The following is a 60,306-nucleotide window of genomic DNA, read 5'->3' as shown; positions in this document are numbered from 1 at the left end:
GAGACCATTCTTGGAGGCGGGCAAGCTGCTCCTGCAAGAGTGCCCTTCCTTGGGGACTTAGCAGCTGCGGCCCGGCACCTGGGTTTGAGTCTCAGTTCTGCCAGTTTCCAGCTTTATCACTTCTGGCCGGTGGTATCACTTTTCTGAGCCTCAGCATCCATGGGTGTGGAAAAACAGATCATAATGCTACTTTTGCCATTGGGCTGCCATGAAATCTCAAGAAAGACTTCTATGGAAAAGCTTAAAGCCCAGGGCCTGGCATATTAAAAGCTTTCAACAAATGTCACTTATTACGACTTTAATACTTTTTTACCTTAACAACCATTTTTTTTTTAATCAAACAGCTTGTCTGGTGAAGGTCTACGACTAATCACTTAGACAATATCAAACAGTGTGTGAGACACATTTCTGTCTTTCTCGGGTTCATAGAACCTGGTGACCTCGGAGGACCCCCAGATCGCATCTGTCACTTTAGACAAGGAGGAGGCAGAGAGAGAGGACAGGACCACATTCGGGTTTCTTCATGTCTCATCTGGCTTGCTCTACTGTATCATTTCTTCCTCCCATGGTTTGCATTGTCTCTTTAGAATCCAAATAAATACCTCTCTGGAGCCTAAAAATGTTGTTGCTAGCAATGAGAACGGTCAAAGAATCATTTATGTGGCTTGTCAGTCCTTGCATTTAAAAAAATTCTCTTAAACTTATAACCTAAGATATAAACTCTTTAAAAGTTCAGCACAGCTCTCCAGTAGAAGAAGCACAAGAAATCATAAAAGAACAACCCAATCCAAAAATGGGCAGAAGACCTACACAAGCAACTCTCCAATGAAGACATACGAATGATCAATGGGTTCATGAAAAAATGCTCAATATCACTAATTACCAGATAAATGCAAATCAGAACTATGATGAGGTATCACCTCACACCAGTCAGAATGGCCATCCATCAAAAGTCCACAAATGACAAATGCTGGAGAGGCTGTGGAGAAAGGGGAACCCTCCTACACTGCTGGTGGGAATGCAGTTTGGTGCAGCCACTGTGGAAAACAGTATGGAGATTCCTCAAAATACTCAGAATAGACTTACCATATGACCCAGGAATCCCACTCCTGGGCATATATCCAGAAGGAACCCTACTTCAAAAAGACACCTGTACCCCAATATTCAGAGCAGCACTATTTACAATAGTCAACACATGGAAACAGCCTAAATGTCCATCAACAGATGACTGGATAAAGAAGTGGTATATTTATACAATGGAATACTACTCAGCCATAAAAACCAACAACACAATGCCATTTGCAGCAACATGGATGTCCCTGGAAAATGTCACTCTAAGTGAAAGAAACCAGAAAGAGAAAGAAAAATACCATATGAGATCACTCACATGTGGAATCTAAAAGAAAAAAAAAAACATAAATACAAAACAGAAACAGACTCATAGACATAGGATATAAACTTGTAGTTGCCAGGGGCAGGGTGGGGGACAGACTGGGAGTTTGAAACTTGTGGATACTGACAGGCATATGCAGAATAGATAAACAAGATTACACTGTATAGCACAGGGAAATATATACAAGATCTTGTGGTAGCTCACAGTGAAAAAGAAGGCAATAATAAATATATGTATGTTCATGTATAACTGAAAAATTGTGCTCTACACTGGAAACTGACACAAAATTGTAAACTGACTATAACTCAATTAAAAACAAAAAGAAATCATAAAAGAGAGGCAGCTTCAGGAAGGTTTGGGGCTCGAGGATGACCTCAAGTCTTAACAGTCCATTGAGAGATCTTGTTCCAGGAGATTCTAATCCAATATTTCAGACCAAAGAGCTTCATGAATTGATGACATCATGGCAGGGGATGAGGGGAGCAGGATGAAGAGTGGAATTCCTCTCTAGAGATCCTTTACTGAGTTGAATGTAAGCATTAGAATTTTCAATGCTAGGCTCCCTTTTCTCACACGGGAAGCACCACTATCCTGCAGAAAGGAGCCTCGTTCCACAGCGCTCAGGATTGGAGGTCCTCCACCCTTGTATGGAGATGGTGTCTCCATGAAGACAGAAGGAGGTCTGGCTTTGACAGCTACATTTCCACACACAGCCCAGAGCAGCATCGATCGGATGGTGGCTGGTCAAAAATGCTTGGCGCTGTGGCTTAGAGACAAGTTTTAGAACTGAAGACGTGTATGACACTTTTGATCTCTCCATAGAGTTGGACAGGTCAACGAGGACAAGAAGAGCAACAACAGAACAAGCAATACAAACTTAGTGTCAGCCAAGACTCGACCGTCCTCTCCTCGCCAGGCTGCTGAGTTTGTTTTCCCAGTGCCTTTGCCGATCTCTGGAGCGTGACTGTTCGGGAGTGCCACACCTGCCTGTTTCTGGGAACCACGCTATCTTCTAGGAATTCACACAATAAACAGGTTTTGGAGGAATGCCAGCGTGTACCCAGACTTCCTTTTCAGAATTCAGATTAATTTCTATCTCCAGATCTTTCTATCACCAGCTACTAGATTTCAGCTTTGGTTTTTCTCCAGGGGGCACAGCGTAAACATCGTAATTGGGTCACCCTCTGACTTAACATCACTTCTGGCCTCATTATCAGCCGTGATCAGCTTGGCCTTCGCAGGGGAAGAGATTGGGGTCCTCCAGAAATGCAAGCAAACATCCCAAAGATCCGATCCTTGGGAAGAAGTTAAGTCATTAATAAGGAAAACAAAGAAACAGGACTCAAGGGACGGCAATAGAACAGTATTTACATGAGAAATGGGTTCCATTAGATATTAAAACACAATCTAATGATGCCACAGTGTTCACAGACAAAAGTGATCCTCTGCTCAAGATGACTGAGAGAAGCCTATGAGATTCAGATCTCAGAGGGGATGAAAGAAAATATACGGAAGAAAGGATGGGGATTTCTAGGTATTTAAAAGGTGACTCAGTTCCCAAGCTTTTTCATATGGTGCTTTGATTTCCTTATGTCGCTTCTCACTGCACCCACCGCATCATTTCTCCCTGGAGGCTGCATGTGTTGGCACAGAGCTCTTCCCACTGGCCTCCAGAACCCAGTTACTCATTCAAAAATATTTATTGAGTGTCTTGCACATGCCAGGTACTGTTCCAGTTGCTACAGAGATCAAAACAACCGGGGTGCTGACGACATCCTTGGGGAAAGACAGATAATAAACCAATGAACACATAAATAAATGAGGTAATACAAGCAGAGGTTGATAATATGAAGAAAATTTACCGAAGAGAGAGTGGTGATTTGAGGTGGTGTCCTTTAGATGAGGACCAGGAGGGCCTTGGTGAGAGGATGAGAGCCCAAAGTGGGTGACGATGTTAATTAAGTCAGCCACCGCAGGGCCAGCCTGGAGCGTGTTCTTGGCCAGAAATGCAGGTGCAAAGTTCTGAGCTGGGAAAGAGCTCAGCAGAGAGCAGTGGGCAAAAGTAAACAGGAGAGGAGCCTGGAGAGAAGTTGGCCATGAGTCAACCAGCTGAGGCATAAGTAAGGCCTCATGTTCCTGTAACTTAGATCAATTGATAGCATTTCTGACTCTGAAAATGATCCCTGACGTAGAGTATGACTGGCTGGTGAGGTCTTAATGATAGATAAATCAAATGAAAATAAAACATAGGCATTTCTTAGTGCTGCTTTTTTTTTTTGTCCTTGGAAATTAAAAATTGGTTGAATCAAGAATGGTAACATTTCTTTTTAAATCTGATAAATCTTAAAAATCAGGAGAGTTCCTGTGTCTAGATGTGGAATACAAAGCTGGGTCTGGAATAAAAGAAATTGATTTTTTTTATGCTCCTGTATAGGGGAAGGATAATGTGATAGGAAAAGTGGGAGCTTGGCCATACTGAGCTCCTTAGTTGCTGTGTGACCCTGTGCAAGTTACTTCAACTCTCTGAGCTTTTTTCCCCTTCTGTAAAATCCTCACATGGTTATTATAAGGATTAGATGAGATAATAGTGGAAGCTCAGCAGACATCAATTTTAGCCCTTCCCTTCTCCCTTCTCAACCATGTGGACTGTGGGAAAGTGAATTTCAAAGAGAATACAGACGATTTTTATTAAAGAGAGAAAAAGGTGCAAATGAGGGCAGGGGTATTGTCCATGCCCAGATCTGTGTTGGCTTAACAAATATTTGTGGCGTGGGTGAGTTCTTAAAGGACCTAACCATTCTGCTGAAGGGACTGAGATTAGGCATTTGAAGACCCCAGGTGCTTTTGGTATGAGTTCATTTCCAGTTGGTTTGGCTGATGGCTTGTAGATCTTCCTCTAGTTCATGGTGTAGCCAGAAAGTGATGGGAAGGCAGGGGAGGGAAGGAGAAAGACACAAATTGTTGGAAAATCTAACCCCCAGAGGTCATCCACAAGGCCAGGGTATCCCTAGGTGCTTGGCTTGGAGAGCCTGTTAATTTTCAAGAAATGAAATAACTTCCATTGTTTGTATCAAATTCAGAAAGTACAGAAAAAAACAGAAAAAAATCAATAATCCTACATTCAGATAAGTTAATATCTCCATATTTTGTTCATTTAAACTGTAAGTTTAGAGGTAATTGAGATCCCTCTGGGAATTTAGTTGTACAATCTGCCTTTTTCAGTCACTGTGATGAAAGCTAGACGCTTCCTCATCAATGTCATGTTTAAGGCAGCATAATAGTCCAGACTAAGAATGTGCAATAATTCATTTAACCAGCACCCAACTGTTGGGAATTTTTTTTAATTGAAGTACAGTCAGTTACAATGTGTCAGTTTCTGGTGTGCAGTATAATGTCCCAGTCATACATATATACATAAATTCCTTTTCATATTCTTTTTCATTAAAGGTTACTACAAGATATTGAATATAGTTTCCTGTGCTATACAGAAGAAATTTTTTAATCTATTTTTATACATAGTGGTTATCATTTGCAAATCTCAAACTCCCAGATTTATCCCTTCCCACCTCCTTTCCCCAGGTAACCATAAGATTGTTTACTATGTCTGTGAGTCTGTTTCTGTTTTATAGATGAGTTCAGTAGTGTCCTCTTTTTCCTTTCTTTCTTTCTTTTTTTTTTTAAGATTCCATATATGATTGATATCACATGGTATTTTTCTTTCTCTTTCTGGCTTACTTCACTTAGAATGATGATCTCCAGGTCTATCTATGTTGCTGCAAATGGTATTGTTTTATTCATTTTTATGGCTGAGTAGTATTCCATTGTGTAAATATACTGATGGGTATTTAGATTGTTTCCAGTTTTCCTATCATATACTCTTTTCTCCTTTCACTTCACCATATGATCATGGGAAGAAGCTATGGAACATATGTCATCTAAGGTCACCTGCTCCACCAGTACCACCACACAGCAGGGCCCTGTTGGCCCCAGTAACCACCCACCAAAAGGTGTTTTGACCCGGTACACTGCTGTTTGCCTTTCTTCCTCTGAGACCAAGCCCAGCCCCATTGTCCTGACTGGCATGCGAATTTTCAGACTCCCAACAGGATGGAGAAGGGAGTCCGGAGTAAGGCTGTCTGGTTGGGGTCCACACGGGTGGAGGCGGGTGTTCAAACTGAGGTCACATTTCCCCAGGGCTAGGATCTGCTGCTGACCACCTCTTCTCAGGCTAGACAGTCTATACCCTTCGCTCTCATCTGACAGCAGAATGCACTCAGCCGTAGTTCTAAGGACTTAGAGTTTCCCAAGAGCTAAAAGTAAAACTATTTATCTATATAGATGGGTCAACATTATTGGGTCAACAACTATCATTACTGGGGTCAACAGTTGCTCTGGTGGAAATTATCTTTCTTCCCAACCACCTTTGCCTTTCTCTCCACTTTAGAGGAGGTAAAAGGAACTGTACGTATCCCTGCCCCCTCTCAGCCCTAAAGGGGGCATCCCTTGGAGATAATATTGGCCACACTGTGTACGCATGAATGTGTTCTTGTGTCCGCTGTTGGAGGCTAGAACTGTTAAATTCCTCTGAACTTTCCGAGTGCTTAGACTATTTCTGGACCTGGAGCAGGTACCCAAAAAAATATCCGTTGCTCTTTATTGGTTGAAAGGAAAAATAATTAAAGCTGACTATTAAAAAGAAAATCAACACTGCCTAAATCCAGCGACTGCCATGACCTTCAGAGGTTAAGCAGAGACTGTAAGCCCATCAGTGGGGCTCACAAACGGTTTTGCAACCCCTCTCTTGGAGTTACCTTCAGAGCCAGATTATAAGCTCCATGACAGCCCATGTGATGGTTCTCTCTCTCTCTTTGACCACTGCGGCGTTACTCCATGGAGGTCCTCACTCTTCACCCTGTTTGGCTCTGCACAATGACCCGAGTCTCTAAAAGCTAAAGTTGAAGAATCTGCAATCACGTTAAGTCTTTCTGCTACAAGGCTTTCCGGGAATTTCCAAGATGCTCTGAGCCTCAGCCGTGGGGCTGGATGAATGGGAAATTTCCCATCAGCGTTCTGGAAAGGAGGCCAGGTCCATGTGCCTGGAACAGGTTGCAAGGATTGTTGATCGTCTTGGTCCCAGAACACACACAATTGACCTGCAGCTTAAAAGCTGATTTCAACCATTCCCCGAATGACTCACCACTGATTTCCAGGAACCTGTTCACTCTCTGAAGTACCATAGAATTAAGCAGGCAATCGCTCTGTCTTTCTTGGGCTCAGTCAGACAGTACAATTACCCTCAGTCCAGGGCCAGGCTGGGAACGGTAGACACGCTGACTCCTGGCTCTCAACAAAACCCCAAGGGAAATTCCCTAGGAAAGAGAGTCTCTGACCGGAAGTGGCTTCTCGCTATTTTGTCACAGCAGGAAATGCCTCCCTGATTTAAAGCTTCCTTATTTGTGATTAAAAAAACAGACTTTAAGAAAATCATGGGAAAGGAAGATTTTAAGTACCAGCTACTCTAAACGGTATGTTTGGGTGACAAGAATCAAGATGTCCTTTCTTCCTCGATGGAGGTGCCAATGGATGAAAGCCACAAAGAGCATTTGCCAGATGGAGTCCAAGTCATCCCCTTGTTTCAAAGGGAAAGTCATGCCACATCACATCACATGGTGACCCTGGTCTGCAGGCAAACAATGAACAGAGTGAGATGCCCTGTAGGGGAGGGTGCGGGCACAGCTGGGCCCATTTCCAGAGGGTCATTCACACCTGAGGTTGTGGGATTTAAAAAAAAATTTTTTTAACTGAAGCACAATCAGTTACAATGTGTCAATTTCTGCTGTCCAGCACAACGTCCCACTCATGCATATACATACATTTATTCGTTTTCATACTCTTTTTCATTAAAGGCTACACTGCTGAAGGGAATGTAGTTTGGTGCAGCCATTATGGAAAACAGTATGAAGATTCCTCAAAAAACTAAAAACAGACTTACCATGTGAGGTTGTGGATTTTTAAAATCTGCCCTGGGCCCAGTCCTCCACCAGGAAGAGGAGGAAACAAAGCAGCACTTTCCTTGGCTTTTCCCCGGAATTCCCAGTAGAAGCATGAAGAATGTCTTTGCATAAACGATCCAAACCAATAATATAGTGGCTTATTCCAACCAATTCCCAGCATAAGAATATCAACTGGAATGGACTGGAACTCCACAAAGCGCTAACATCCATTAAGAGGCTTCACCACACCTCCTGCCTGTGTCCCTGCATCCCCTCTCCCAGATACTCATCATTTATCCAAAGACAAATGGAACTTCACGATGTGACGGCCATGCATACCTCCTGGCGTGAGAGTCACTTTGGAGATTAATCCTGTGCCCGGTCCTCCCTGATCAAGGACAGTTTTCACCTCATTCTGACAACACAGGAGCCAACAAAGACAAAAATAATTCTCCCATTTGTCTAAGGGGCTAGTCACGAGAGATTACCAACCCTCTAATCCTTGTCTCCAAGGACAGACCTCACTTCGGAGTGAGGTGGCCAAAGAATTAACTGTGTATGTGTGTGTGCACATGTGTGCACCTGTCTTTGTGTGGGAGTCATGAGGGCACAGGCCTGGTTTCCTTGCTACTTTCAAGGGCATTCTTTGGAGTGGCAAGGTGGCAGGGTGGGAGGTGGCTGCACACATCCACAAACTACCCCATGCCCCCTTCCTAATGCACTGCTCTGGGCAGCTCCCTGGGTGATCCGACCCCCCCTCACTTTCCATAAGCCAGGAGGCATAAGATGGAGAAAGACGGAGGTGGGAACAATCAGAGAGACAAAGGCTGTCTATTACCTCTTCCCCTACCAGGCGTAGCCTCTGAAAGACTTCTGCCACTGCCCACACTCAAAGGCTATTTACCACAGTCCAGTGGAGCCTCTGAAAGGCTCCGGGTGGCCCGTGCTGGATGTGTGCAGCCAGCTCACACTGGGTGCCCCACATGGCCAGAAGGCACAGGAGCCCACAGAACATATCAATGGAGCAAGAGAAAACCATCCATCAATGACCAGACAGTTAGAGGAAATGAAGTTCAAATATTTTGCTCATGTTCTGAAAAGACCAGAAGATTAGCATCCCTTTGCTGTGCTCAGGACAGGCTCTGGGTTCTGCAAGGAAATTGTCAATCACATTAAACCTAAACTCCAGGCCCTGACCTCATCAGAGGACCACGGCCTGCGCAAGGTGAAGGAGGGTCTGCTCCGAAAGTACAGCCAGAGCCGTGGGAGTCGGGAACCAGCTCTGTCCAGCAGACGTTCACTGAGTGTCCACCAAGCATCCACTCCTGTGTCGGGCGCCGGGTCCTCAGAAACAAGTAAGACCAGGGTGCTGCCCTCGGGGATTTCACAGTGTCCCCCGGAGGATGGGCACACGATCTTGAAATCAGTGCTAAAGAAGAGGATACACCCAGGTGTTTAAGGAAAGCTTCCTGGAGAGTGTCATGCCCGAGTTCATACCTGAAAGATGAGCAAGAACTGGCCTGGGGGTGACAAGTCAGAGGAACATCCCAGGAAGAGGCAGGATTGTAAATAAAAGTCTGAAAACCAATGGAGAACTACGGGCCCCTGAGGTGGAGAAATAAAGGCCGGGGGAGGTGACAGACAGGTCAGAGCAGGAAGACACATGGCCAGATGTGCCATCCGGGTTGTTGTTGAGACTGAACTGAAGCAGGTAATTTTCAACAGAGGCAAAGAGGAAAGAAGACCAGACAGGGTACTATGGGAACATTCTAGATGATGAAGGTAGTGAATCTACTCTGGGCCACCTGGATGCAAACCATTTTCAGTGGGGCTTCAGGCTGTCAGAATTGGCACACAAGTTTGGATGTTTCTCGAACAAAGGGGCAAGTGAGTGGGTGTGCCATCAGCATGAGGAAGCAAGTGCCTGTGTGGCTGATCACAGCACTCGGTAACCTATAATTGTGCAGCATTCAGCCACCTCCCTTACTTACCCACAAAGGCTGGTTCAACCCGTGTGCAGGAGAGGATGCCCTGTGCCTAAGGCCCGTTGTCAATTAGGTGTCATCCACATTCGGGATAAGCAGGGAGAAAGGTGCGCCTCCGTGCCAGGAACAGAGGGGCAGTGGCCAATATATATATATTGTTTAACAAATTCCTTGTAATTTTTTTTCTCTTTGGAATATCTTATCTTTCAGTCTTTATTCTCACCACTTAGTCAAAAAGAGACCAGGTTTTTCCCCCAAACTGATTTCAGTGGAAAAAAAACATGTAACAAGGAATAAATGTTCACAGTCATGTCAACCAGATCAGTAGGATATAAGAAAACTCCAGCATCAGGTCCATTTAGTAAAGAAATGGGGACACCAACACAAGGAGCTGTCTAAGGGCACTTTTATCTAAAACATTCCTCCTTCATCCACAGGAAACAACAAACAAAGCCGGTGTCTACCTGAACCAAAGAGTTACTTGAGTCATCATTTCATCTCCATCAAGAGGTACCACGTACCCACCACCCTGCTTAGTGGGAACGTTCCTGTTTGCCATGATTCCTTAGTGGCCTTCAACAGAAGTCCACACGCCCTGCTCTGCAAGACAACTGGCACCCAGAGGAGCGCAGTCCCAGCGGTCACACCTCTGACTGAGTGGGGCGGGACCAGATTAGTCACCAAGCAGGCAACCACTTGAAATCCTCTGGGAAGCCTCCCGTCATCAAAGCAAAGCCCCCATTTCCTGCTTGCCAGCCACATCCTCACTCCGAGCTTTGCCGTTCATCATTTGGGTGTGGGGATCAGAGACTTACAAGGAACTGACAGGTGTTTCCGGTCATGGAACCTTGAATTTAGGGCCTTGCATAATGTTCAAAACCAGTATTTAATTTGAAAACTCAGTCAAATTTTCTCTTTCTTGAGCATCCACGGTCTTCTCATCACTGTGTGGAGGGTGAAAGAAGCAGGGCCTAAGAGGGACCATGAAAAATCACAGTCACTACACCAACAGCTTGTGCAGTGCCAGGCATCATCTGGGGGAGAGGTTATTTCTTAAATCGCTTAACCCTCATCACAGCCCTGCCGCGATGACGCTATTATTTTGCCCATTTTAGGGACAAGGAAACTGAGAGCTCGAGAAGTTAAGGCACTTGCTAAGGCCACGTATTTAGACAGTGGTGGAGCAGGGATTCAAAACCACATGGCTAAGAGCACAGACGACATCTTTAGGCAGGTTCTCGACTGAGTGGCGACTTCCAAGCTCCTCACATGGGGAGCTGGAGACTAGAAGTTTCTCCAAAAATTGTCATCTTTTTGCCTTTATGATCTGCATCCTCTGCAACTATGTCAGGTCTTTTCTCAATATTGCCCATTTGGTTTTCATGCTCTGTTCTTTTTTTTTAAATTTTTTATTGATTTATAATCATTTTACAATGTTGTGTCAAATTCCAGTGTAGAGCACAATTTTTCCATTATACATGAACATATATATATTCATTGTCACATTTTTTTCTGTTCTTTAGTGTTTCTAATGTATTTACTTTTAAAATTTCTGTTTTCTTATTAAAGTATGATTTATATACTGTAAATTCACTCTTTTTAGTGTAGAGTCCTGACCGTCATGTAACCCCCACCACAATCGAGATGAAAAAGATCCATGAGTTAGAAAACAAACTCATGGTTATCAGAGGGAAAAGCGGGTGAGAAGGGATAAAATGGGAGTTTGAGATTTGCAGATACTAACTACTGTATATAAAATAGATAAACAACAAGGTCCTACTGTACAGCACAGGGAACTATATTCAGTATCTTGTAGTCACCTCTAATGAAAAAGAATGTGAAAAGGAATATTTGTATGTATATGTATGACAAACATTATGCTGTGTGCCAGAAACTGACACAATGTTGTAAACTGACTATACTTCTATTAAAAAAATTAGTCAGCTCAACTAAAAGACCATTTTAGTTAAAAAAAAAAAAAGATCAAGAACATTCACATCATCCCCAAAATGTGTCCAAACCTCTTGGTGGTTAGTTTACCCGTCACCCCCAGGTACTTGCAACCACTAATTCACTCCTCATCTCCATGGCTTTGCCTTTTCCATATTGTTACATAAACAGAATTATACAGGGCATGGACTTTGGTTTCTTTCACTTGGCGTGATATGTTTGAGATTAACCCATGTTTTGTATGTATCGGCTGCTTTTTCCCTTTTCGTTGCTGAGCACTGTTACATTTGATTGAGGTGCCATAGCTTGCTTATCTGTTTGCCAGTTGAGGGACATCTGGGGTTTTCCAGATTCTGGCGATTACAGATAAAGCTGCTACAAACATTCACGTGTACCTTTTTATGAGCACATAGGTTCTCATTCTCCTTGGGTAAATCTTTAGCCCATTTTGAAGTTGATTTGTTTGTTTTCTTACTATTGAGTATTCTTTACATATTCTGTGTAAAAGTCCTTTAGCAGAGAAGTGATTTGCAAGTATTTTTCCCCAGTCTGTAGCTTATCTTTTCACTTTTTAAATCTAACTTACACTGGAACACAGGAATGACCTTTGGGGTCATTAAATCTGTAAGTTAACTTTTTTATTTGACTGCTGTATCATTTTATTTCGCGCTAACCCGAATTTTGATTTTTACCAAGTTGCTCTGTAGCACAAAGCAGTTGCTAAGAACTGCCTCCCATGTTTTCTTTCAGTTTGACATCCTCTTGTTTCTCATACCGTCTTCCTCTTGCCCCCTCCCACCCCCCCACAAATTACTTTTTCACTTGAAAAATCTGAAGCAGGTTGACTCAGTTGCCGTAACATGTTTTCCATCTGATTCACGTTTGTCCAGTTCTGATCAGGCATTTGGTTGCTCTGATAACAATGTGTGGGTTGCTGTCCTCCCCTGAGCTGTAATTTACAGATGAATGGGTATCGCACGGTCTGCCCACTTTTCTCCACCTTGAAGACGTGGTAGAGATGCAGGGAACGCTCAAAGGAGGCTGCTTTCTCCTTTTCCTTTCTTTCTTCTTTTTTAAAGAGCGCTTGTGTTCTGCTCTCCAAATATTTGTGGAATATTACTTACCAGAGCTCATGTCATTGAGGTGGAGTAGAAACAGGGGGTCATCCCATTGAGATAACCCCCAATTCCTTGTGTTACTGTCATTATCTCACGTTTCCTGTTCACCTCTCTCTTTTTTTTTTCCCCAGCAGTCATTTCTACTTCTGTCTCAGAGGAGGGAAATTTAAAGCGATGTTCTTCTTTAAAGATCTAGGTACAGAGCAGGACTTTTCAGGGCTCTCACAGCTCATCACCGTGGCCTCCAACAACTGGAGAGAAAACAGTCCTCCCAAGATCTCTGCTCTGTCTAAGGTCTTCTGTTTCTTTCCTTGGCCATCAGGCTTTGGGTGTTGAGGTTCTAGCTCAAGTCTTTTCTTCTTTGGTTATTGCTGGTAAAAAAAAAAATTGTGTGTGTGTTTTTTTTTTTCACTATGTTTTTGCTCCTTTTATTAGACTCAGGGAAGGAAAATTTGGAGATGTGATTTCAATTCATTCGCTACTTCCACAAGTTTTATTTTCTGATGAATTTCCTCCTCCAGAAAGCGTTCTCTGACTCCGCTCAGTGTGAACATCTCTCTTCTGTGTTCCTACAGAGCTGGCATTAACTAGTAATATTTTAATCTGATGGTTAAAATATTAAAATACTTCTGTACCTGCTGAAAATAGCCACTATGCTAACCCCGGCTCAAGCAACCCTCAGAATCCTTCCCGTAGCTCTGGCTGGCCTGGCCTCTCCCTGCTGGAAGCCCCCCATCTCACCTCCCCCGGATGCAGCTATGAAAGTGTTGATGCCTAGACATCAGTGAGCTTCCAGGTCCCTGCACCAGCATTGCTGGTCGCTGATGGATATGCACAGTTGGTTGGTACCCAAGCTAAACCACAAGCTAGACATGTTCAATGTCACTCTTACTTGTGCTTATCTCTTTCATGATATTTTTTTCAACACAATTCCAAAGTTGCCTATTTACTTGTCTCCCTGTCTTTTTTTTTTTTTTCTTCCCTTAATGGAGGCACTGGGGATTGAATCCAGGACCTCGTGCCTGCCAAGCACTCACTCTACCACTGAGCTGTACCTCCACCCCCTCCCTGTCTAGAACGAGTTCCCTGATGTTCGCACTTCAAGTAACAAACGTTTATCTACTTTCTTTTACATGCCTTGTTCATCTCTCATTTAACCCTTCCCCAAATACTGCAGAGTTGGTGTCATCACTCCATGATGCAGTGAAGAACCTGAGGCTCAGCGAGCTTTAGCAACTTGTGCAAGGTTACCCTGCTAATTTGGGTCAAAAATTGGATTTTCATTCAGCCATATTGCACCAACTGTCTAGGAAAGGTGTTCCCAGTGAAAACTTTTTTATAACTAGCATTGTGGAACAGAAGCAATCTTCATGTGATAAATGAGGGAACGTTAAGTTTTTATAACATGCTCTTGAAGCTATTTTGAGGGCAAGGACCACATTTTTGAAACATCTAAATATCCCTTAGAGCATATCAGAATGCATGGTTCCCAGTTGGCCCAAATGAACATCTGTAAAATAAAGCAAGAAAGGATAACTGAATGGATAAATTAATTGATTAATTCCTTGCTTGAGTACTGTTTCAGAAAATATTGGGAATATGTGAAGGCAGTGCAGAATGAGAGGCATATAAGTTTATGAGCATGAACTTTGAACTTGCAAATGGTATGCATGAAATATAATTTATTTAACCATTTTCTATTAATGGACATTTAAGTCATCTCTATTTTTTTGTTATTCAAGTAATAAAACAATTAATGTCTTATATATACTTTGCAGAACACTTGTGAATGTTTTTACAGTTTAGCTTTCTAGAAATAGAATTGCTTGGTCCAACAGCATATGCATTTTGAACACAATGTTATAGTTCAAATTTCCTTCCTAAGAGGTTCCTGCCATTTTATACTGTGACCAATAAATTTATAACTTATAAAAGAGCCATTTACCTGCAGCACCAATGGTGGATATATTTAATCTGTAAATGTTTTTGTTAAAAATGCTAATGCCTTATTGTTTTAATTTACAGTTTCTCCGTTACCGACAAGGCTTAACAAAATTACCACTGTTTAATATTTGTCTTTGTTCTGTGGGACATGATATAACTGTTCTATACATCATAGGTTTTTGATCCAACAATGTATCTTGGAGATATAAAAGCATAAGAGTTGCGCTGTTATTTTTAACGGCTACATAGTAGTACTGTGTATAGATGTTTCATAATTGATAATACCACCCTTCTACTGATAGACCGTCTTTAGGTTTCCTCCAATATTTTACTGTTATAAACAATCCTCTTGCAAATATCCTTGACCATCATTTCACACATATATTTGTTTATTTGCTAGGAAAACTATAATAGAATTTCCAGGACAAAGCATACAGGCATTTTTTGATTTTGAAAACTATTACCAGGTCACCTTCCATACAAGTCATACCAACATACAATGTCTGTCCACGACCTTACCTCATTTTCCCCTTTAAGTTGTTTGTCTTTCTTTTATTGATTTGTAAATGCCCCAAATAGTTTGGATATTTAGCTGCTTATTGGTCTTATGAATTACAAACATGTTCCCTGAATTTTTTCATATTTTGACTATTCTTAGCTACAGTGAATATTTCTATTTGTATAAGGTTAAACTGATCAACATTTTTATTTTAGGTTCTTTGTTTTTTGTGGAAAACTCAAAACAGGCCTTTCACACCCCAAGGTTACATTTAGATTTTCTTCTGCAGTTTCATTTAATACTTTCAAAATTTTACTGTTTAGATTTAAAATTTTAATACATCTGGAATTTGTTTTAAGGTTAAGTATAAAGTGTGAATCCAATTTTTTTTTAATCTTTACAGGGACACCAAGTTGTCTCAACACATTTATTTTGTAGACATGAGAGTCATTCTAGCCAGCCCCTTCCTCATCCTGGAGAACAGATTCTGTCAATTTAGTAGTTCTTACACAACCTCACCTCTTCTTTCTTAATAAGTGTAGATCCTGCTAGTTGGCTTGAAGCATCCCTGATCCAGGGTATCACTCCTGCAGCATCAATTTGTCCTTCTCTCCAGTCAATGCTAGATCCTATCAACATTGAATATGAAGTAATATTGCCCATTAAAAAAAATTAACTTAACTCTAGCCCCTCTCTCCCTCAGTATGTCTCCAATTGTCTGCTCACCTTTACAACATGACTCCTTGAACAATTTGTTTGTACTTGGAATCTTCAGTTCCTCTCCTCTTACGATATGCTCTCTCCCCACCACTCCAGCAAAATAGTGCTTGTCAATCAGTGTCACCACTCACTTCCATGGGCTTATAGTCTCTGGGAGCCAGATCTCAATCTGTATGTGACTTGATTTATCCATCAGCAGCTTAATGGCATCAAGTCTAACAGTTTTAAATAGCACTTACATGCTAATGACTCTCAAGGTTACATGCCCATCCCGGACCTCAGTGCTCAACGTCAGACTCTCATATAATCATCTGTTCAACATTTCCACTTTGTTGCCTAATGAACATCTCAAATTAACATGTCCAAACTCAAACATCTCCCTCCAGCTACCAAACCTGCTTCTTTCATCCTTCCCTCCCCCTTAAATGAATGGTAACTTCCTCCTTGCCCTTGTTCAGGAAGAAGCCTTGGGGCCATTTTTGGTTTCTGTGTTTGTTTCATATCTCGTAGCCAATCAACCAGCAAACCTGCTGTCTTGACCCTCAAAGTATATCCAGAACCTGCCCACCTGACTACTTCTCACCACTCCATCGCAGAGACCTTAGTCCGAGGCATCAGCCTGTTTCATCTTCATTATCGTCATAGCCTCCGAACTGGTCCCCTGGCTTCTGCCCTTCCCTTGCAGCCAGAGTGTGGTCCTTGGAAGAGGCAAGGAAACCAGAAATAAAACAAGAAGAAAACCTACGGAATGGGAGAAAATTTTTGCAAGTGAAACCGACAAAGGCTTGATCTCCAAAATATATAAGCAGCTCATGTGACTCAATAAGAAAAAAATAAACAACCCAATCCAAAAATGGGCAGAAGACCTAAACAAGCAATTCTCCAAGGAAGACATACAAATGATCAAAAAGCACATGAAAAAATGCTCAATATCATAATTATCAGAGAAATGCAAATCAAAACTACAATGAGGTATCACCTCACACCAGTCAGAATGGCCGTCATTCAAAAATCCAAAAATGACAAATGCTGGAGAGGCTGTGGAGAAAGGGGAACCCTCCTACACTGCTGGTGGGAATGCAGTTTGGTGCAGCCACTGTGGAAAACAGTGTGGAGATTCCTCAAAAGACTAGGAATAGACTTACCATATGACCCAGGAATCCCACTCCTGGGCTTGTATCCAGAAGGAAATCTACTTCAGGATGACACCTGCACCCCAATGTTCATAGCAGCACTATTTACAATAGCCAAAACATGGAAACAGCCTAAATGTCCATCAACAGGTGACTGGATAAAGAAGATGTGGTATATTTATACAATGGAATACTACTCAGCCATAAAAACCGACAACATAATGCCATTTGCAGCAACATGGATGCTCCTAGAGAATGTCATTCTAAGTGAAGTAAGCCAGCAAGAGAAAGAAAAATACCATATGAGATCGCTCATATGTGGAATCTAAAAAACGAAAACGAAAACAAACAAACAAACACAAACAAAGCATAAATACAGGACAGAAATATACTCATGGACAGAGAATACAGACTTGTGGTTACCAGGGGGGTAGAGGGTGGTAAGGGATAGACTGGGATTTCAAAATTGTAGAATAGATAAACAAGATTACACTGTATAGCACAGGGAAATATACACAAAATGTTATGATAAATCACAGAGAAAAAAATGTGACAATGAGTGTGTATATGTCCATGAATGACTGAAAAATTGTGCTGAACACTGGAATTTGACACAACATTGTAAAATGATTATAAATCAATAAAAATGTTAAAAAAATTTTAAATGGAATAAAATAGACTTTTCATCTTAAAAAAAAAAAACATAGTTGCTCTGGGAATGGCTCCCCACCTGACTCAGGTGGGAACCAAGACCTTGCTTTGCTCTCTAAGGCTCTGAAAACTGATCACCCACATCTTCTCTGATGTCATCCCCCAGCATTCTCTCCTACTCCCTCTGCTTCAACCACAATGGCTCCTCTGTGTTCCCTGACTATGTCAAACCCGTCCCCAGAGCAATGCCTTTGCACCTGCAGTCTCCTTATCCTGGTCTCCTCTCCCCAGGTATCCACTCGACTTGCCCTCTCACTTGCGCTGATCTCTGCTCAACATGTCCTAATCCACCTGCCAACCCTCTAGGAAGGAGCAGCCTCCTGTCTCCAGCACCCCGCCCCTTCCCTGCTGCACTGCTCTCCATGGCATCCTTCTCCCTGCCTATAACAGCTGGCGCCTGTGACACCCGACTCCACACCTCACGCGTGAGCTCCGCGAGAGCCAGGCTGTCCTTCACAGCTGAATCCCTAATACCTAGGAGAGTGCCTGGCACAGAGGAGGTGCCCATGAACATGTGAGAAAAAGTGAAGGAATGAGTTTGGAAGACGGTTTCTGTTCTGCCCAAAGTGCACGTCCTGCCTTCTATGGAAAAGCAAGCAGATTTAGAGTCAAAGGGACACAGCTTTCATAACTCAGCTAAAGGAGCTCTGGGCCAGAGCAAATAAATAAAAACTCAGTACTTGCCCCATATTTTCATTTCTCCTGAGTGTCTGATTCTCTACCAGGAGACAGACTTCATCTTACTATCATACTTAGTTCACCAGAATTTTGTTGGAAAGTATGGGAAAATATATAATATAAAAACATTCTTATCAATTCTATCCTGACCCTAATTCTCCTGCTATTTTTTCTCCCTTGTGAATGGTTCCCCTACTCATCTAGACCCCAAAGCCAGCAACCTGGACACCCATCCAGTCACGTCTCCAACACCCACAAATTCACCGGATTCTAGAGACGTTGCTTCCTTAACTTCTCCCAGTTCCATTCACTGGGGTCTGAGGGGAAAGGGGAAGTGAACGGCAGCCTCATTCCTGCAGATTGCTCAGACAGCCTCTTAATCAGTCTCCCAGCCTCCACTGCTGCCTCCTGATTCTTTATCCTGCAGTGCAAATAGGTTCAAGTCCCCTCCTTGCTTAGAATCCATCAGATGTTCTCTTGGCCTTCGGGTCAGGTTCAGACTCCATGGATAAGTACACAAGACCCTCCAATTGGCCAGAGCTTCCACTATGCTCACATCCTGCCCTCAATACCTTCTGTTCCTCAAAACCCATGAAGCAATTCTGTACCTCAGGGCCTTTGCACATGTCATTTCCTCTTCCTAAAGCAGCTCTGCTCTCTTGCACCTCCTTCCAATGCTCTTCTCTGTTCTCCCACAGTTTCTGTGCTTCTTTGTCTCATGGCATTTTTCTTGTTGTAATGTTAGTTTAAATGTCTGCCTCCTTGAACTATGCTCTGAGCTTTCTGGGGAAGGAAAAAAACAGCTCTTTCTGCTCCAAATCCCACAACCAATGATTGTGGGTACTTGATAGGTGGGAAAATGGGCGAATGGCAGTATAGAAACACTTTTAAATGTTTATAAAACACCAAATGGGCATTACTAAGGTATTGTTAATGCCGTGGGGGAAATCGCTTAGAGGAAACACATCTGGAAAAGGTCGGGTCTTGTGCACTACCTTGGCTCGTGTGCTTCCAGCCAAAGTCACATTACCCATTAAGACTAATCACCTTGCTCATTTGATGGCTGCCACTTTACCAAAATATCCCCAAGATGCAATCTGAACACCAGGAAAGTGGTTTTTCAGCTTATTTGGGGAAGCCAAATAGAGACCCATTTTCATTTCACTGTAGGAATAAATACCTTACATATTACACTTTGCTTCCAGCTGGAAATGGACCAGGTAGCTATGCATCCTCTCGTGTTTGTGAGAAAAGAAGCTGCTCGCTTTGTCGTCCATCCCTTTAGGTCAGCCAGGGGCTAGTAAGTCAAAGTACAGGGCAAATGTCTTATTACGTACTGACTGAGTACATATCTAGAAAGAGTGAGCACCAAGAGCCAGGTGCTGAGAGCATGTGAGCAGTCCTCAGCACACAGCCCTGAATCCTGCCTCACAATTTGGTTTCCTTCCAGTGGAGCAACCCATTAAGTTGGGCTATTAACCCAAATGAAAGGTTTCAGAGTTTTTTCGTTGGCAGATGGAAATTAAGTTGCAGAAACTCAACCAGCACAGGAGTATAGTTAATTTCATTTATTTTGAATTACCTGGCTAACACATGAATATATTGTCACTATAAAAATTAAAACAATACAGATAAAATTGAAGTCTCTCTTGACCACTCACCACTGTGCTCATCTCCCCTCCCCCAGAGTTAATGCACTGTCAATTTGAAGTGTGTCGCCAGGCACGCACATGTATATGTGCATGTGCACACACACAAACACACACACACACACACGATGCACATACAAAGTTGTTAAACTGACACTATTTGAGCTTAGCTTTGGCTGAGAGCCCAAGATAATAGATGCTCTATTCCAACATGAGATACAAGATCACCCTGGAGGGCATCAGTGATTTTCATCCATGGACCACGTCTAGGGAGTAAAAAGATTTTGAGAAGGCCGTTAGGTGATAAGAGAGGGTTTGGGGTGAAAGCTGGAAGCCCCCACGTCCATGGAGACAGGGAGCACTGATGTGCCTTTGTTCACCTCAAACCAAGGAAAAGCCTTCAATGAGACCATTTTAAGAGCCTGGTATGTGTCCCTGCCATGATTCTTCGTAGCTGTCTTTGGTATTGCTTTTGCGTTTTGTTTCTTATAAAATTCCTTTCCTACTATCAAGTAGACGTCTGTCCTACTCTTCTTCTGATGCTCTTATGATGTTTTAGTTGTTCAGGCTTTTGCTTTGTCTAGAATTTTGTCTTCATGGTGTGAGAGAGTCAAGCTAACTTCATTTTCTCCCAAACTGATTTGATTAATTTGACTTGGGTAACAAATTCTTTCAACATCACTCATTATACACTGGCTGGAAAGTCCACTTTTTCATACACTAACGTTGCAAATATTCACTGGCTACCTTTTGAATTATGTTCTGCAGCACTGATCCACTTGTCCGTTCTTTTTCGGTGTATTTATTAAAATCCAATTGTGCTTCCCTTTCATGGAGTTGAGAGCCTCACACAAAGAATGCTGTACCTACTGTTGTGTGTTTTCCAGGCTATCACAGGCAAGGGTGAACTCAGGGTCACGATGATGGTGGTACCAGGTATCTGACTCAGCCCCCACCCACAAAGGCAGGCCCTGAGCTTGCCCTTTCCCCGATGCCTCTGCTCAGAATTCTCAGCATCTCTGAAAAGTACTTCCCCTCTGCTCCAGAGAGACTTCTCTGGCTAACAACACCTGCTTTAACATCCCTACGAGACGCCTGGATGTGCTTCTATGAAACTAACGCACCACACCCACTCCTCCATCTCCCACCCTCACCCCGGGTGCCACAAGGTTGCCCCTTCCAAGAATGCTTCCTTACTTGGCCCTTTCTAGTTTTTCTCACTCCTGTTTGAAGCACTGTTTTCTCTGAATCAGGTACAAGGTGATCAGACAGCAGTGTGCAAAGCTCTTGGAGGGAAAGACACAACGAGACACTCCTGTACTTCTTGTCCGCTGACCAGCAGACAGTGCCTGGTGGTTCTAAACTCCTCATCATTCAGCCATATCTAGGACTCCAGCACATACACAGCTTCAGTTCTCACAGCTGAGACATCGGCTTTAGGCCACGAAGTTTACAGGGACAAAAGCATCACTTTACTCATCTCTGCAGTGGGGTAATGCTCTGGTCTTTGCAAGGTTTTCATGACAATTCATGAGGGCTCATTATAAGGACTCAACAGATGCCTCATATCTTTCCTTCCCCACTAAGTCAGGGCAACGCCCAGAGTAAGCACCACCTCTTCTCTAAAGCCATGTCCACTCTGCCACTGGGCTAACCCACAGTGATCTCTCCATGTGACTTTTCCTGGAGTCTGGCCTTTTATTTTTCTCTTTAGGGAAAGACTCTTATTTTCAGACAGTAGATGTTTAAGTCGCAGTATCGTGGAGGCTGGCTCAGCTACACTCATCATCTCTCAAATGTCTACACTCCTGAGGGCTGGCCCTGGCTGTATCTCACAGCTTCATTTAATTATAACCATCAACGTTAATGAGAGTCATAAACCTTTCATAACATACCAATGGGCACTACGATTGGGGGTGACCCTGGACCCTTCATTATGAAACTGGCATGTCAGGGATGGCACAACTGAACAACACCTTTTCTCTTATGATGAAAAGGACAGTGGGCATGTATTTTGAGGAAATTTTCATACTTGCTAAAGTTAACTGAAAGAACAGTGGAGTTATTAGCTTTATTTTTATTCTGGATTGGAAAAGCAGTTTTGTTTGCCCTGAAGGGTGAGACTCCTTAAAGTCAAGGCTTGTAGACAACAAGGCATTACATAAAAAGGATAACAGGGAAACAGAAGGAAAGCTCAGGAAGAAAATGAAAAGAGAAATAATTGTGTCAGAAAACCTCAGTACACTGGTATACTAGGGTTCTCCAGAGAGAGAGAACAAATAGGAGAAACAGATAGGAAAATAGATAGATGATGGATAGATAGATAAATAGGTAGATGGGTAGGTAGATAGACAGAGGCAGAGATATAAAGAGGAATTGGCTCGTGAAATCGTGGAGGCTCACAAGTCACAAGATCTAAAGAGTGAGTCAGCAGTATGGAGACTCAGGAGAGTGGGTGGAGTAGTTCTAGTCTGACAAGTGAAGGTCAATGTCCCAGCTCAAATGCCATCAGGCAGAAGGACTTGTTCTTTACTCTGGGGACAATCAACCTTTTTGTTTTGTTCAGACCTTCAACTGATTAGTTGAGGCCCATCCACATTAGGGAGAAAAAGCTCCTTTACTTAATCTACTGATTTAAATTTTAATTTCATGCACAGCACTCTCACAGAAATACCCAGAATAGCGTTTGATCAAATATATGGGCACCTCCTGGCCCAGCCAAGTTGACACATTAAGAACCATCAGACCTGGTCAATATATGTTAACAGTCCCCATATTGGGACTTCTGTATCTGCATGTGTATGTACATGTGTTTATAGCATTTAAGAAATGTATTCTTCTGACCCTTTTGTTTTGTTTTGTTTTGTTTTTTGGGTTTTTTGGGGGGGTAATTAGGCTTATTTATTTAATATGTTTATTGTTGTTATTTTTTATTTAACTGATGTACTGGGGATTGAACCCACGACCTCGTGCATGCTGGGCATCTGCTCTGCAGCTGAGCTATACTCTCCCCACTTCTGACCTGTTTTTAAAGGTCTGCTCTTGGATTCTTGAAATATCACCATAGATTTTTTTTTAATTCACATCAATTCATGCAATATAGAATTAACTCTTTTAAAGCACAAGAATCAGCGGCATTTGGGACACTCACAGTGTTGTACAACAATTACCTCTATCTAGTTCCAAAATATTTTCCTCACCCCAAAAGGAAACCCTATGCTCATTAAGCAGTGATTTCCCATTTGCTCTTTCCCCAGCCCCTGGCAATCATTAGTAGTTTCTTTCTCTATAGATTTGCCTATTCTGGACACTTTGTATAAACAGCGTCATATAACATGTGACCTTTGACGTCTAACATCTTTCAGTTAGCTTAATGTTTTTCAGATTCATTCTTCATAGCAGGTATCAGTACTTCCTAACGTTTCATGGCTCAACATTCCATTGTATGCATACACCACATTTTGTTTATCCATTCTTCCATTGATGGGCATTTGGGCTGTTTCCACCTTTTGGCTATTGTGAATAATGCTACTATGAACAATAGCAGCGTTACTGTGTACAATACATTTACAATACAAGGGTGTAAATATCAGTTCAAGACCCTGCTTTCAATTAGTCTGAGTGTTTCCAAAGAATAAATTGCTAAGTTGCTGGAGTTACTTGGTAATTCCATATTTAACTTTTTGAAAACCTGTTTTCCTCATCATAAATATTTAACAGGAAATTACTCACGGAACAAAAGCATGGGAAATCAGGACAACGTTCAACACACACACACACACACACACACACACACACCCAGAGGCTGCCATCTGCCATTTTAAATGCTTCTGATGATGACAAGTCTGCCTGATACTGTAAGTACTCAGAGGTCTCATTAAAAGGCAAGAGGATGTCTTGTCTTATGTTTAAGTCTTTAAGACACGTTGAGTTTACTTTTGTATGTGGTGTGTGTTCTCATTTCATCGATTTACATGCGGCTGTCCAGCTTTCCCAGCACCACTTGTCGATGCAACTGACAAGGGATAAATTTCCAGATGAGGCAATGAAGGACATTAGAGTCTGCTGTTGGCTGAAGTTGAGACAGCAGGAAAAGTCAGTACACAGCCTCTATCATTGAAAGCTTGAGTTTGGTATCAGCTATCCCTGGGAGAAAAGAAAAGAATCAGTGGCACAGAGTATGTTTACCTTCTTAACTTTTTTTTGTTGAAGTACAGTCAATTTACAGTGTGTTAATTTCTGATGTACAGCATAGTGATTCAGTTACATACATATATATATATATACATATATATATATATATATTTTTATATTTTTTAAATTTTAAGCCATTACAAGAAATTGAATATAATTCCTTGTGCTATGCAGTAGGACCTTGTTGTTCATCTATTTTACATAGTTAGTATCTACAAATCTCAAACTCCCAGTTTGTCCCTCCCCCCCCGCTTCCCCCCCCCCGTAACCATAAGCTTGTTTTCTATGTCTGTGAGTCTGTTTCTGTTTTGTAAATAAGTTCATTTGTGTCCTTTTTTAGATAACTCTACATATAAGTGATATCACATAGTATTTTGCTTTCTCTGTCTGACTTACTTCGCTTAGTAGGATGATCTCCAGGTCCATCCATGTCGCTGCAAACAGCATTGTATAGGAAACTGATCTAGCCCTAGGGTCATTACAAATGGTAATGGTTTCAGTTAAGATATTTAAGGGATTTTCCTTCAGTAAACAGAGACAAAATGAAAAATCACACACTCCTGAAAGAAGAGAATTGGTCGTATACAACATTTTGGTCCTCATTCTTAAGAAGCTGGGCCACTGCTGCTAAACAAAAAGCTTTAAGTTTTGGATTCAGACCCGTGAGCACACCAGCAGGGTTCAGGCACTCGGTCCGCTCAAGCCAGAAGGCACTAATACATCCCTACTTCTCTCTAGTTCCTCATTCCCTATATAGCTATCTCTCTATTCAATAGACATCTTCAGAAAAGTAGATCCTTTCTTGAATAAGACTGGTGATCCCTCACCGAGAAAGACTAAAGTAAGGTCGGTCATCTTAGAAGAACTTCCTACAGTATAATAAACCATCTTGACCTTACTTCCCCAAATATATTTTTGTCTATCAGAGGATAAATTTTGAAATATAAAGGAAGAGGGGAGAGATCGTTTACTCTTTTTTACAAAAATACATGCTCTTACTTTTCTCAAAAAAGAAAGTACACACACAAGGGGGTTCTGGATCTCAGAATTTGCCACCAGAGAAAAAGAATTAGAATTAAAATTTGATGGACACATTATTTGAATCAATTTCCCTTCCTCTGACTACCAGGTGCTATGCAGACTCACAGGGGAGAAGCTGGACCTACAACGTTTACAACATCAGCCCACCCATTTCAAAGCACCCAGCCTCGTTTTACAGGGGATGATGCAGATGAATGGCGGTGCTTGGGAGCCAAGACTCCATCGTTCTCCGCTACTGGGGAAAGCCCGAAGCATAGTCTACTGATGTGCAAAGTGCAATTTCTTTCTGACTGAATCATCTCTTGCTGGGTCCAAGAGATAGAAGAGAGCAGCATCCTTCTGTGCTGAGAAGGTGCAGTGCATAGTGGTTACATCATCCGTCAGGAGGCGGTGACTCTGTGCATGATGTGCGGCCAGCTGGTAACCACACTAACATGACACAGTACCAGCAAACACGATGCAGAGGCCTGAGGCTGTTTTGGACATACAGGTAAGCTGTGAGGCCACAACAGTGGACCTTAGGGACCTCCCTAGTCCTCCTAGGAGAGCAAAGGACAGAGAATCCTACCAGCTTGCCTGAGCAATTACAAGGGACATCTATCTCCACCTTGGGTCTCCTGTCATGAAGTCCAGGCTTTATTAATTCACTATATACACTTTTTCATGAGAAGGTGATTGGTCTTATTTTTCTCAAATCTTGGGAAATTGGTGGGAACCAGTGATGGACTGAGAGCCACATGTCCTGCATGCTACCCACCTACTTCAAACCAACGACACTGATTCCTCAGTTGCCAATGCAGAACTCTAGCATTCCAGTGGCAATACTCCCATAAGGAGCAGTGTTGATTAGAGAAAAGAGCACTGTACAAGCACCTCTACCTACTGAGTACCTACTATGTGCCAGGCTAAATGTGTCACACACATTCCGCACCAGAAGACGATTATAAAGATGAGTCCAGATGAAACCAAACAATGTCATTATATTCAGCGTATAAAACAAACTAAAAATAGACTTACCATATGATCCAGCAATCCCACTTCTGGGCATATATCTGAAGGAAACCCTAATTCAAAAAGATTCAGACACCCCAATATTCATAGCAGCACTATTTACAATAGCCAAGACATGGGAGCAACCTAAATGTCCATCAACAGATGACTGGATAAAGAAGATGTGGTATATATAATACTATTCAGCCATAGAAAAGAATAAAATAATGCCATTTGCAACAACATGGATGGACCTGGAGATTGTCATAATAAGTGAAGTAAGCCAGAAAGAGAAAGAAAAATACCATGCAATATAGGTGGAATCTTAATTTAAGAAGGACACAAATGAACTTATTTACAAAATAGAAGCAGATTTTCAGACTAGAAAACAAATTTATGGTTACCAAGGGGGAAAAGGGGTGGGGGAGGGATAAACTGGGAGATTGGAATTTGCAGACACACACTACTATATATAAAATAGATAAACAACAAGGCCCTACTGTACAGCACAGGGAACTAGATTCAATACCTTGTAATGAATGGCCTATAATGAAAAAGACTATGAAAAGGAATATATATGTGTGTGTATAACTGAATCACTATGCTGTACACCAGAAACTAACACAACATTGTACACCAACTATACTTCAATTTAAAAAACAGAAAAACAAAAGAACTGCACCACCAAAAACCTTTTGCTGAACCACCAGCACACCACACTGAGGGACACAATGCTGTAACTGAAGCTTTTTGTTCTTAGATTGTCCTCTTTTTTTGCCAGAGATATTTAATCAAACTTACAAGTTCATGTACACTAATGCCTTGAGGACTAGCTTTAAAAGGATCATTTTTGCGTTCTTAGAGGAGAGTCAGAAAGTCAGCGTCAGTGGGCCTGGAGGAGTCTCCATCTGGTTAGTGATCCCAGTCAGAGTCTCGTGTGTGCGCTGGATTTATCCGATACTGTTTTTTTTTTTCAAACACACTGTTTTTCAGATGAGGAATCAGAGGCTCAAGTCGGTTAAGTGACTTGACTCAGATCTCACAGGTAACAAACGGCAGAGTCGTTGTTTAAGCCCACAGTTCCGGGGGCTGTCCTTCCCCCAGGGCTGGCCAGGCTGCACTTCTCAGCAAGGACTGATCTAGTTCTCACTGATGCCCCAGGCCCGTCTCAAAACCATCTTCTCACAACCAACTGCAAACAGCATGAAGACACTGAGAAAAGCCACGCTGGGGCATCTGACCTCCCGAGGGCAGCCCCTGGTTCTTTCTGGCTAAAACACTCTCATTTTCCAAGACCACTCATTTGAGTTGGATTGCAGAACCACGTGAAGCTAAAACAAGAAACTCATGCTCCACAATCAAATACAATCAGATGATCCAGAATAATTAAGAAATTAAAGAGAGGAATCACACTTACTGGGTAGCAATTGGCAAAAACCTCTGAGCTGGGCTTTGGCCTGAATTTCCTAATATTTCCAGGCAGAACTGGGTGACTCATGAGGCAAGAACAGAGTCAGTGTTCCTCAGAAGCACTTCAGATTTTTACAGAAGCATTTAATTAACTTTTTTTTTTAACTTGCTCTAAAGCACGTTGTTGAAATAGATTTTCGAATGTTAAGATCAGCCTTCCTTCCAGTCTGCGGGAGGTGTTCTACGTTGTACAAGACATGAGGGCGGTACTTCCTTCTCTGGTCTTGGGAAAACATTTCCTATGAGTTCTTAGATGGTACCCATGACCGAAAGGGTGTTCATCAACTCCCCAGTGTTCCTTTATGGTCTCTGGAGAGCTGTGTCTCTTTTGATCTTTGAAAATCTATTGTGAAGTACTTCTGACATATAAAACTATGGAGAAAATAGTATAATAAATACAAGGGTATCCATCTCCCAGCTTAAAAAAAGTAGAACTATGCAAACACATTGGAATCAATCTGTTTTTTCCATCCCATTCCCCTTGGGGATGTCCCTCACATCTGAGCATGTCTTTATACTTTTATCACATTAGTCTGTACATCTAAGCAGTACTGAGTATCATTTTTACACAACTGAACATTATGTAAACAGCGTAACAAAGATACAGCTTATTACAAGACACTGAATGTAGTTCCCTGTGCTATACAGTAAGACCTTGTTGTTTATCTATTTTATACACAGTAGTGTGCATCTGCTAATCCCCAATTTTTAACTTATCCCTCCCCCTACCCCACCCTTTCCAGTTTGGTAACCGTAAGTTTTTCTTAAAGTAGATTCTTAAAAACAAAGAGAAGACTTCTTTGAGGCATCAGCACCAAGCATTTATTTCTGGGAGTGGATTTTGTTTTCCTCTTTGCTTTGATCAGGAGGAAGAACAACAGCAACTTTACCCACCTCCCTAGGAGACTTTGGCATGCATTTCCAGTACTAACATTTCCAAAGATCTAATTGTTCTTTCTTACTATTATTTGCCCCTGCCTTGGATTTCCTCATTTGTTTATTTTATCCTGATGTACTCTGTGTATTTTGTAAACCTCCTTGAGGCCTTTTTGGAACAAGGGAGGGTATAAATAAATAAAAGGAGTCTCTCTGAAGCCTTCTCTGCCCCTACATGAGTTTATACTCTGTTGGTGCTTCAGGCCCCAGGCCTATGGGGACAACACTTAGTAAATCACTGCTTCCACGTATCCTGAAGGCAGTGGGGCTGCCAAAGGTGCAGAACAAACCACCAGAGAGTTGTTTAAGCACTAGGAAAATCTGGCCCGATACTTTATTCCAAATCTATATTTATGTTCATGGCTTATGAAGCACCTCGGGCCCCTTTGGGGTAAGAAAAGCTGCACGAATCTAACAAAACATTATTAAATAGATTTATTTTGGGTTGCTAAAGAGTGGGAGGCCCTCTGGAGAAGCACTGGAGGAGAGTGAATGATTTCCCGCAATCTCCGCCACGTACTTTTTAAGAGTCTCTCATTGAACCCCTGGTGCCGCTCTGACAGTTCCAGCTAATCCTGTTGCTATGGTTACAACAATTAATTATATGCTTAACTAGCCTTACTAGTACATCGCAGCAATTCAGTTAAAATCTGATTTTATTCTTCCTATACTTTCAGGGTTTTTTTTCCCTTTCTTTCTTCTAGTCTCCAGCTCTAAAAACTGTCAATAATGTGGACTGAAAGGGTCCAGAGGTTGTCCAGTCCATTTCCCAGGGGCATTTTGGCTCAGACTTAATGGAACAAAGTGCGCTTGCCCTGGAATAGACTTTGGTAGAAGAGCCAAAACATTTGGGAAATTTGAACCCAACAACTGAGCAAATCATAAAACTAATACCCGATGGATGTAAGGCTGTTAGGAGGAGATTTATTCCCCCCTTCTTAATTTTAATAATGTAATTGAATGAGAATGAGGACACACAGGATTTCTAAATTAGTGGCTGAGCCCAACCACTAGGATGACATCTGAAGCCATGCCACATGGACCCAGCAGCCCAGCCTTAGCCGGGAAGGGAGTCTCCTGGGTTGTCCTGGAGACGTGCGGGCATTGAAGAGGCCCTGGGACTGATGGAAGCTCCGACACGTGTTGAGATGGTCAGTCCCCAGGTCCCTGATGGAAACGCTGTTAGCTGGAAATGCTGGGTTAATCCCTCTTCTGCTGATTGCCAGTGTCAGAGTAAGAGCCTAGCGCCTTCATTTCCTGGGAGGGAGACAGAGTTTTAGAAGGGTCTTGTTCACAGTTGCCTTGCTTTGGAGGACTCAGCTATAGGTAAAAAATCTATTCCAGTAAAATTCTAGCATTGGTTACTTTTTCTTTTCTATTTTTTTATTACATCAAAAAAAAATAGGAATAAACCTGACCAAGGAGGTGAAAGAATTAAACACAAAGAACTGCAAAACATTGATTAATGAAATTAAAGATGATTTAAAGAAATGGAAAGATATCCCATGCTCTTAAATTGGAAGAATTCATATTGTTAACATGGCCATACTTCCCAAGGCAATCTACAGATTTAATGTGATCCTTATCAAATTACCCAGGACATTTTTCACAGAACTAGACCACATAATCCTAAAGTTTATATGGAATCATGAAAGACCCAGAATTGCCAGAGCAATACTGAAGAAAAAGAATGCAGCGGGAGGAATAACCCTCCCAGACTTCAGACAATACTACAGAGCTACAGTAATCAAAGCCGTGTGGCATTGGCATACAAAACAGACATATGGCTCTTCTCTAGTTTTTCTAATCACAGAAGACATTCTATCAATGTAACTGACATTCTGCTTTCCTGATCTAGCTGTCTCCATTTTTTTGTTGTTCCTCTTCTTTCTTCAGCCCTCTGATAATGACAGCTAATGTGGATGCATGGCTATGCACCAGGCACTATGCTAAGTGACTTTCCTGCATTATTTGACTTTGCTGATATGGAAACTGAGGCTCTCAGCACTTAAGGATTCACCCAAGAACACTGAGCTAAAGGCAGAGCCACAAGTATCACCAGACTCTCCAGGCTCCAAAATGCATTCTTGGCCTTTATACGCTCAGCTCCTCCAAAGTGTCCAATCTGCTCTGGTCCTCTTTCTACAATGACTTCATTTACTCCAGTGCTTCAGCTTTCACCTCTCTGAGAAGATCCCAAGTGCACACCCAGTCCTGACCATCCATCACCTGCCTGCTACGGACCCCTTTCATCCCCTCCCATGGCCACGGCAAACTCAGTGTGTTCACAGCAGAACTACCATCCCTCCTCCCTAACCTGCTTTCATCCATCCTCCTGAACTCTCTGCCTCTGTGGAAGGACTCACTGTTCTTCTGGTCATGTAGCTCTGAACCTCTAGAATTATCTTTGATTTTTGACTCCTCATCTCCCTTAACTCCTACAAATAACAAGTCCCTCAGGTCTTAGCACCCCCTCGGCCAGCTTGCTCACCTCTGTTGCCTATCTCCTCCCAAAATGCCCCAACTGGACCACTTCTGGGGCCAACACCAAGTCCAAGGGAGGAAACAGCCCTTGGCCATGAACCAGAGGTGGGGTTTGACAAGAAATTGCAATGCATATGAAGGTTCTCTCCAGTTTTCTGCACTCTGCAGTTTGTGGTGCCTTGTCTCCCCCACCATCACTCCTGGGCGTTCAGGGTTCTGTGCTGGCCTCAGCAGGGCAGGTGCTCCAGTGGGCCTCTCCTTCTGTCCTTACTGGATACTGGCCTCCTTCTCTGGACCATTACTGCAGCCCATTCCCATGCTCAAGGGTAGTTGCTCTTGGACAAGGTGTCTACCAACACCCTTTATAGCTACACCCCATTCACAGCACAAAGTCAGCTCATGGTGAGCCTTCAAGCAAACTGAATTTCTAAATTTGAATTGGCTTTTTAAAATGAGATTTTTCTGGAGTCATTATCCTATTTCAAAGGAATGATCCAAAAGAGAGAGAGTGTGTGTGTGCGTGCGTGTGTGTGTAGATAGATGGGAAGTGGGGAGGACATTTATATACACACCCGCGGAAAGGAGACTGTGTTTAAGGTTGTATTTGGATTTTTCAAGCAAATTAAGTTTACAATATAATTTAAGAGATATTTACTAAGTGTCTTATATATATATATATCTGTAAGGCAGTATTAAGTGCCAGTATTATTTATCACCTAAATAAATATTCATTAAATATGCTAGAGAGGGTGTGGAGAAAAGGGAACCCTCCTACACTGTTAGTGGATATGCAGTTCGGTGCAGCCATTATGGAAAACAGGATGGAGATTCCTTAAAAAACTGAAAATAGACTTACCCTATGATCCAGCAATCCCACTCCTGGGCATATATCCAGAAGAAATGCTTATTTGAAAAGATACATGCACCCCAATATTCACAGCAGCACTATTTACAATAATCAAGCCATGGAAACAACCTAAATGTCCATTGACAGATGACTAGACTAAGAAGATACAGTATATTTATATAATGAAATACAACTCAGCCATAAAAAAGAATAAAATAATGCCATTTGCAGCAACATAGATGGGCCCAGAGATCATCATTCTAACTGAAGTAAGCCAGAAAGAGAAGGAAAAATACCATGTGATATCACTTATAGGTGGAATCTTAATTAAAAAAAGGACACAAATGAATTTATTTACAAAATAGAGACAGACTCACAAACATAGAAAACAAACTTGTGTTTATCAGAGGGGTAGGGAGGTGATGGGATAGACTGGGAGTTTGGGATTTGCAGATACTAATTACTATATACAAAACAGATAAACAGTGAGACCCTACTGTACAGCACAGGGAACTATATTCAATATCATATAATGAAATGATACTATATAATGAAATAGAATATGAGAAGGAATATTTATGTATATATGCATAGATGAATCACTGTGCTGTACACCAGAAATTAATACAACATTGTAAATAGACTATACATCAATTAAAAAAACTTTTTAAAAAATCATTACATGATTAAATAAATGAGTGAAGGAAAGAATGGATTTATCTATTTATTCATTTACTTATCAAACTTGGGGACAACAGTGAGCTCTAAGAACAAAGCAATATTTTTGTTATCCTTTTATTTGATGAATATTTAATGAATGTGTCCTATGTGCCAGGCACCACACTGGGCCCTGAGAATACAAAGGTGAACAATAGTGGACACAGAATCCTTACAGGTTGAGCTCAATGCTCAGTGATGCAGGAAGACAGGTGTTACAGGTACGGGTCATACATCTACAGCCATCGCTGGGCCGTGACCTCCCAGACCTGTGCTGGTGCTGCATGATTTAGGGGAAGCCCAAGCCAGGAGCTGGGAGAAGCTTCCCTCTGGGGTCCTCCTGGAGCCGGCTGACTAGCAATGCAGCCTTCCACTTGATCCATCTATAAAACTACGATTTTTCTGATTGTATCTTTAAGCAACAGCCTCCCCTCCGCAGTTCAGTATCAAAGAGTCGCTTCCAGGAGCCAGTGATGTCTCTGAGTCTCTCCAACATAATCCCTGGAGGTGGCAGGAATAGCCCGTCACCACCCAGGCTTCCCTAGCAGCCTGGCTGGCAGTCCCTGGGAAAGGGGGAGAAAGTATTTGCTTAGGTAAAGTCGGTGGTGCTCACATGATGCTAAGCGCACTGACTCCGTGATGCTCATATGATGCTAAGTACACTGACAGTGTTGTCCTCTGCCTTTGCAGGTGTCACAGAGGAGCTCTAGAATCCCACGTTGCCTTTTTACACATTGACACTCACGTGGGAGCAGGCTTAAGCTCACCAGTTCCACTAAAGGAAAATAAGACTGGGAAAATGTACCAGGACAGCTCTTTCTTATCACCATGGCAACGCTGCCATCACAGGGGCTATCTCTCTAGGCGAAAGTAAGACAGAAAAGAGAATGGCTGTGGTGTGTCTGTGCCTGTACCCTCGCCACCCACAGGCAGCCACGGCAACCAGGGGGCACGAATGGGGTCACCGAGACCAGAGTGCTTCCCAGCCTCTGCCCCAGCTGCTCCTGCAGGACCTTTGGGACCTTCTGATTGTTGCCCCGGCAGCTCTTGGGATGCATTGAGGCTCCTTGCTGGGGTGGATCCCGTACTGGCCCGTCCTGAGGGCACCAGGACAGACACAGGATGCTCCTCACCCGCCCCAGAAGCAGGCCTGGCTGGTTTGTCCTGTGGTCCAGAATACCCCTCAGGATAACACTAAGTCCACATTAGGAATCGGCCCTCATCTTCCTCTCCCTGGGACATGCACCACAAGCCAAGCTCACCTCTGCTCCTACTGTTTTAGAAACTGGCTGAACCTTCCCTCCCCCAGCCTTCTCTCTCTTTCTCTGGGTTGAGCCCCTCACCTTTGAAATGCTGCGGGAGTCTCCCCAGCTCGAGCCCCGTCCTCCCTGCCCCCCTGAACCGTGTCCTGCCCGAGTCAGCAGGCTTGTGCCTCTCCACTTTTGTTTCCCATAGTGGAAAAGACCACTCTACCCCGTTCTTCTGGGGTCTTCTGGAAGACCCTCTACCCCGTTCTTCACATAATTAACCCCCTGAAGGGCCATCTCCTCATGCCCAGACCTCCTGATTCCCTACATAAATGTATGCATGATAGTTTTGACTCGCAGACAGCTAATTTAAGCGAAGCCACGAGGTTGAATGATTCAAGGAATCTTTCATTGCTTACTCAACTTTTCACAGGGAAAGCTACCTGCAGGGGCTTCCTGGGAGTCCTGATGCCTTCACAAAGATGCAGGTGAGAGGCACTTGCTGGATTGGAGAAAAGGTATTACTATGGACTGAGCTGTGTCCCCCCAAAGTGCATGTGCTGTGACTATATTTGAAGCATCATAGATTGAATGAGGTCATAAGGGCAGAGTCCTGGTCCTATAGGATTAGGGTCCTTAGAAGAAGAGACATTAGACCTTCTCTCTCTCTTTCTCTTCCAACTGAGGACACAGTGACGGGGTGACTATCTGCAAGAGAGCTCTCACCAGGGACTGAATGGAACCAGCACCTTGATCTTGGACTTCTCAGCTTCCAGGACTGTGAGAGATAAATGTTCGTTGCTTAAGCCACCTGGTGTGTGGCATCCCCTTCTCCATCAGATACAGAGATATTTGACTGAATACTGTGAAAGGAAGGATAGGATAGCTCTGAGAAAATAGCAGGGACATTTATTTAGACATTAAATCTGTAGATTAGAATTGGAGGTAATTGACATCTTTACAATACTGGGTGTTCTATTCTACAATAACCACGGACGGAGAGACTTCAACAACAGAGATTTATTTTCTCATAGTCTGGAGTCTAGAAGTCCAAGATCAAGGTGTTGACAAGGTTGATTTATCCTCAGGCCTCTCTCCTTGGCTTATAGACGGCTGTCTGCTCCCTGTGTCTTCACACCATATTTCTTCTGTATCCATTTGTATCCACATTTACTCATCTTATAAGGACACCAGCCATATTGGATTAGGGCCCACTCTAATGCCCTCATTTTAATTTAACCCTTCTTTAAAGGCCTTATCTCCAAACAGAGTCATATTCTGAGGTAGTGAGGGGTTAGGACTTCAACATATGAACTGGGGAGGGGATACAATTCAAACCTTAACAGTGAAATAGTCCTCAATTCATTCCCATCTTCTTGTTACAGTAATATATAATGTCTAGTGTTGAAGTCATGCACATCTTTTGTTCAATTTATTCCTAGATATTTGATATTTGGGGATGTTACCATAATTGGTATCATTTAAAATGCCACTTTCTATTTATTTACTGTTGATATATCGAAATATCTTTGTTTTGTATACACCGACATTTTATCCAGTGACCTTGTGACATTCATTTCTTAGTTGAAAGAGTTTATTTATAAATTCCTTTAGATTTTTTTTACTTCGAAATCAATGTGGTTTGCCAATAATGTGATTTTATTTTTTCCATTTTAGACTTTGTTCTTTTTGTTTATTTTTGTTGCCTTATTGTAGTGGCTAGGTCAATCACTACAACAATGGATGGAAATGATCATAATAAATCTCTTCTTCTTTCTATCTTTGGGTAAATGCCATCTGTATTATACCATAAAGTATAATTTTTGCTATAGATTTTTCCAAGCAAATTCATTATCACTTTAAGGTCATTTGTTATTCCTTATTTGCTGAGACTTATCAGCAATGGGTAATAGATTTTAAATGTTGATTCTGCACCTACTGAGATCAGCATATCATTTTGTCCTTTCATGCTGTCAATGTGATAAAATGTGTTGATTGATTTTCCAAAGTTAAATGAACATTACGTTTTTGTAATGGAACCAAATTCGAAGTGACATATTGTCTTTTTAATATATTGCTGGTTCATTTGGCTAAGATTTTACTTAATTTTTTTGTATTTATGCCCTTGAGATTGGCCTTTTTCTCTCTCGTAAATGTTCATGTTATGTTTTGGTTTCAAGGTAAACCGGCCTCATAAAACAAGACACACATGTTCTCTGTTTTGTTTCATTGTTTAAATTTCCTGGAGAGGTTTGCATAAAATTGGTGTTATTTCTTCTTTAAATATCTGGAAGAATTTGTCAGTAAAGTCAATTTTCCCTGGAGATTTCCTTATGGGAATTTTGTTAATTACAGATTCTACTTACTCAGTGTAGAACTGTTTTGATTCAAAAAATTGTCTTCTTATTTTCATTTGGGTAAGTTGGATTTTTCTAGGAAATTTCTCATTTCATCTATATATTTTTTAATTTATTGAAATAAAATTGTTCACAATAGCCTTTCATTACCTTATTTAAATGTCTGTAGGGTCTGTGGTAGTTCCTTTTGCATTCCTGTTACTGGTAACATGTGTCTTCTCTCCCTCAGTCATTCTTGTGAAATATATGGTTTTTCTAAGAATTCACTTTGAGCTTCGTCATTTCTTCCATTGTACATTTGCTCTATATTTGACTAATACCTGCTATCATGATTGCTATTATCTCCTTTCTTCTTTCTTTGGGTCTAACTTGATGTTCTTTTTAACTTCTGCTATGGGTACAATCAAGAAAATCAATAGATGATTAATTTTCAGCATATCTTCTTTTCTGATATATTATCCTTTGAAGCATGCTTTTAATTCACACATTTTAGTGTATCATATTTTCATTTAATTAAACTTATTTTAAATTTCCATTATGATTTAATCTTTGTTCATGGAATAATTAGACATATATTGTTTAATTCCTAAACATTTGGTAGTTTTCCACTAAACTTTATTATTGATTTCTAGCTTTATTTCACCGTATAATTTTAATACATGGAATTTGTTAAAATTTGATTTATGGCCCAGCATATGGCAATTTGGCTAAATATTCTATGTACTCCTAAAAATCATGTGAATTCTAAAGCTGATTGGGCAGTTGGTAAATGTTGCTCAAATTTTATATATGTTAATTATTTGTTTTTGTTTGCTCCATCAGTCATGGAGAACATGTTAAAATCAGCCAATATGGTTGTGAATTTATCTATTTTTTTCTTTCAAATCCACATTTTGTTGCTTCATATATTTTGATGCTGTTATTAGATGCATACAAATTGAAAAGTATTAAATCTCTCTGACTGATCGATATTTTATCATTATGAAAGCACCCCTCATTATCTCCAAGAATGCCTCTCGCCTTAAAGTCTATTTTGTCTTCTATAACTATGCCGTGTTCCTTTTTAATAGTGTTTGTACTCAGTTCTTTTGTGTCTTTGTGTGTCAAGTGTTTCTTTGTTTCATTTGTTCATCTTGAGATGTTTTGTTTTTTAAATTGATTTAGTTCATTTACATTTAATATAATTGTTGATACATTTGAAGTTTTATCTACTATCTATTGCATGTCATACACATACATGTAGTGTGCTACATTCCTTTGTATGCTTTTCTTGCAACTTTCTGGACTAATTAATCATTTTAAAATTATTTCCCACTTCTCTCTTATCCTGGTAGTTACATTTTTTTTTTCCTTTAATGATTACACAGTGATTACAACACACATCCCTGGTTTGTTAGATTGTAAAATAAATATTTGGATCATTTCCCAGGTAATGTCAGAACTTTCCAATTTTAATTCCATTACTTCACTTCCATCGTTTGTGAATTGTTCTGTGTGTTTGTTCTTCCTGTATTTTAAGTCATTGCTATTCTGTGTAGTCAGTATTTATTTAGATAGGCCTACATGTTTCCATTGTTCCATTTCTCTTTCATTCTTCTTACGTTTTCACATTTCCATCTGAGATAGCTCTCCTCTCTTAGGAAATGCTTTAGTATTACTTTTATTGTGCGCCTAAAGGCAACAAGTTGTTTCAGTTTTGGTTTTCCTGAAAATGTCTTTATTTTTCTACCATTTTTAAAGAATGTTTTCCCTGGACAGAATTCTAAGCTGGCAGTTACAGTCAGAAAATTGATTCATCGGTATTTATCTGGAAACTAAAATTTATCCAGACTTGCTTTAGCCAAATAATTCTACTTTTAGAGAGTCAATGGAAATGCATTAAAATTAAAATAAATCAGGAGGTACAAACAAATGAATTGCATCATTACTCACAAAAGTGAAAAACTGAAAAAACATAAAATTCAACATGAAGGCTATGGTTAAGTAAATTATGGCAAATCCATGCAGTGCAAAATTGTGTAAACATTAAAATGATGCTCATGAAGAATTTTTAGTCGGAAAAAATTTACATTATTGTATATGGAGAAAACAAGATGCAAATGTTGATATATTGTGTGATTTCAGGTAAATTGCAAAGCTATACACATAGAAAAAGCCTAAGAGGAAATACACAATTCAGTTAACTCCCTTTGTCTCTTGGTATAAGAGTTATGGGTGGTTAGTTTTCTGTAACTGAAATAAATAGCAATTTTAATATGTGACTCAGTCTTTTTTTTTTTTCTTTTCCATTTAAAATTATAAACAGAACAAATGATGAAATTAATAGTTCAGGTCATGGACATTTAGTTGAAGGAGATAAAGTTGTCATAACCGTCTTACACACACAGAATTTCCCATGAAAGGAGAACATGGAAATATACAAAAGGACCCCATTTACATTGTCATAAATTGTTCCAAGTCTCAAATCACTGAGAAAACCCCACCTCACACAAGTTACCATAAACACCTGATTCCCAAGCATAAATATTTGTGTTGAAAATTGCATCCCACACACATTTCATCCGGGGTTAAAAGAATGATCTCCACCTTCCTTCATATACAGTACTAGTCACTTCCTAAACCTCATTATGGGTAGTAATAATGCTGCCCCAACAGGAGTTAATTTTATGATAATCATATATGGCAGTGACTCTCACAGCTGCTTCACAGAAGCAAGGGTTTTGCAAATTAGCTACTTTCTTATTTGGGGAAGGTGTGGGATGGACCAGAAGCAAAGGCGTCGCTGGAACTCACACAACGTTTTTAGAACTCATTAATTAGCCTAGCAGTCTCATTTTATTTTTTCATCAGACGATGGTTTGGGGCAGAAGTGGTCCTGAGGTCATCAATTCTGACCCAGCTGATTAACATTGGGCTTGTAAGATAATTGGAAAGATCAAAAAACAGTGTCTAGTCTTTCTCCTAAAGCTAAAATTACAGTCAGAAAAATTTCTAAGAGACATCCCAGCCCTTTGGAAAGGAGCGTAGGAATTAGGCAGATCTGAATTTGAATCCTCGGTGCCTGCTCTCTTTCTGCATGGCCTGGGGAAAAGGGCTTATCTTTGTGAATTTAAGTTTCCTTCTTTGTGAAAATGGAAATAAAAATGCCTCTTTCATAGGCAGGGACAAGACAACGTACTCAAAACACAATGTCCAACACAGTGGGGTTATGATAAATTTTCATTTACTCAAATCTTCCTTCAACTCTTAATGGAAAACCTCGCCTATTTGAGAGGACCAAGATTCAAACATCTAAACTTGGACATTTTCAGCCCCCAGGGAATGCTGGTTAGATTGCTCTTAGCTTAAATGTGGAATGTGATATAGACGTGGGGGGTCAGGTGCGGGTAGGAATGGTAGAAGGAGCGAGGCGGACTCAATGAGTACTTTGAATTCGGATAAAGGACAAAAACATGGAAAGAAGTCCAATGAAGAGATGGTAAAAGTTGATTTGTGGGGGTGGTGTAGCTCAGTGGTAGAGCACACGCTTAGCATGCATGAGGTCCTGGGTTTGAGCCTCAGTCTTTTATTTGTTTAAAAAGTTAGTTTTATTTGTTTAAGTAACTCACATTTATTGAGCATTTACTACAATATGGGCAGGGTTTAATGCAGAAGATATGGTGGGGAACACAGTAAGCCCCCTTCCTTTTCTTGAGAGAACTTACTCTCTACTGGGGGCAACAGGTGTGGAGACAGGGTAGTAAGGGTAGTGATGCAGGATGATCTGGTGGCTGCAGTGACCTGGTGTGCCCCACGCCCATTGCTCCCCACTCTAGGACAGCCCTGGGTCAGCTGCCTTCTTACCACCCAGGGATATGGAGTCACCTGGGAACAGAGGAATGGCTGGCTGGGCTGGGAGACAGCGGAATAGCACTGAACAAGCAAACATACTATATATTTTATTCTGTCTTAACCACAGTCTTTGGGGAAGGTTTCTCCCTTCTCCTAAGACCCAGGCAATCATCACAGACATGCCCAGCTATAATGAGTCACCCACACTTACTAATCTCCGGAGAGTCATCGAGTTGAGCAGCTTCTTGTGGGGAAGACGCCTTCCCTGGAGAAGGCTAGCTTGTTGACATACCAGATAGCTTTTCTCCAAGGGCATCCTCCCTTGCCTCCCTCATCCTCCTTCTGGAACTCTAACATGGTCATGCCCAGATGGTCAGTTCCCCAAGTACCTCCTGACCAGCCAGGATCAACAAATGCTGTGGGACATTCAAAGGATGCAACCTTGACTTCTTTCTGGGTTGGCAGGTCTTTCAGAGCAGGGAGGAACGATTTAGCCTGCGTTTTGAAGTGCTGAAGACCTTGCTAGTTTGAGAGGGGAAAGGTGGATAATAATGCATTCTTTCGTTCAACTCTACAAACACTTGGTGAGTGCCTACCACGTGCCAGGCACAGTCCAAGATGCTGGAGACATACTGGTGAGTCAAAGCAGACCCAGTCTTCACACTCTTTGAGTTTGCAGACCAGTGAGGAAGGAAGACTTTAAGTAAATCAAACTAGAAATTCAATGTGGCAAGTATGACTGGTTCTATGTAGAAAAGACCCAGGTGATTTCACCTGATCACAGAAGTCACCCTAAGGAAGAGATCTAAGGGATGAGGAGTCGAGCCAATGAAGAGGGAGGGAAGGCAGCAGGAACAGTTATGTACCAAGCCCCTTAGCAGAAGAAAGCAAGGCACTACAGCAACGGAAAGAACCCAGTGCACCTGCAGGGGAGAGAACGAAGGGTGCCATGTGAGGATGCAGAGGTGAAGTCATCGATGGTGCTAACTTTAGGGATTTGTATGTCAGGCTAAACCCAACCTCAGAACTCACAGGTTTAGTAAATGCTGATTATTGTGTCTCATATTCATTTCCAATTTTTAATTAAGCTTTTTATTTCGAGGTAATTGTAGATTCATATATGCTTGTAAGAAATAATACAAAGAAACTCTGTGTACCATTTACCCAATTCCCCCCAGTGGTCACAGGTTATAAAGCTCTAGTCCAACGTCACAAAAAGGATGTTGACATGGATACAGTCAAGACATGGAACAGATCCAACACCACAAGCATCCTCCATGGTGCCTTTTCATAACCACACCCACTTCCCTTCAGCCCCAGCCACTCCCTTAGCCCATGAATCTATTCTCCATTTCTGCAATTTTGTTATTTAAGAATGCAATATAAATGGAACCATATACTATGTAAATTTTTGTTTATTTTATCTCTGTTGCTCAAGATTGTGTGTCTATTGTTCTATATGTCGGTTTACTTATTCCTCGGTCCCCTCCACTCTGCTGTTGAATCCATCCATTGAGATTTTTGTCTCAATTGTTGCATTTTCACCTTTACAATGTCCATTCGGTTCTTCTTTATGTTTTCTATTTCTCTGCTGAAACTCCCTATTTCTTTGGTGAGTTTTCCTATATCTTCCCATTTGTGTCAAGTATGTTCATAATTGCTCATTGAAATCATGACCCCTTAAAAATCCTTGTCAAATAATTCTAACATCTCTGTCATCCTGGTGTTGGCCTCTATTGTTGGCCTCTTTATTTTTTTTCATTCAATTTGAGATATTTCTGGTTCTTGGCATGACAAGTGATTATCCATTGAAATCCGAGCAGTTAGTATCATGTTATGAGACTCTGGGTTTTATCAAACCCTCCAGCTTAGCTGGCTGTCTTTATCCCCACTCTGGCAAGAGGAGGGTTAGCGCTAGCTTGTTACTGATGGGTGAGAGTAGAAGTCCAGGTTCTCCACTTGACCTCCATTGACACCAAGGTGGGGAGGACCCATCACGACTGCTGAGCGGAGAGTGGGAGCTCTAGCTGGGTTGGGTGGGAGATCATTTCCAGGGGGGATGAAAGTCCTGGCTCTCTGCTTGGCCTCTGCTGATACTGCCATGGAGGGGCTAGTGGGGCACCTCATTACAGCCATGTGAAGGCAGAAGGCTGAGACCTCCATGCAGCCAGCCCTGCTGTGGATTAAAGTGGCACTGTGGCTTTTCTGCGGTGTTTGGGTGGACTAGAGTGATCATGGCCTCTGGCTTGCCAGGCTGCTCATTTCCTGGTCCTCTGGCTAAAAAGAGCAGGCTTTTCTGGAAGCTGTTTTTGTCTGTGTTCAGGTTACCAGGTTACTGGCTTTTTCAGCTCCAAGTGCGGGATGGATGAGGCAGAAAGAAACCCCAGGGAGCTCACCCCCGTGCCATTCCTTGTGTCTCCAAGTGCTTAGCCGGTGTGTCTTCTCCACCTCTCAGAGCCATCGTTTATTTGTTTCATATACAATATCCAAAGTACTTGGTGTACTTCGTGAGCTTTGGGTGTTATTGAAAGGGTTAGAAAAAACATAGAAGGGGGAAAAAAAAAGGAATCAACTGTTTCTCTCTCTGGAACAAGAGAACATAAGCTCCCACTTGCCCTGTGTCTCTTTATCAGTCAAGTCTGAGAGCTGGCCATCACTTAGAGGTCATGGGGTGGAGGCAAAAGCAGAAAATCAGAGGGACCTTCCTGACCCTGCCCCAAGATTAGGTGTTTTCTCATTCAATTTCTGTTCCTTCTGCTGTGGTCAGAGTTTTCAAAATTCTAGTGAAACCCTCGTGGCTATTTTTAGGCTAACCACAAGCAGAAGACTTAGGAAACAGGCAGGGCTGTATTTCTCAAGAGCCCTTCCTAAGATCACCACGACATATCACTGAAACGTACATTTAAGGTCCTTTCTGCCTTGGTGCTGCCAGAACTTTTGATGCTGCAAAGCCACTGTCCCCTAAAATAGAGGTGTCTGGGGCCAAAATAGGGATACAAGGATCAATCAGCTGTTCGTTTCTTACAGATAGAGAGACTCACCAAGCTGAGAGGGTTCGGGGGAGTCTTTTAGCTTCCAGAGCCAGACTGAGGGAGGGCCTGGAGCATCACCCTTATTTTGTGAGCAGTGACTCTCTGCACTTAGGTGAAGGTGAGTGTGGTTACGGTGAAATAATCGTGGCCAGGCGGCTAATTTCCTCTTGCCTTTCCGTCCCTCCCCTGGTCCATAGACAACCAGCCTGGGCTCACAGTCCCCAGGGAGGAAGAGGGTAGGGGGCAAGGGCAGAGCCTTCCTCTGTGGCCATTTGTTCCCCCAGGGAGCCTGGGGAGAGATTCAGAAATGGCAGTGTCTTGACCAGAAACATAAAAGCAGATAAAAGGAGAATTTCATCAGAGGGGAAGGGGGTGGACAGCTCCAAATTATCTACGGGTTTCAAGATCTTGGTGTGATTTGATCCCTGAAAGGAATGCTTGGATGATGGATTAGCATTGAAACTGCTACTGCAGAAAATGCAGTGGTATTTGTTGCTTCTTCTCTGGGTTTGTAGCCTGTGAATGATTGAGGACCACTGGAGCCCTCACAGGGGCACCCAGTGATCCTGACGGCATCCTGTGAGGAGGCTCTGAAGTCACGTGGGACTCCACACCACGTTTAGCTTCATCACGGTACATGGTTCTTATATTCTGCCAGGTACATCTTTAATACAACGCTTCTTGGAGATCTCTACGGAAGCAGAGATCTGTTCAGGGGATGCGAGCAAAGGAACTCCTTAGGTCTCTACCTTGTCTCATTCAAGAAACTGCTGCTTCTGTCAAGCCGCCTGCTCCTTCGTATTGGAAGAGAAGGAGGCCGGTGTCTCTTTAACAATCCACTCAGCACCTCTGCTCATTTCAACTCGGATGCACTTGCATGTGAAAATTACCTTCCTCAGCTCCCAAATCGCTGTTTGGATGTGTGAGGAAAGAGGCCCCTCTCTTTGAAGCTCCAGAAGACACTGCCATAAAAAGGTAATTATTATTTGCATTCTGATGCTCACCCCATGACCTGCCATACCTCACCCATCCGAGTCTGCCCACGAGAAAGCACACATGCGTCTTATCTTGAGCCTGAGCCCTCAGTGAGCAGTAGGTACTGCCTTCTCTAATTTAGTCCAACAAATCTGATACCCAGTAACAGTTTCTCGTGGCTTCCTGTTTCGTGTCACTTTCCGATATCTGCTGTAATTTGATTTCATGGTTTACAGAGCCATTTTTCAGGTACTAGGATCCCTCCCTTTCTTTGTAGATTGAAATAAGAATATAGGCACAAGGTACAAGAATAACTTTGCCAAAGTTAACGAGAGTGGTCTGTCGATTTATGCAGGTGCAGAAGGCTCCTTTCACAGGACCCAGAATTTTCTTTCAAGAGAAACCCTTCTGGATCCCAAAGGCTCCTCAAAGGCTCACCCCTCTGGCTTTCCCACAGTGAGACCCTGGGTCTCATCCTCTGCCTGCACATCATTGTAAAGCTTTGTTTTTCTCCCTGGTGATGAGTCAGCTACTAGAAGCTTCCTTTCCAAGAGCTGCTTCTCAAAACCTCAGCTCCCTTGACCTACAAATCTCTCAGGATTTCACCCAGGCAGACAGAGAGGTGGAGCTACTTCCTTGGCACCTCCTGCTGATGACTATGATGAGGGCGATGAATCATGTTAACCGGGCCCTTCCTTCAGAGTTTACAAAAATAGCTTTCAATTCCCTTCATGTACACTCTCAGATTTAATTCTTTACAACAAGCATACTGGGTGGATACGTTATCCAAATTTGACATGTGGGACACCAAGGATCGAAGAGCCATTTTCTCAAGGTTCACGGCTAATAGGGTGTGTAGACACACTCTTGGCAACCATCCCCACCCCAGGAAGATGTGACCCAGGGAAGCAAGGCCTGTACGTGCGTTCCCGCCACCCACCACCGGTCCCCAAGACAGCCTGGTGGGCACTGGGGGCCCCACCCCATCTCTCTTTCTGGCCAAGTCTCCAAAAACCATAAGTTATCAAAGAAAAGAGAGTGAGTATCTCAAGACGTGCAGACAGCACCAGCACTAAACGAAGAGCAGTCTGTTTATCACATTGCACGGGGATTCAACTTTTATCTTTAACTCCTTCTTTGACTCCCAAAGGGAAGGCTGGTAGCCACGGCCCAGAATGTCCCTGTTTCAGACCAGGCTCTCAGTGTCCAGACCATGCAGTTAACAGCCCCTCATCCACCAAGAGGAATTTGGAAAGAACCAGGCTCTACAAGACAGCAGACTTTTAACTGCTACACAACCTGTCAGACCGAAGCCCCATGAGCTGCGAGGGATTCCGGAAATTCAGAACCACACGGAATGCAAGTGATGCTGGAGCCTCCCCTAAGAGCACTTTTCCCGCCTGGAGTTTCCTTTGATCCTAATGACGCCCCCCAGAAGCTTTTTGAGCAGAGATGATTATCCCCAATGAATGCACGAGACAACTGAGGCTCGGAGAGCTTACATAAATAGGGAGGCAGATACCATTTATTCAGTGACAGGTATCATGCTATGTTCACTTTCAAGGCTAATCTTTTAATCCTCATGAAAACGTGGAGGCCTGGAGAGGTTATGCCCTCAAGGTCATTAAGGCAGGTGGTGGCGGGCTTGGGTCCCACGCTCAGAAGTCCTGGCATCAAGTTCAGAAATGTGTCTACTACTCATCAAAAGCCAAAACCTCTCCCCCAAACCTCCCAGGGAACCCCCGATGGGCACTGACTCAGACAGACCCGGTACAGGCTTAGCAGACCCCGAGGTAGACAAGATGCCCAATATGAAGTAGGGTGTTTCAAAGGAGGAGAATGTAAGTCTGACTGTTATTCCCAGGAGATGACAGCAGGGAGTTTCAAGACTGGATTGTACATGGAAACAGGCAGGTACAAGGAAATCTGCAGAGGCGGGACGTCAGACATCCCACCAAGCTGAATGTTTTCTTATTACTCCATCCAATTGATGCTCAGCTCTGTTTTACAGACGAGGCCTTCGGAAATTGATTTTAATCTGTAGGCGAGCCTGTAGCAGCAGCCATCTCATTCCCGGCAGAGCGAAAGTGCAAGGTGAGAGCTGTAACACATCCGCTTCACTCAGTGTAAGAGGAAATAAGGCAAAATGGGTGACTGGGGCAGACGGAGCACGGAGGAAGCACCGAGCATGACTACAGTCTTTAAATAATCAAAACTACATGGTCTCCTCCTGTCGGGGGCAAAATAATCCATGAAAGAAAAGCTGTTGAATGTGAAGTCAGGGGTGGGGGGGTTCACAGGAGGGAAACGGGAAATCATTACAGTCTGTGTCTTTTCTTATTCTCTTTTTCTTTTGTTTTTAATTTTGTTAATTTTTATGCCATTTTTAAAGGTTTCTTTTCACTTACAGTTATTACAAAATATTGGCTATATTCCCCCGTGTTGTACAAATACATCCTTGAGTCTGTTTTATACCCAATGGTTTGTACCACCCACTCCCCTACCACTCTACTGCCCCTCCCCCACCAAGACTCTACGTCTTAAAGACACAAACCCTCTTGATCAAGACACTGTGCATTAACTGCAGTGCCCCTGCAAGGGAGGGCCCTCGAAATCCCTCCAGAATGACACAGCACCCTCTCAACTCAGCCAGCAGATTGAGAAGCTGATTCAGATCTCTGTTGTGCAGAACAGAGTTTGCACCCAGGGTGGAACGCAGCTCACTCTGCAGAGGCCAGTGAGAGCGTCCAGGGCCATCAGAGTGCTTTGCTCCTCATTACGTTCACTGAGTAACGTAAGTGAGACATCTTGGAAGATGCACCATCTGCTTTGGGTGTAGCAGGCACGAAGGTGCAGATTTCCCCACCCTAACAAATGCCTCTTGTTTCTCAGATAGAAGTCACAACCCCTGCCTGAAACTGTATGTGGGCCCTCCCTGCCATCATGCACTCACCCCCAAAGGGCAACACCACTTCTGGCCAAGGAAGGGCTCTGCTTGGAGACAAATGCTGTATAGCATTTCCCATCTCACAAGGGGTATAAATTCCCAGCAGTCCCAAAGGGCAGGCCATAAGGTCTCAAAGGTCTCAGTGGCTCAAGAGCAATGCCATGCAAGTGGCAGATCATCCCTGCCCCACAGCCCTGAGCTCCAGGCCTGTCTCCAGAATTCCCACCCTTGTTAGCTTTAAGTGGAGCCTAAAACCGTGGGATGCATCAGGCTTCCTGGATGGAAACAAGCAGATCCTGCCCCAGAGGACACCATTTCTCTAAACCAAACCTGCAAAGAAAGACCTGGGATAAATGACTTCGTCTTCTGCTGGGGAGATGCACTCAAGGGGAGGAAATCCATCACCAGCCAACCTCAGGACCTTCAGAAGCCACTTACTTCCTTGGGTGCCCCGGTGCACTCAGCCAAGCACCGACCCCAAAAGGTGCCGCATGTCCAAATGCTCCCTAGTTCAGTACCTTTGAGATCCTCTCCCAGCTCCAACCTCCTCCTGGAGATTTGCAGTGAATACAAGTATAATAAAGGATCTGAGAAGTCACAAAATAAATAAACTCACTGGCAAATATCTTTTGACTTGAGCATCCCCTCCACTATTCTGCAGAGGGCACAAAGAAAATTCACTGAGAATGAAATACATTTTTGTGGCCATGAAAGAGTCAAATTAAGAGGGTTATGGCCCCCACCCTAGGCCTTTGTGTTGGAGACTTGGGACTTTCCTTATGCTTATGATCAAGTTGAAACATTTTTGTATTAAAAAAAATTGATTGATCCAAGAAGTGGAAGGGTCTTTGGAGTTTGTAGGAGCTAGCCTTGGGGAAAGAGATTTCCAAATGGAAACAGGTCAGTAGCTTGGAGCTTCTGTCCTGAGGAGAAGCAGGTGAGGAGACAGTGGACATGCAGGGATGGGCCCTGTGTTAGGCAGTTAGACCTCAGGCAAGAGTCAAATGGCCACGTCTGGATGGAGACAGGAAGATGCACCCGCCTTCCCCACCCCCCACCACGAGGGGCCATGCTGGCTTGGAAACTGAGCAGAGCAGTGGGATTTAGTGAACCCCAACCCTAGAGAGCCCTCGCCGAGTGTTCAAATGTGGTTGAGTTGCCTGAAAACTTCATCTGGAGCATGGGTAGAAGGAGAATTTTCCTAAAATAAATGTGCTTAAATTTCTTATCTCACAGGAGCATGGGGGGTTCTGAGTCACCTTTAATTAGATTTGGGGAACAAGAGTAGTAAGACTTCTCTGACGCTTGACTCTCGCGGTGATGGCAAATCTGAACTGCACCACCCAAGTAACACCTTCCGTCTCTTTCTAAAAGTACTTTTTCTCAGGACACTCATTAGGAAAGTCTCCCATGGGTGGGCTCTGTGCTTTTCCTAAACACTTTACCTCCTTTCCTTCCCATTATGAACAAGTTGATGAAAGGTGCCGTTTCAGTAACCAAATACGACCCAAAGTGGAGGCTGACTCCCAGCATCCTGCAAGACATCTGGAGGAAACGTGGACACTTCCTCTGGCTTCCTTCCTTTCACCTCACACAGCTGAAATTTTTCTCTCATTAATTTTCTCACTTGTGTGACCTGAAGGAAAAGTTTTAAATCCACTCATCCCAGCTTCACGATGGTAAGCTGCTCCATGAATTGAGTTTTCAAAAACATCTTAAGACTGTTAAACGTCCGAAAAAAAAGTCTATGATATATCCATAAGTAAAACGTGTGTCACTAAACAGAGTGTTCCACGCACACAGCCATGTCTCACTGTCCGTGGCAGTTACGTTCTCTCAAGGGGCCATGAACACTGAATTAGCAAATCTTGAACAACTGCCCAAAGGAAAACAAAAGATTAGGTTCCCAGAAGCCTTTGGTCATGACATTTTGGTCAATTAATCAATATATAACCTTGTTTTATATGTGTTTCTGTTTAAAGACATCTCATGTCATAATCGTAGTCGACTCATTTATACTGAACTCATGAACAGTGGTTCCACAGCTGCCCGAACAAAGCTTATCTGACACACTAATTTTCTCTGAAAGGTGCATTGACTTCTTAGTGATCTTTTCTGATCACTTTACTCCATCACTTCACACACTTTAGCTGAGATATTTTAAATGAATATTTTCTTCAAGGAAAAAAAAAAAAACACTGAAAATGGAGTCACCAGAAAAACAACTAGGAATACATTGTTTCGAGTCATAACACAAAGCACCAATTTCCTCAACCAGCAAAGAACTCTAAATAAATCAATAAGGAAAAAAGTAAAAATCCAATATAAATCGGGCAAAAGATGTAACTAAGCAGCTCACAGACAATGAACTTTGTCTTACGAGGGATAATGATAGCTCTTTAGTAATAAGAGAAATGTAATTAAAACTAAAAACACATCCATTTTTACCATAAGTTTGGCAAAAATAAAAATATTTAAGACATGCATTGGGAAGGACGTGGGGAGAAACAGGTGCTCTCAGGTACTGCTGTTGGGGGTTCACATTGACTCAACCTCTATGATGGAAATTAAACAACTTCCAACATTAACGCATGCGTATACCCTGTCATTCAGTAATTCCAATGACAGTTATTACTGTACAAAGATATTCATTGCTGCATTGTTTGTGGTAACAAAAGATTAGAACCCAATAGGGGGCAAATTACATAGGTTATGGTTCATACGTGCAATGGAAAACTAACCCAGCATTAAAAAGAATGAGATGCATTCTGTATGTAGTAACATGGCAAGGCTGCAAAGATGAACTGTTAAATGAAAACCTACTATCATGTATCGATGCAAAAAAAAGTTTAAAAAGAACTCTATATGTACATTTTTGTAATTATGGAACGTGTTTTCTAGCAAATACTCTCTTCCATTCCTTCCTTCCAGTTAAAAAATGATAATAAGAGTGATTGTTTCTGGGAAGAAGAATTGGGTTGCTAGGACTCATGGGAAGGAGATTTATTTTTCACTGTGTATTTTCTCAAACCTTCTGAACTATGGACAGACAGTACTGATTATAAACAATGAAAGCAAAATAATCTAAAAAATATATTCAGTAAGGCATAGACTGGGTGAAAATAATTATAAAACACATATCTGACAAAGGATTCACATCCAAAATATATAAAGACCTCTCAAAACTCAATAACAGGAAAAAAAAACAATTTTTAAATGACAAAAAAATATGTAAACAAGGAAGAGATATATTTTGCAAAAACATATACAAAGATCAATTATCATAATGGAAATGCAAATTAAAACCACAGTGAGACACCATTACATACTTATTAGAATGAATCTTACCTATTATTAGAATAAAACTTATTTAGAATGTTTAATGATAATACCTAGAATTGGTGAGTATATGGAGCAACTGAAACTCTACTGGACAATACCTAATGCTGACAGGGATGCAAAATGGTACACTTACTTTGGAAAACATGTTTTTCTTTCCAAGTAAACCTCCACCTACCCTATGACCCAGCACTCTCACTTCTAGGTATTTACTCTAGAGAAATGGAAACACACACACACAAAAACCCAGAGATCACGTTCACAGAAGCTTGGTTGGAAGTTGGCCAAGTGCCCCTCACTTGGTGAATGGATAAACAGACTGTGGTATATCCATACAATAAAATACTACTCAAAAAAAAAAAAGAAACAAAGAAACTTATGGTACTGACACAACACAGATAAATTTCAAGAGCACTGTGTTAAGTAAAAGCAGCCAATTATAAAAAAAAAAAGCAGCAGCAGCAGCAGTCAGGTACAAAAAAGGCTACGTACTATAGGATGCCATTTATACAACATTATGGAAAAGGCAAAACAGATCAGGGGTTACCAGGGGCTGGAGAAGGAAGGAAGGGATTGACTACAAACTAGGTCCATTCGGGGGTGATGTGGTGATTGTTAGACAGCTGTGTACATTTGTCACAATGCATAGAACTGAACACCCAAAAAAGTGGATTTTACTACATGTAAATTACTTCTCAGTAGACACGATATCTCTGGTTTACTGTGGGCAGCATGGCTGGCTACCTGAACTGTTTCCTCAAGAGAGTGGAGAGGGTCATAGAAAACTCAGGCATCTCTGCCTGACTCCCTGGCCATGTGCTCAGCCATCTCCCTTTCAGAGATGCTGAAGCCGCTACAGATTCAGACAGGGCGCTGGTTCAACCACGCTGTCCACAGGGAAAGACATTTAATATCATTATCCACCCCAAACACTGAGCGACAATATTATCTTTACCCACCAGGCAGAGAGATTTCAAGTTTGAATGTGATTTTAATTAGATGCTCCTCTTTGCTACTCAGTTATGGAGACAGTCGCACTGAGGTCAGAAGGAGACGGGAGAATTTGATTAAAGTCAGTCACTGGGAAAACAGCATGAGCAAAGACGTAGAACCTAAAAAGGATATGACAGGTACCCTTTCTATAATGTTGTCCACAGCGTTGACAATTATGCTGTCACTGGCATTTCTATTTTGACTTTCCAGTATATTCATCATATATTCTAAAATCAATCATTTTAAACAATTCATTTGAATGATGTTCAGTCTTCAAATAGGAGCTTGAAAAAACACACAAGCCTGTTCAGACACCCTGCTAAGTTGCTTTGGCTTCAATAATCCTGAATAACTTGCACCTCTTGGCTATTGGTTTCATCACCCCGACAGCTGAAATAACATGTCCATGGCTTGCGTCAGTCTTGGATGTTTGCGGTTACGGGAAGAATGGGGAGGCTATGCATATTTTCTAAATTAATTCGAGCTCTGCGTTTGTCTCTAGCGCTACAAGATTCAATCGCATGCGTCGTAGCTGAGCAGGCAGCAGGCGCACGCGGAATGTTCCACCTGGCTGGGTGCTTTTGTCACAAGAAGCCAGGTTTCACTCCTTGTAATGCAGAGGAATCAAATAATTTAATCTTTAAAGGCAGATTCAATGAATCCATTCTACCTTGAAAGAGATAAACTGGTACCTAAAGTACAAAAAGTAAGCCCTTTGATAAACGTGTTTCTATCTGCCTCATGACTGTGAAACCAAAGGGCAAATTTAACACTGGTATTGATGCGTTAAAGTGTAAAGCTGTGAAACAGAACTCAACAGTCCGGATGACCCAGGTAACCGGGACTTCTGTCCTGTATTCCACTTAGAAGAGACAAATTCCAATAAAACAAGTTACTCAGAGTTAGCAGGATTGGAGGATTGAACCCAGAGGACTGACTTCCCAAAATGCCACTGACATGGCAGAAAATGAAAGTTTAAAGGAGGTCAGATGACGAGGACAAAGAGGAGGAGAGGAAGCAGCAGCTGGAAGGTTGGGTGGAGAGGGGCAAGCTGGCCAGCAGAGCCTTGGCACCTTGGAGAGAAGTTCCGACACCCAGGTTGGGGATGCAGGAGGCCGAAGCACCGCAGTTCTCCTCTCTGACCCTGAAACAGGGGCTGTGGACTCCAGTACCCCATCCAACCTCATCCATCAACTGCTGCCCTCTGACTCCTACAAAGCCTGAAAGATCATTCCGGAAAAACAGAAGCCAAGAAACCCGGGCTTGGGAAAATGGTTACAGCAGCGTAGGGCAGAGGACTGGAAACAAGGATGGGGGGGTGGAGTCTGCATCTGAACAGTTAGGAGACCTCCTTCCCATCCCTGCACGTCACGATGCCCCAGCCTACGCCATCACGCATGCGCCATCAGGTAAGGGAAAACACTGAATTCCCTCCTCCAAAACTTTTTCTCAGAATTTAACTTTTTTTTTCCTGATTTGGTTAATAATTATGAAAAGCGTCATTATGTGTCAGGAGCAGGGAGCATTGATGATGTAGCTGTTCAGAGTATATAATATTTGATAATACACAGATAGGATATTACCGACATTATGAAGCATGATCATGCCGTGCATACCCTGATTCCACCACCCAACTTCAGAAAGTGCCATGAACAGTCTACGTGGAACCCCTCTGCCCTAGAAGGAGCCACTATTCTTGTTTGTGCTTATTTTTTTCTTGCTTTTTATTTTAAAAAAATACCAATAGTGCATGTAAAAACTTACCAATTGTTTTGTTTTGCTTAGGTTTTAGCTTGATAAAAGTGATATCATATCTTATATATCTATCACATCTTATATAACTGCCTCCAAGTTCTGAGATGTTCATTTTCACTCAAATTACAGGTTGGTGGGTAGCATCAGCTGGTTCATTTTCATGACTGTGAAATATTCCCCTGACTGAATACACTCAACTTCTATTTATACATTTCCCTATGGATGGACCTTTAGTTTTCTCTTGTTTTGGATACTACAAAAACTGTGAAAAATGTTCTTGTAATGTTGCTTTTTTAGTGCCCAAAGACAGGAGTTTCTCCAAGATATATGAAGACAATTGATGAGTCATTGTATTAACTTACATACAAGCTTGTAGGATATTGTTTTTCAAAGTATCTATGTCAATTTACTGCCATATCAACAGTGTATGCATGCCTGTTCTTTATATTTCAAATACTTGATCTTATCAAATTTCTTAATTTTTGTAAATCAATGGGCATAAAAAAGTATTCCATGGTGGCCTTTTTATTTTTTGAATACCCAGAAGATTGAACTTATCCTCAAAGATTTCTTGACTATTCATGTTTCCATCTCTGTGAAATGCAGTTTCTAGCTTTTGTTGACTTTTTTTATTGGGTTGATTTTTTTTTAAGTTATATGGTAGTCCTTTATACATCCTGAATTCTAATCCTTTATTAGGAGTGTGTGTTAGAATGATATCTGTGAGTTTTGAATTCATCATTCCTTCTTGTTTTTACAGTGATTTCTAAGAACATCTAAATTGCCAAGAGAGTAATTCATATTCAAGGATAGGAAGTCTCAATATCATAAAAATGTCAGTTCTACCCAAATCAGTCTCTAGACTCAGTTCACTCACAGTCAAAATGAGGTAGGATGGAAGGGAGCAGGGTACAACCACTCAAGGAATGACAGCAACTTAACACCAAAATGGTGGAAGATTCACCAAAATGGTGGAAGATTCAACTCCCAGTTGGCCTTGAGGATTAAGAGGTTTAAATTCTAGTAGACCTTGGGCTTCATTATATGCTCATTGTAACAGCGTAATTAATAACATGCCCTCAGGCGCCATGACAGTCCCAAGGCTAACCGCAAAAGGCCAAAGAATGGGCGGTGGTCCAGTTCCTGGTAATCTCTGCCCCTTCCCCAGGGCAGTCGGAAAGGTCCCACCTATAGGCCTGTGAAGTTACTGAGACCATAAAAACTGACAACGCCACGTCTAGTGGCCTTTTTTGCTCTCTCCCCTTTGGAGACGGCCCGCACTCTGTCTATGGAGTGTGTACCTACTTTTACTTTAACCTGAGCACCCAACCCCCACGCCTCTTTCCTTGCCTTTCTCTTGCCTTACACTCTAAATAAATCTCCCTTTACTCAACTGTGGCTCGCTCTTGACTTCTTTCCTGTGTGAAGCCAAGGACCCACACTTGGGGGGGCACATCCCAGGGACTCAACCAAAGCCTGGGACACGGCCCTCCTTACGCCCCACATCCGTTTTCCTGCATCAAAAATTCCAACTGCGTTTTTGAAGAACTCAACAGGGTAGGGTAGTTCACTTCCTATTTGAGGCAGTGATTATTCTGTGCAAAAATAAGCATGGGTTGGAATCGGCAGCCTTTTCCATACCTGCAGTGGTGAGAGGGCATAAACCCGGAAGTCACATGGACACAGGTATGAGTGAGTCCCAGTTCTGTCCTCACCAGCTTTGCACTGGAGCAATCACATCTCTGAGTGTCCACTTTCTTGTTTATCTTGAAGATTGACTACATAATTGGCATTCAGTTGGAGATCAGAATACCTAATTATGGCTTTGCTAAACAAGATAACACATAAAGCCTTCACAGAGTCCACGTCTAGCACACAGCAAGCACTCAGTAAATGCAGGCTGCCTTCCTCTCTTTCCCCTCAGGGCCATCCCCAGAAGCACAGAGCTATAGAGATTTCCAGAGCCGGATGGCCCCACCCCTGGTAGAAAAGAGAGGCCTCACCCAACCTTGGCTGGTTGATTAAATGACGTTGCAGGGCCTGCCCAAGTAGGAATGCTTTTCATCTTTGTGCTAGACCGTAATTTAAATCTATATTTTATCACAAGAACTGGAAAATGTAGGCTACAAAGACACAGAGAGCAGCCCAAGGCCTTGACTGTCTCCTTATTCCCTTTGAACTTGATGAAAGCAATACTTGCCCTAACTTGAGCCCAGAGGGGAAGCTCACGAGAGACCAAGGAGACTGAAGCTTCAGGGCATCTTGTTAGCACAGGCCCCTCTGAGGCCCTGGAAGGGGTTCTAGTAGGGGTTGCATTCGGCAGGTGTTTTTGTCAAATTCTCAAAAGTGAGCTATTTTAGCTGAAACCATTTAGGGCTGGGTCTTTTGACTGGCATCCCGTGCATCAGTCTTCTGATCAGATTGGGGGGCAGGGTGAAAGGGAGCAGGACCCTGTGCACCCCTCCCTCTCCAATCCCTGCTTCTTGTTTGTAGAAAAGCTGGCACCCCCCAGGCCTCCCCGAGTCCCAGAAGAGCAGGCTCAAGCAGTTGATTAGAACAAGCTTTGCAGGCACTGGGGGATGGCAATGCCTCTGACCACCTACCTCAACGATCAACTGAGATTACTCCCCCATTTCCCTTTAGAACCTTCAGGGCTGAACAGAATCTTGGGAGTTTTGTTTTTTTGGGTTTTTTTGCGGGGGTGGCCGAGAGGGATGCTGAGTCCACCAGATGGCAGCCTTTCTGGTTAAAAGCAACTTTCCTTCTTGTTACCAAGGCTGTTGCCCCCAGGATCATACCCCTGCCCCTCCCTGGACTAGAAACTGATTACTCTTATCTAAGTTCCTGGAGGCGGCTACAGAGAACTGGTTAGAACCACCGAGTTCGAGATGGTGGAGGATTTGACTTCCAATTGGGCCTTAAGCCTCATTATTACGCTCATTGTAATGTATTATGCCAAGCAACACACCCACCGACGCCATGCCGGTAGACGATTGCCATGACAACGACCAGAAGAGTCCATACTAGGACTGAAAAGCCCTTACAAGGGCTGATTGGCTCCATCACACCCGGAAGAAGCCTCTCATAAAAGTCCACGTGGCCGGACGTGAGCTGGACTTGTCCCTCCTGGCCAGCCTGGCTGACGGCTCCCCACTCAAGCACCTTTTCCTCGCTCGAGCACTTTCCTTCCTTTTCATCTTTTGAGAAATAAAAGCAGTTTTCACTCTGTCCCTCTGCTTCAGCTATGAATTCTTTCCAGCCAGCAGACAAGGACCCACACTTTGGTGGGCCTTCTAATTTAGGACTCTAACGATTGGCTAACAGTGGCCATGAGTACTTTTGGGGTCCAGCTAAGGAGAAGTTTGGCTTCCACGGAATACATGCAGGTGATTCACAGCCACTTCCTTGTAGAGTTGAGTTAATGGGGACTGTCCTGGTGGGGTCCTGGCTTCCAGGTATTTCTACCATCCACCATGTGGACCCATCCAGTGTGATGACATTCAGATGCAAGGCCAGGGGTCCTGATGTGGCCCTGTGCTACTGTGCCCGACACCAGAAGCACGAGATGAGTGGAGGAGAATAAAATGTACTGAGCCAGAAGAAGCTACTCTGGAATATTCTTCCAAATCCCACAGCTCATATATTTATATGAAAGAAACTTGACAGAGAAATTTTTAAATGTGACAACAATCAAACATTTACACGACATCACCTGTGATTTGCATCTATATTCTAAGAGCAGCAATTTTGAGAAGCTGAAAGGAATTTCTCAAACTATCAATGATAACAAAAAAATTTGTAATTAACCATGCCAAAGGAAAGACTAAATTATCTTATTATTCTATTAAAAAAGAAAATCACAAAATTGCCATTCAAGAGGATACAGGGAAAAGATCTAGGGAAAAAAAAATTACTGACTGTGCCAGGCAGATCATTAATAAAAAATTGTTACTTTGTCATGTTTGCAGTATTTGCCTGCTTTAAAATTTTGTAGCTTATCATTTATTTTCTATTCTGTATATTTTCTTTCATACCTAATTGGATTCATTCATAATTATGTATTCTTATTCTCAAATAGAATCCCCCAACTGCACAAGATTCAGGGCTCACAGAGCAGGGACCTGCCCCTTGCCTTACCTGAAGGTGACTCTTCAGTTTTATGAATGGCCTTGGGCCCCAGGGTGGACGTTCCTCACAGGGCAGGGAGGAGACCGCAGAGAGGTGGCCACCAGGAGGTCAGTGCTGGGGAATGTCAGCCAGCCAGCGTGGGGCGGGAGGGGTCTCATCTGACTCTGCCTGTGATCAGGCTCTTGTCTCATCACAGAGTTCAGAGACGAGATACAGAGATTAAGAAAGTAAAGTGAGGATTTATTAAGGGGTGGATAGCACACTCTCAAAGGGAGAGCAGGCAGGCTCAGGTGAGCGGCTGCCCTGAGTTTCTTTGGCAAGTTGATTACATAGGGTGTAAAAATGAACAGGTGGAATATTCACCAGGGAGGAAAGAGTTTGGGGTCATAGTTTTCATCCCAGCTCCACCTCACCTTCCCGAGGGGAGGAGGGATTTTTGTCCTTATTTAGTCTGGATCAGAAGTGTCATGGCCTCGGTACATGATGGGTGCTTCTAATTTGCAAGGCAAATTTTATTGAAATGAGGGCATAATAAGCAAAAGGTTACATTAGGATGCTGGAGATTCCTGCCTTTTCCCACCTTTCTTTCTCAGCCTCCAGGACCCTTGGCACCCCAAGATGTGATTTCTTGTCAGTCCCAAGGTTCCTACTTTTCTCTTTCTGCCCAAAGACCCCCGGTGTTCACATGATGCATGGTCTTCTGCCATTTGGCCTGTGTTCCTCTTTTTTGCCCAATTCCAGCCATTTGGCCTGCATCCTCCTTTCTCTGCTCACATCGAGCTGTCTGCCTGCTCTAACGTGACCACTTCTATTGCTTTCATGAGAGCAGATACGGTGGGCCCAGGAGAACCTGGTCACAACTCTCACCTTTTTTGGGGCAAGTAATGGACGCACTAACACACATACATAAACACACACACACACACACACACACACCCCAGGCCAGCACTATTCATGGAAAAGGCCTCAGGCCTCTGCAGTTTTTCAGCCCGTGAGGATCCAGAGGCTTCTGGCCATAGTCTGTAAAAACAGCCAAGGAGAGTCTGGGACTTCTGTTAGAGCAGGCAGATAGCTAGACAGGAGCAGACAAAGGGGGACACAGATCAAAGGGCAGAAATTGGGCAGAAAGAAGGAGTATGGGCCAAATGCAGGAAACCATACAACATGTAAGCACCAGGGGTCCCTGCGCAGAGAAAGAAAACCAGGAACCTCTGGGCTGATAAGTGGTCGCAACTTTAGGAGTGATAAGTGGCCTGGAGGCCGACAAAGAAAGGTGGGAAAAGGCAGGAATCTCTAGTGTCCGAATATAACCTTTTGCTCATTATGCCCTCATTTCAATAAAATTAGCCTTGCAGATTAGGAACACCCATCATGCACTGAGGCCATGACACTTCTGATCCAGACTAAATAAGGACAAAAATCCTTCCTCCCTTTGGGAAGGTGGAATTGGGATGAAAATCAGGAGATATGACCCCATACCCCTCCCTCCCTAATGCATATTCCGCCCTTTCATCTTTACACCCTATGTAACCAACTTGCCAAAGAAACTCAGGGCAGCTGCTCACCTAAGCCTGCCCACTTTCCCCTTGAGAGTGTGCTATCCATTCTTTAATAAATTCTCACTTTACTTTATTCTACGTCTTGTCTCTGAATTTTTCCTGGGACGGGACAAGAACCTGGAACACTGGTTACATCCTGCAGCAAAAATCCCACCTGCTTCCAGCAGGAAAGGAATCAAATCAAACCAGTAGCACATTTCCTCCTTGGAATCAGGAGGAGGAACTGAGATAAGAAACAGGAGAGCAGTGCATCTGTCAGGTGGTCCGGAAGTGCTTGCGGAATCCAAACAAAGCGTATAATTAACGTTTAGGCCCTGAAGCGAAGTTTTGTTTGCTGAGTAGAGTTTTTTTTTTTTCTTTCAGTTTGAGCTAGCTCTGTTTGGCCCACTGACCCTGGGCCACTTCAGGTGTGTATGTGACCCGCCAGGCTCTACAAGTATTTGAAAGTGCAGGTGGGCCATTTGCATCGTCAAGGCTGTGGTGTAACCCTGTCCTTACAGCTAAGACTTTCCCATCTGGCCCTCAGGCTCCCAGACCAATGCTTTGGTTTTCTGGACCCGCCAGAAGTCCTAAGGTCCCCTGGAAGTTGAACTTGAGGCTCCAGCAGCCGGCAAGGCAAAGGGCTCGGGGCTGGATACCTCGAACCAGCACCTGTCAGCCCTGCTCCAGTTCACGCCTTGGTTTAAGCACACAGAGGTGGAGAGGTGCTTCACGGGGGGGCCTTTGGCTCAGTAAGCAACTCCCCGCAGGACAGCCGTGCTGGACAGGAGGGCTGAGTAGCTCAGTTAGAAAAGTCTGTCCATCCATCCACTCCAGCTTTGCAGGAAAACAACCATCAAGGGCTCACTTGGGATAAAGTGTAATTTCTGTGCATCATTGTTCAGTGGTACCTCATCTCCCTCATCCCCAGCCTGTCTATCAATCTGCCTTACAGAAATGATTGTAGAGAAATGGACAGTGAACATCAGAACTGCCCTGAGCATCCCTAATGCATTGGTGCTGCTTTCACTTGAGCCTCGTGGGGCCTGAGTCTGCAGGCTGTTCCTGTCCTTCCCCGAGAAGTACCTGCGCCTGACTCCACTGTCCCCTAAATCCTTCCCATAAGGCTGTTAGCCTCACCACAGAGAATGCGGAACACTGGTTAAAAAAAAAAACAGCAACAAAACAAAATAACAACAACAAAAAAACAAGAACAAAAACAAAACAAACAAAAACTCTCAGTGTCAAGACCAGCAGCCTGTCTCACTGCCGCTAGGCAAGGCCCTCCTCCTGCACCACGAAGAGAAATTAATGCAGAATCTCAGTTCCTGCTTCCTTTCATCTCTCCTGATGCTTGGAAAAGCTAGTGAGGAAAACAAAAGCAAAGGGAGACAAGAAGTGGCTTTGGGGCTTCTGCTGAAAGCAAGTTAATTTGATACATGTGAATTTTTAAAACGTTTCTTTTCTCACGTACATGGAGCACCTAGTATGTGCCACGCGGTGTGCTGAGCACGTTGCACGTTAGCCTCTCCTCAGTCCTTGCAATAACCTTGAAATAACGGGTGAGCCAGTAAGAGGAAGAATGGGCCTGGGGCCCAGCTTTCCTAGATTCCAAGACTGAGCTGATTTTTGGTGTATAAGTTGAAGAATCATAACTTCTTTATCCAGTCATCTGTCAATGGACATTTAGGTTGTTTCCAAGTCTTGGCTAT

The 60,306-nt window shown here is 42.7% G+C and overlaps 1 long non-coding RNA gene across 1 annotated transcript; it reads right to left on the bottom strand.

Annotated features, from left to right (window-relative positions):
* Positions 1 to 32,514: 32,514 nt before the first annotated feature.
* On the bottom strand, positions 32,515 to 34,229 carry LOC140689834 (uncharacterized). Its single transcript, XR_012064971.1, has 2 exons — positions 34,058 to 34,229; positions 32,515 to 33,015 (listed from the first exon to the last, which is right to left on the bottom strand). It is a non-coding gene; the product is annotated as an uncharacterized lncRNA (long non-coding RNA).
* Between the last annotated feature and the right edge of the window lie 26,077 nt (positions 34,230 to 60,306).

Source organism: Vicugna pacos, chromosome 27, assembly GCF_048564905.1.
Source record: "Vicugna pacos chromosome 27, VicPac4, whole genome shotgun sequence".
In the NCBI taxonomy this organism is placed as follows: domain Eukaryota; kingdom Metazoa; phylum Chordata; class Mammalia; order Artiodactyla; family Camelidae; genus Vicugna; species Vicugna pacos.
The sequence above is the reverse complement of the archived record's forward strand: the minus strand, read 5'-3'. Positions and strand labels throughout refer to the sequence as shown.